Source organism: Tasmannia lanceolata, unplaced genomic scaffold (assembly GCF_043159265.1).
Source record: "Tasmannia lanceolata isolate RefF3 unplaced genomic scaffold, GAP_Taslan_0.1 ptg000003l, whole genome shotgun sequence".
NCBI classification, from domain to species: Eukaryota; Viridiplantae; Streptophyta; class Magnoliopsida; order Canellales; family Winteraceae; genus Tasmannia; species Tasmannia lanceolata.
In genome coordinates, this window is record NW_027518680.1 from 5,712,487 (window position 1) to 5,776,791 (window position 64,305).

The window sequence follows — 64,305 nt, forward strand, 5'->3', positions numbered from 1 at the left end:
TGTAGATCACTAGTATTGCTTGGGGTATATTAAAGATAATACCAGCAAGTTAGAGGAAGACAAGAAACAGTAAGAGGAAGCATGGAAGAAATCACATTAGGTTTGGCAACAAAGTTCATTACCTACTTAAAAGTTGAGAGCAAGTAGGGTTTCACCTGCATATTAAAACTTATATATTACAAAACTGAGAGGAAGAAGCAGAAATTGAATAAATCTGTGCAAGTAAATACACATATTGAGCCAAGTGGACAAGCATGAGAAAGAGTCTTGTTGAAGGCTCCACTTTTTTCACACAAGTCTCCAATCTCACTGTACCCATTGTTGGTAAGACTATAACAATGCTGAGAATGAGCATTTGGCTAAAAATAAAAAAAATGCAAAGGAAAAGAGGGCTCTGGAAATAAGAAATAAAAAACAAAAGAGGAGAATGCTGGACATTTCATCCAGACAGGCATTTTGAATTGCATATATAATATAAGATTATATTGTACAACTTACTGATACATACAACCACATAGGCTGCCCACGTAAAACAACACTGCTCGTAGCTCATAATTCCGAATGAGCCCGGCACCAAAATTCTAATGCACAACAAGCTCGGCCAAAGAGAGGCGGATTTGATAATTACACATTGCCTGTGTTTTCTTCCCCAAATTGCTTAAACTTAACCTTTCGCCGGCTGCTGAGAGAGCTCTTTATCAGCATAATGCAGGAGCCTCCGCAGCCTCAAAAGCATATCACAGTGGAAAGGCAGTGGGGTCCGCCTTTCCAGGTAAAGTGGGCTCACTGTCATCCATGATAGAGCATGGAGCTCAGCTGCTAAAGACTCTAAAATCAAATGGGTTTCCGACTCATTTTCTTTAGCCTCTGAACTAAAACTCCTTCCTTGCTTACTATTCCCTCTAACCATCTTTTCCGGGACCCCGCCATTGCTACCTCCATAATAATCAACAAGACTAACTGAAAGGATAGAAGGCCATTCGTCTATCACGCCTGTAGAATCTCTCCGAACAGAAGGAACTGCTTTTGACACAACAAACCCAGTTGAAAGAGGAATTGCAGACCCTTTGCTGTGTAGGAGATGTGCGAGGGGAGGAGATTCTGATGTGAGGCATATGGGGAGCTGGAGAGGCGTTGGAGGGAGATAGCGCATACTAGGTGAAGGAATTAAGACATAAGATGCTGGTGTTGATCCGAGAGACTTTACAGGACTGAAGCCTTCCAAATAGCTCGATAGGCCTGTGCTTCCACCACCTTGTGTTCCTCCCCCTGTAGATCCTGCCATTACTTAGTACCGATCCAACAATCTAAATATGAGAATTGCAACATATTCAAGCAAGAGCTTATGCAAAAGAGCAGAAAATGAATAACTGGTATTTAGAGGAAATTTTTCCTTGCAGGACCCAGCATTTGCACCTTTGTCATAACTTTCACACACCCTTCGTGCATTTAAATGTATACCTCTAATATTCATTACATGCCTAAAGCATAATGTCTGACGATAAATGATTTGAGGACTAAATGGGCCCTAGTCGATGAGGATTGCGATGGCCCACCGTAAACATGAAACCCATGTCCAGTGATTGGGGCCATCAATCTGGCAGTCACCACCAGCCTGGTCAGTCCCTGCTAGGCCCACAGGGAAAATATGATCTTAAACCCTTGATCCAAATAGTGTGTTCTTTTCGTATTTTCCCCAAGCTTATTTGACTGATGATTTTTGTGTGCATTGATCAAGCAGAAGAATTTCCCATCTGGCATGGAACAAGGGCCCACTAAATGGCCAAATGGTGGTCTACCAGAACAATAGGCACCATCACCAAACATGTGTCGCACATGTATTCTAGGTCATCTCGTCGTCATCAATCAAGACCCCCGATTCCCTTTAGCAGAAGCAGATTTCTTTTCGAGGGAAGATATAGGAACATTCCATCATGACAAGAACATAGTTCACAAACTGGAACTAGGCCCTGAACTTGGGGAGAAGTGAAGTGGCCAAGATTTTGTTATTATTTTCCCTTTCCACAAGTTTACAGTCTAGGTGACATTGCCAAATGCAAGAAAGGGTTACTAAATTTAGGTAAATAGAGTTAAAAGTTAAATTTACATTAAAAAAAATGACTTGCCTGAGGAAGGGATATCTGCAGGAAAGATCAGATGGAGCGAATGGTCAATGGAAATTCCAACTAAACTGATGCTCTGCACCCACTGAAACATCCCCCTTGAGCTGTCCACTGCTGTTTGTCCAGCTAAGAGCTGCTTTCTTGTGTTGATTTGTCCTAAACCACCTTTCATAAAGCTTGATGATTTTGAATGAGGGCTGTATAAAGAAGGGTTGGGTGACGAAGGTAGTGGTCTCTCTTGAATCAAACTGATCTCTTGTTGCTGTAAGGAAGTCCCATTACTGCCAGAGGGGATCCCATCAGGTACAGAGCGTCGTAGTTGCAGTGGCCATTTTTTTACCTCATTTCCGCCGACAGAGTAAATAGCTTTCTGCCATTCTGTTTACAATATCAAATGGTGGACTCAGATATCACAACATAATTCTTAAGGTAAAAAAAAAGAATAACCGAAATAATGGACGACACAAGGGATGAAACTAAAATTGGTAACAAGTTGTTATACCCATGGTTTTAAATTTCGGCTGAAATACCGAAATTTCTACTAATTTTGGATTTCGGTTGGGATCAACACTGAAATCGCCTAAATCCAAAATTTCGGCCAAACTCCAAAATTTTGGCCGAAATTTCAGCTGGAAATTTCTGAAATTTACTTTTTTTTTTACCAAATTTCGGCCGAAATTTCGGTTTCGGCCCTGTTCGAAACCGAAACCGAAATTTTAAACCTCGGTCATACCTTGGCATTCGAGTTCATAGAAGCATCCGATGCGTGTAATCACGATATCCCTTGGCTTGATAGTACCAGCATCCCCTGAAGAACATGATAATATTTGGCAACCTTGGTGAAGGACTTGAACAAATAGGCACTGGAGACCTTTTGTGTCTTGTCGACTGCTAATGCCACCAAACGGAAATATGTGGCTGTCGAGCAATTCTCCCCTTGAATCTGTCCAGATGCAGACTAACCAACGCCAATCCTCAGTCCACCCATAACAACAATGAAGACTTGCAACCTTTTGGTTGTTAGATCCAAACCCATCAGGCTCAGACCCGTCAAGCATAGAGCTGGGCCCCATATCGGCACTCCCAGCTGAATTTGAACTTTGCATATATCCCCCACCACTCTCTTCAGACATTACATTATTGAGCATTGTAGGTGAAACTCCATGGTCCACAGAGCCAGGTTCTGCCAGTATAAAGAGTGGTTCAAACAAGTAGCGCACATCGTCTTGATGGGTAAATTCTCCGGGTCTGCTTGGATCGCAGTTCAATCCTCCCGACCTTGTTGTCTGCCAGGAATTATTATCCCAAGTTCCAGACCTCAATCCCGCCTCGAGTTCACCGTCTCTCGGAAGAGTTGACCCAGTAGTTCGAGGGGTTACACAATCCTTCCAATGCCCTGGAATGGGAGATGTCATGTGCATTAATGTTGATTGCGGTCTCCCTGATAGGGCTGATGATTGAGCTACATCATTGGAAGAAGACCGTGGGACCCGCCTAGCCTTGTTGTAAACAGAGAACGCAATCTCCTTAAAAATGGCAAGCTCATTTAGTGCTGGCCTACAAACTCTAAAAACGTCTTCTACAGTCACAATCTGCAAGACCAATTTAGGGATACTGAACCCTGACAGTGTTAGAACATTTGACATTGATGCCTCATCCACAGCAGTAGAGCAGCTTAGAGCCTTTCCAACTTGCGAATGCAATAAAGATCTCCTCTCTTTATCTGATGAATGAATGTTTGATCCAAGAGCAGAGGAAGACTCGATCAGAGTCTGCAGAACTGCTATGGGCTCAGGGAAGGGGCATATGACATAGATTACCTGAATAGATCACCCAGAATGTTTAGTCGAAATAAAATTCTTTCATTCTCTCAGTTTTTTAAGATTTAACAGGAGATCGAAACCCGGATCTCAGTGTTATACATATATGGTCATAACTAATATTTAGAGTTAATTTTCATTCATTTTATTGTTTTCACCATATGAAACAAGAATATGAGAAGACAACATGCAGGTGAAACATCTGCTATCACATTTAACCAAAAATAGTACCAAGGGATACATGAAAAGGTATTCAACGGGGAAAGTGAAATCATCATAAAGCATCACAAAATAAGCAAGTAATTACATTCAAAAATCTCATACATCAGTTAGAAATTTCTTTCAGATCTTCCTAAAAGAGAAAATGCAGGGAACGATCTGGGTGCAGCTTGGAGGGAATTATACTCTGTTGAAGTAAAAAAAATCCCTTTGAAGTATGATACGCCACATGGTGTTCTTAGACAAGAGTTCTGTTTTGCAACTGAACATACCGTAGTAAAATTCATACTGGAAATTGTTTAGAAGATTCCTTGTAAATTATGCATCGCTTGTAAGTTAGTTGCTCCAGATTTTTCTTCAACGGGGAAAATTTATTAAAAGAAGGGGGAGGAGCTCATATGCTTGTTCCTCTAGATTTTTAAAAACATTTTTCAAGACCAACTAAAGTTCACTTCTTTGCTTTGCAAACTAATGAGAAAATACTACAGTAAAGTAAACTAGTTTGTAATTCAAATATGACTATACCTTAGTTATGAATTCTGTTTCATTTCGTTCCGAATGGCCAAAACATTTTTTACGAAATGGAAAACCGAACAAAGAGTAGAACAAAATTTTCCTCCTGTATCGTTTTGTTCCAGGCAAAATAGGACAAAACTCCAAGTTCTGAATGGAACCGTGCAAAAAAAAATTGGAAATTTTTCAGAAACTAAGTTTTGAGACAACTATTTGGGTTTCCTATTTTACCCCCCCTGTTATTGACTTTTTTCCAACCCTCCTAAATGAATGTGATGGTTAGAACACAGTGAAAGCTCATAGTGAGCCTAATTACAAAGGTACAGGGAACAAGTCGAAGGTGAAGTAGGGAAATTTTTACTAGACCTCGCGTGTGGCCCATTTCATAGATCTTATGCCAGAAAATTAGCCCTAGCTTAAGTTGGATGAATTCCCAATAATCTGTTTCTTTACAAGGATAATTTTAAGGCTTCAATAACATGAGTTCTGTTTCTTAGAAAAGGCTTGGGCTAGAGTAGCCAGACCAGGATGGACGATCACTTTTTGGCCTCTTTAACCACCCCCTTGACAATCAGAAGCAGAAAATAAAAAGAATAATTGACAAACTTATCCAAATTTCTTTCCTCTGTTCATCAACTCGTTTCAAACTAATGCTCACTGTATAGTGACAGCAGTAACACACCAGGCCAACATTGGCATTCAAGCAAAAGCCTAATAAGTCAGAAATCCGTAAGCCTTACAACTGTATAGTACTAAGAACCATAGATCCCAGGGTAAGAAACGAATTCGGGAGGCGAAATGTAATACGGAAATGAGAAACGCAGAGAAAAGATGGGGGGAAACGAGAAACAGAAAAAGATAGAAAATTGCATGAGAAACGTCTTGGGAAACATATTAGAAACATTTCAGAAATGATAGAGAAACACAAATGAAAACAAATGAAAGACAAGGAAAACACGAAATATATGGTTTTGTAAATTCAAAATTTGGTAGTTTAAAATTTCTATTTGAAAATTTCTTATTTTTATTTTTTATTACAATATATGCTATTATTTTCCTTTTTAATATCTTTTTTTGGTGTTTTCCAAAACGATTTTCATAAGTTTTACACATGTTTCCCACACGTTTCACATACATTTTCTACAAGTTTTCCATGTGTTTCTCAAGGTTTCACATAAGTTTCCCATATGTTTCCCATGTGTTTCCCATGCGTTTCGGAAACGTTTCCCTAATTTTTTCTATCATGTTCGTAAACATTTCCAAAACATGTTTTAGGGGAAACGAGTTTCCCACCTGCCCAAGAAGTTTCCGGCTACTATGCTAAGAAAATTCCATGACACTAAAAATTGTAACACCCAAGAACCTGTTTCATATTTGTATGCAATGAAGGCATATAGGAACATGATGTGTTATACATTACACAACTGGATCATTATGATCCTTTCATATGTACATAATTAATAACTATATATTGTAAATTATACACTGCCACTAGTTTTTATGAGCCTACTAGAAGACTATGTAAAACATCAGAAAGTGAAGTAGCCCCTCAAATCATGACAATAAAAAAATCTGAATGAATACAGGAACTAACATAGCCATGTGAGCATGCCAATTAGGTTCCATAGATAGTCACACTGGAGATGACAATGGAAAGCTGGCATGCTAGGTATTTGCATAACAACACCATAATGAATTTTATATTAAAATCACCAGAATGATTATTATTTTTATTTATTTTTGAATGGCCACCATAATAATATTATAATCAATCTAGATGTATCTGATCAAGGAGCAGGAAAATGGACCAATAAAGACCATCGCAACTTACCATGCAAGGCCCACTGCCACCTTCTTTTTGATTTACTGTCAAATTTGAACCAAGTCTAAGAGACTTGAGAACCTTTGAAAGAGAATTAAGGAAGCTCCTCACATCCCAACCTTTGGATATGGCTAAGAAAAATTCACTTATTGAGCCCATAAGAGATGTATTACTGCTTGTTATCTTCATTGATTGAGGACAATCAACAAGAACAAAACCAGAAGACAACCCTTTCCCCAAGGCTAGTTCCGCCTGGCCTCCAATAACTTGTGGTGAATGAGATCCCAGCTTGCAAGCCTCGTAAACTGGAAAGCCAGTACACAGTTAGACTAAAGCTGTGAGATAAAATTCAACCAAAACACCATGGAGATAAAAAAAAATCGGTATTAATTTAGAATTGTGAATATTTGGCTGCATGTTGTCCCTGGTTGTTTTCATAGAATTGTGAGAGAAAAAGGCAATGTTAAATCTTGAATGATTTTCACAGAAGCATAGTAGAGTGCAGGAATGAAATGGTCACATAGGTTTGCAACTAATAAAGGTAAAAAGTGTCAAATTACTTTATGTCATATGCTTGAGAGATTATAGAAACTAAGTACTGAGGGTACCATGAAATAGTCAAAGAGACAAAGCAAAATTGGCTTAACACTTAAAATATATAGAATAATTACAACTACATGGTCGCTATTTCAGACGAATAAATGAGTTTCGAAGATGTATGAACCTAAAATTTTCTCTGATACATGAATGATGCAACTGATTCCTTTTTTCTTTTTTTTTTTTGAAAATTAACTGATTCCATTTTGTTTCACTCAAAAGTTCTGGATATGAACTTCCAACCTTCCTACACAAAAAATTTAGGACAAGCTTTTCAGAAAGTAAGAAAAGCTTAAATCTCAATTCTATAGATATTAAATCAACTTGAGTAACATTAGAGTTTGATTAGTAGTCTGAGTAACATAGATCTGATCTCTCTCTCTCTCTCTCTCTCTCTCTCTCTCTCTCTCTCTCTATATATATATATATATATATATATATATATATATATATATATATATAGAGAGAGAGAGAGAGAGAGAGAGAGAGAGGAAAGTGTTGGTGAGCTTAAGCTCACCAAACTTATGGTGCGCTTAAGCGCCCAATCACATGGGGGCCCACTTTGTTAGGATGATCCAAAGCATTCATTTGAAAGGCCCTTACATAGATGGGGTGTGGACAAAAAATCAGCTCCATAGGATCATCCTAACCCATCCATTTGTGGTGGTCAAAATGGACAGACATTGTTTGTCCACAAATCTGCCCATTTTTGCCCTCCACAAATGGAGGGGTTAGGATGATCCTATCGAGCTGATTTTTGGTACACACCCTATCTATGATAGGGCCTTGCAAATGAATGGTTTGGATCACCACAGAAAATGTGGGACCCATGTGATTGGGAGCTTAAGCGCACCATAAGTTTGGTGAGCTTAAGCTCACCAACACTTTCCTCATATATATATATATATATATATGGACACTGCAATCAGTATAGCTTCTTATTTTAGCTCTAATTTCCAGAGCTTACTTTATTTCTTCGGCTGTGCTTTCCTCCAGTCATATGCTTTGTTTAAATTTTCAGCAGTTCAATCATCCTTGTAAGAGATATTTTAGTTACTACTCGGGGATTTCAGAACCCTGAAATTTTCTGAGTTGACTTGCTAAAACCTGTAGTATCTAATTGGGGATTTCAGAACCCTGAAATTTTCTGAGTTGACTTGCTGAAACCTGTAGTACCTAATTGTCTTTATTTGTTAACTGATTAGCATCAGTTGGCAGCAGATAGATTACGTGTTGAGGTTGATTGTAGACTCAATGCCTCCAAATAAGGGTCTGGGAGAGGATTGGTTCTACTGATAAAGTTTTATAACAAGTACCCATCAGCTGGCAGGTATTTTAGATTCAACGAGTGTTCCCTTGCAAGTTATCCCTCATGCCAAGTTTCTATATCTCGATTTTGGTCAGCATGGAACGGAAACATTTTGCTTTCAGATGGAAATTTCGGTGAAAATCTTGTAAAATAACTGAAACGTATGGAAACATACGCAAATGATAAACTTTTAGGATGCAACTTCGAGAAATGCTAGAATAAGCACAAATAAATACTTAAAAACCATCACAAATGCAAGAAAGCCATCCATAATGACAATCACATCGACCACCTAGTGACAAGTGTTGTCGCACATGTGAGGAACAATTAAGTCAATAAAGAAGTACAATGTAATGGAGTATAAGACAGTACAAGGATTAGTCATCCCTCCAAGAAACCCAATTTTATGTCAGTACCGCAAAGAGTTATGAGGAGGTATTGGTCCCATGTCGATCTGACATCCTTTGCATAAGGTATGATTACTTTGTTGTGCAGTCGAATGATGCTGCCTACCAATTATCATTATCAAAATTAATGAAATGAAATGAAATGCAAATTAAAATGACTCACAAACAAATAACGTTTCCCGTATTTTTGCTTCATTAGAGACTCATCACGTGTATGATGCATAGGTTTTGAAATTTGAAATTCCCGTGACTTCATTAAAATGAAAAGAGGGTTCACCTTCGATTTAGCTAGGATGGGCTCACAGACTCACAGGCGTGTTGACAAATATAAAAATCGTCTTTTTAATGGTACAAATATAAAAATCTTAAATACTTTTCTACATTTGCAATTGATATTGGCACCACTATTTGCACCATTTACAAACGAATGACAATGTCTATAAATATAACAAATCAAATGTTGAAAAAAATCAAAGAAACACGTTTTATGGAAAAAATCTAAACTTTTTGGAGTTTTCAAAAACAGGTTTTTCCCCAAAAATTCTAAGGAAAAACAAAAAAACAAGTTTCTTCAATTTACAGGGATTTTTTCAATTTACAGCATATTAGGGTAGGATTTCTTTTGTTTTGAGAAAAAAAAAAACACAGTTTCATATGTTGCAAATCGGAACATTTTTCCATTTTTCTGTCGTTTAGAGTTTAGACCATTTCAGTAAAATTTGATAATTTCGAACCATTACAAAAAAAATAAAATTGGTAATTTCTATAATTTATAAATTTCGACCGAAATAATGAAGTGGAACGAATCTATTGAGATTTTATTTCGGTGGGGATGGGAACGGAAACATTTCGGTCATTTCTTGTCTGTTTCAGTGGAAATTTAAAAGATTAAAACCATCCCTCACGCAACTGTGGTGCAGCATTGGCCAATTTATAATTTTTCTTTAGTACCACATCTCAAAAGCTTAACAAAGATACAAAAATTCTTTCCGGAAGGATTACAAAATGATAGCCCAACAGATTGTATTTTATTATTACCGTGAAACTCAATTGTTTCGAATTCTGATCCATTACTTCCTTATTCAAAGTACCATCAACCATGGGCATTTCCTCTCAGACAAGCTTATGCAGAAATACAATGCCCTTGCTGTTCCCATGCAGATTCACTTGGAGTCAGTTAGCATGGTCCAAATAACCTCTTTAAAGTCCAACTAAATATCCTCTACTTATATGCATTTCTCAAAAAAAAAAAAAAAAAAAAAAAAAAAACTAATTCAGATGGTATCCAGGTAGGATTAAGCGATTCAGGCAAAAGATTTTATTCTATCCATCAAACTCACCAGTCCCTAATTGTTGAAAAAAATCAGCAGCAGCAGATGTAAGGGGATCAATGTCTGGACATACGACGTAGTAAGTCATCTGCAACAGTAGATAAAAATGAGTTATTAAAGATGAATGGATTGAAGTCATCTTTGGCACAAATAGGAAATTAAAGAAATACATTTTCTAATAATTGAAGCCACAGTAACAAGGACAGAAAATATTCAGATTGTTAATGGAATTCATAACTTCCTTTCAAAGAGACTTACAGGCTTTGGTAAAGCATATGGTTCCAGGGGAGCCTTTTCCCAAAGTTGCAGAGAGTTAGCCGATGTCTTGAGCCAATCATCCTGGTACCTATTATTTAAACAGTTATTTGTGCTTATCTAACATGAAGTTATTATACATGTAATCTAATATGTCAACTGTGCACACATAACATGTATTCAGCAAGCATTACCCAACAAGAATAGCAGGCAGTGGAAGCACCAAAAGTGTCGGCCTGAGACGAGAGTAGCTCATTTGTTGTTCTGAATCTGAACAACAGATACCTTGGTTAGATTTCAAAATAGACGTAGATTGAAATTTCGGTTTAGGTTTCGGTCTCGGACTCAGCCAAAAACGAAATTTCAGTGGAAATTTCAGTTTCGGTTTAAATTTAGGTAAAAATTTTATAATTTTGGCCAAAATTCAGTTTCGGTTTTAAATATCGGTCCCGGCCGAAATCCGAAATTCAGGTTTTTCGGCCAAAATTTAAAACCATGACATAGACTACCAAACAATGAGTTATCTATATGCAGCAAAAGAGTACCTTTGAGGTAAGATGAAACGCCAGTTGAAGGTTGGGGTGGGCTTATTGGTTCTCCAACGGCTAAAGTAATAGAACTTGACGAATCTCTAGATTCATTTACAGCGGATTCAACAGAATACCCATCGCCTGTAGCTCCAGGATCACCTGACTGATTGCGACCCTTGCACCAATCAGTGACAGACAACGGACCATCCAAATTTCCAAATGCGGATTTCAAAGCTACTTTTATGTCTGACTTAAGCAAACTAATCACAGATGATGCATGAACCTGCTGCAAGAAAGAATCTGCATTAAAATCACCATGAGCTAAAGTTTTACGACTGTGACTCCCATCTTAAATTTCCGTGGATAAATACTTAATCATAGATAAGTTTCATTTATTTATTTATCACCATCACATGAAAGTAACAATTTGATTGCAATAAAAGAATAGAATGTTTAGGAAACATGAAATGCAATAATTATGATAGGAGTAACAAACTCTTAAACATTAATCAGCTGGATACTCAAACCGCCAAGACAGCCAGAGAAATTGCATGGTTGTATTAAATGGAACATGCTAAAGATTAGAAACTAATCCCATCTACTTTGTATGGGAGGAGGAGAAAGAGAATGAAACGAACAGGGAAAAAAGATAATTTTGCTGGTGGTTCAAGTCTAACACCACGGATTGTTGGAGTTGACACTTCTAGGCCCCTTAGCCTATTCGCAATGGAGCAAGCTTTTTAACCATGTCACACAAGATCAGGACCACAGTGCAAGACCTTAGTTATGGATAGGACGTGTATTCTCACGACAATGACGGAGGCTCCGACTAAACAACGAAAACGACTCCATGGATGCTCATTCTCATTATTGTGTTGATAGTTTGACAAACACATTTGACAATACAAGCACGGAGGTGGGAATTCGAGAGCTATTGGTATTAGAAATTCCACTTGTTATGGCCCGTATGGTTAGGGACCTCATGGTACATCTTCTAAGAATGGGTGGGGTTTAACTGCTTCCTTCACATGGGTATGACTATGGCTATGGGTACCCATATGATACAGACACACAGTCAAAGAGCACATTGAACATCATGTCTAGGAGTACCAGCATTTCTACTTGGTTAGCGTGTCGTAGCAGGACTCCTACTCGGCATCAAGGACCAGATTCATCAGTAGATGCAACGTGGCCATCACGATAAGGAGAGGGAAGATGGATTTATAGGGTTGGCGTGGAGGAATAGTGGTCATTATACTTTCTTTATGTTGTACTACTTCATTATACTGTACTTTCTTTATGGATTAATGAACAGAGCAATTTTTTTTTCTAGTGTGTTTATTTGAAGCATATGTGCAAGTGGTTGTATAAATTTTCTAGAATTTTTTCCCTAGGTGTGTATTTGCTCCTATTCAATCATTTCCTAAAGTTTCATCTTAAATTTTCATCATTTGCATAGATTTTCATAAACTTCTGTGATTTTACCGGATTTCCACACAAATATATAACTGAAACCGGCATTTTTCCATTTACATGATGACCTATATTGAAATCGAAAATTGAAACACTGACCCCATCACTTGCCGGGGGTGTGATTCGTACTCCTACAGTCAACGTATTTTCTGTTACCATAGCCTCTACCACCATCAAATCTCCCCTGACTCAAGAGTCACGACCAATTCCTTCGTCATAACCACCACAGCCTCTGCCATCATCACCGAAGCCGGTAGAAGAAATCAGGTCTGACTCCTCACCAATTGCATGCCTTGAGGAAGAAAAAGAAAGCACAATACGTTGAAGTCATAAGTAAAGGAATTTTAAAGTGGGAACCTCTTTGCTAGCCAAGTTCGCAAGCAAACAGTAACATACTTCGGGCCAAGACCAGAGTGGAATTCAGTCACCTTAAATTCCTTGCGCAACCTTTGCAAAATATCAAGATTTGATTTGAAAGGCTGATAAATGCTTAATCCTCATATACAATGAAGAGAGTTGTAGAACTCACTGAGATTCTTCTTAACCTTATTTTCGAATAACTCTTTCAAGCATGATAAATAGGCCCTGGCCCCAAGGGCCACCTTTACTAATTGGCCCCAAAGAAGATAATTAGACCCATCGAGCTTAACCGTAGTAAGTTGTACTTCAGCTATCTCCATGATATGTGACTTAGTCTCAGTCATTGTAGAGAGTCAGCACAAAACGAAGCTGAGGTTCGCACGGTCTATCATGGTGTGAAGCTTTTAGAAGGGGAAGATCTTGATAGGGTGGTGGTGGAAGGGGACTCCCTTAACGTCATCCATTGGTTGTCTGGCTCTCATATCTTCCCTTGGCGTTTTGCGGACCTTCTCAACGAAATTTATGACATCGTGGGTGGCTCTCGGATTGACTTCCGTCACAGTAGAAGATCGGCTAATAGTGAAGCGGATACGCTGGGTTCGTTTGGAGGCGTTGGAGCAATATAACTATCTTCCGACTTGATTCTTATTATTGCTCTTCTTGTTTTCCTTCTTTTTTGGCTTGCATATATCTTTGCTGTTTCCTTCTTTTATCGTGGTTGACCATCTCGGTCTTTTTAATTAAATCTCTTACCATTCAAAAAAAGAAATGCACAGACATGTGTTTTACCACTTACAGAGGCCAACAACTGAAAATGTAATTTTATCAGCAATTAGAAATATTCTATTATCTTCAGTTTTGGGTTTCAAATTTACTCAATCTTGTTAGAAATTGAGTTAGGGTTAGAGAGAGGAAGACGAAGAGTACAGATATGGAGAGTCTCCGCTGGGGAGCTCCTCATGTATACGATGCATATATAGGCCCCAATTAGGGCAATAGTGTAAAAAGACTACAATACTCCCTATGCTAAATATAATGCCTAAACTACCCTTACATGTTATTCAACACTCCCCCTCAAGCTGGGGTGTATATTCTATAGAACTTCAGGTTGCTACAAAGCAACTACAACAAATAACTAAAAATAACAAAAACTACAATCATCTCATACACACATCCAGCTTGGTGTAACACTCATCCTCAAGCTGGTGTGGTAAATATATATAATGAAAACATAATAAAAGATAGCAGCGGCCACTAGGAGCATCATCGAGATCAACAGCCATAAAAAAAAGGAACAGCTCCCCCTGAAGTAGCACACAGGCGAGAGCGATCAAACAGAGCCTCCACCTGAATAAGAGCACGGTGAACAAATCTGCATATCAACGAGCAATGGAAGCGCCATGGCAGGAACCGGCAACGATCCAGCGAGCAAAATAGGCACACCAAAGGCGAGCACAGCGAATAACGACGAAGCACCACGAGCGGGAACATCAGCTAAGTAGCACAACACCAATAGAAGAAGAACCACCGATGGAGAAACCATCGGAGACAAGGTCGACGGGGAAACCATCGGATATAAGGTCCACGTAGAAATCGTCGCCTGGAAAGAAGAAAAGGAAAAGATAACCAACCAACGATGGGGAAATCATCGTCTAGTGACAAAGTCGACGACATAAACATCGTCGCTTGAAGATAAGAAGAAAATGAGGGAGAAGATAACCAACCAATGATGGGAAACGATAATCAAACCAACGATGGAGAAACCATCATCTAGTGACAAAGTCGACGACATAAACATCGTCGCCTAAAAATAAGAAGAAAATGAGGGAGAAGATAACCAACCAATGATGGGAAACGACAATCAAACCAACGATGGGGAAACCATCATCTAGTGACAAAGTTGACGGCATAAACATCGTCGCCTGAAGATAAGAAGAAAATGAGGGAGAAGATAACCAACCAATGATGGAAAACCATCGTCTGAAGAGAAGGTCGACGGCATGAACATCGTCGCCTGAAGAGAGGACGACGGGGAAATCGTCTCCTGAAGAGAGCCAACCAATGATGGGGACACCATTGTCTAGAAATAAGGTTGACGGGACACCGTTGCCTGAAGAGAGGTCGACGGAAAAACCGTAGCCTGAAGAGAGCCGACCAACGATGTGGACACCATCGTCTGGAAATAAGGTTGACGGGGACACCGTCGCCTGTGAACCACCAACGATGGGAAACCATCGCCCGGTGAAAATAAGGCATAGAGCCGGACAATAATGCATAAAACTATGCCAAGAGAATACATCAAAGAGGAAACAACGAACAAGAAACTGACAATGGAAGAGTAACCACCAAGGAGACGAACGAAATATAAAGAGCAGATGATAACCCTCCGCCCCCCCCCCCCTCCCTCCTCGGGCAAGACTACATGAGCCCGGAGAAGACAACACAAGAAATGACATGAAAAACAAGACAACGCTCCCTCAAGAAGACAATACTAAGGCAACACTTAGAAAAAGGAAACACTCCACCTCAAGGAAAGATGGCAAATAAAACAACACCACGAAAAAGAGACAGCCCAAGAACTACATGACAGCACTACAACCCAAGAACTACATGACAACACTAAGAAAAAGGAACAACTCCAAGAAAAAGAGACACTCAACAACTACATGACAACACTCCCCCTCAAGTTGAAGGCCAAACTTGCAACAAAAAGAAGACCATCAAGGTATAAAACCCCTCTTAGACATTTTATCAAACACTTAGGGTGCACCTTGAAGATGAAAAGAAAGGCCATACATGCCAAAAAAATATTGAAAAGAGAAAATAGATGATTTGGAGTGAAGATTTGGGAATGGAAAAGGATTTTGGGTAGTAGATCTACACAAACACAAGCCAAAAAGAGATTTGGGAAGAAGTTTTCTTCCCAAATGAATTTAAAAAGAAAGAAAGTAAAGATTTAGGGATATGAGGTTGCGATGGGATTTTGGGTGGAGATTTGGGGATGTTGGATCCCAAATTGGAATTCAAAAGGGAAAGAAAGGAAATAAAAAGGGATATAGATTTACGGCAAGGGAAGAGATTTAGGTTACAGCAAGGGAAGAGATTTAGGGATAAAAGGAGGAAGATACGACAAAGAGAGTGGAGAGAGAGATGGGTTTACTGTTTGGGATTTGCTCACGACAAAGAAGAGATTATAGGTTTGGGTTTTTTTTTTTTTTTTTTTTTTTGGTTCAGGTTTGTATGGCATAGGAGATGCGCAACAACTCGATGAGTCTTGGGTTTATCTCAAGATAGATACATATGTATTCCGTAATCGCATGATGAAAGCCCAAAAAATAATCGCACTACCATGAAGTAATCACAAGATATTTGTGAAATTAATAATCGCATAGGTGAACTTGATAATCGGATGGTGTGATTAGAGGAGTAATCGCATGAACATAGGGTTTATGCCAAGAAATAGGGGTACAGAGAGAGAGAGAGAGAGAGAGAGAGAGAGAGAGTACAAGGGATAGAAGAGAGAAAATCTAGGGAGGATCAGGTATGCGAAAAAAGGAAAGAGATTAGGGGATATAAAATAGGAATTTATATGAGAGAGATTTAGGACGGAAATAAGGGGATGCGCACACACCGATGTTAGAGATAGTGAGATGCAAAAGATGTAGAGAGAAAGAGGATGGCATGAGGGATATAACTCTTCTTCCTCTTCTTTTTACCATTTCAAAAAAACAAAAAAAAAAACTCTTCTCCTTTGCTTTCTTCCCTAGGATCTTTGCTCTAATACCATGTTAGAAATGGAGTTAGGGTTAGAGAGAGGAAGAAGATGAGGAGTAGAGATATGGAGAGTCTCCACTTGGGAGCTCCTCATGTATATGATGTATATATAGGCCCCAATTAAGGCAATAGTGTACAAAGACTACACTACCCCCTAAACATGTAATGCCTAAACTACCCATACATGTTATTCAACAAGGTTCTTATCGCAATCGCACTCCTGTTTGTGCTCATGTAACAAAGAGTATTGCGTTCTACAGAAAAGAAAATTCAAATATATTCAGCCCATCAAACAACAGCAACACAAAAGAAGGCAATACCATCAACATAAATTGCATAATACTAAGAGGACCATACCACATATGAATGAATTTAATAAGTAGAAGTACCGGTATAAATAGCATGCAAATGGATCCAAGGCAGTAGCTTACATCAGCAGAAAGTGGATCAAGTAACTTTATCCCTGCAATGTCCAGAGAATGACAAGAAGCTAAAAGTCCACCACAACCTGCATGGACCATGGAAGGTCCACAAGAAAACCCACGCCTCCGTTGTTCCTGTAATGCAAGCCAACCAAAGGGACCATCTCCATGGTCCAGATCAAGAGACACATCAACAAAGGCACTAGATTGTTGAACTAACATGGCCATGGCATCAAGGAGCTCGTGAAGAGGTTGCCTTTGCCCATACGAAACCATGCCTTCCTCATCAATTGTATTATGTGATAGTGAAGAGAAACTCTCAACATTTGGTGAAGTTGCGGGTTTTGTCCCTTTAGGAAGTCCAACAGAGCGCCAAACTCCAACAGGCGCATTGAGCGTTCCATCAAGCATTCCAGAGTCAACATCACCACCGGCAATTCTAACAGGTATACAATCTTTCTTCTTGACTTCATACTTGCGAGAATTCTTGTCTGACAAGGTGGTGCTTGGATCATTTGGCACCTGATCCAAAAATGTACTGCTAGTTAACCTGCCCACCCCAAAAGGGACTATGTTGTTACTGTTAGATAACATCATATGTCTTAGCCTGCACATAGAAGCCTGGAACATGATGCATTCAATTTCAGTAGCAAGCATGGTCTTAAGGGACAGCAAAAAATGGCCCGCCTCCAATGCACTATCATTTTTCTTCCTCTGGAGAGAGATGACAGAATTTGGTGAATTAAAACCAGATAGTGTAGAGGATAATGTCTCACTCTTACAGGAAACTAAGCTATTATTGCAAGGAACTAATCTTCTATCAAGCTGTTGCTTCCCATTCTGAACATGTAAATAGTACTTCTTAGACTGGAGAACGGGACCCGCATCACGCCTCACACGCCCTGCTTTCTCTTTTGCAGAGATGTCAAGCTTCTCATCTGAAACTTCTACGGAAGGAGAGGAAGGTGGTGTTGCACCATATACATAATTATTGGAGCTTGAATGTGAACTGTCGACCTTCCGGGATTTTGGTAAGTACGGACTTCGGAAAATGGAGGTTGAATACTCACTTGCAGGTGTCTCAATTGCTGTATATTCGGGAGCAAATGTCATCATTGCTTCGGCTTTTGATAGATAGTCAAGCTCTCCAGAACAGGGTGCCGAATAAGTTGTGCATGGCCGGGCATCCTTTGTAAATTCTTGGTTTTTGCCGTGAACCTCCTCTGTAGTAGCTGGATGAGGGAAGCCTTCAAAAGCTGGAAACCCTAAAGCCGGTAAAAGCATCTGATCTGCTAAATCCATCCCTGCTGTACAAGGACTGCCACTTACATCTCCACAATCAGCAACGGGAAACATCAGCGAATGTGACTCAGCAGTTCCGGGAGGCTAAATAAAAAGATGGATAAAATCAGATCCAAAAAGTAGCCTTATTCATGTTTCATAAACCAGCAAGACAAAGAAAAATGTTTCCAGCAATAAAAGTTGTTCTTCATGTTGTTTTCTTCTTTTCCATATAAAATACATTTCCAATAAACAGAAGAATTCATATCAAGTTAATACCTTTACAATATCTGGAAAATGATGATATTTATATAAACTTTAAAATGAAAAAGAACTAGCTATGGACAATCATAACATTAAGAAAAAAAAGTCCATTACCAAATTTTGGGCATACAACTATAAACTGGTTTTGTTTGCCGATTTAACTTGACTCACAATTTTGGTCAGCTCGGAGTATCTATTCCATCTTTGACTCTACTTATACCAAATTAATAATTTAATATCGATGGGACCATTCAAAAGAAAATATCGATGCAATGGATCATGGATGAGAAGGGAATTGTAAAATACAGAAACAGTCCAACCAAGACCAAGTTGTGCTACTCATATACATGAATGGATGAGTATCAAATGGGTATTGACTATTGACAAAAATATAAACCAAAATCTTAAAATTAGAGGACATACAAAAAGCTAAGCTTGATTATATCTGCAGAAATGAATGAGATTTATATGACTTTTAATATGAAAGAGAACTAGATATGGAAAACCATAGCATTGAGAGAGAAAAAAGTCCATCTTACCAAAACTAGTTACCAATTAGAACAGAGTCACAATCTTGGTCAGCTCGGAGTTAGCTATTCGGATGTTCCACAGTGTATAAGGCTTTCCAAAATGCTTCAGTTTTTCTTTTGGGTTTTTTAGTGAATTTATTAGCAGGCGCAAAAGCGACAAAAGCTCACCGACCGAGATGGTCAAAGCCAGAAAAAGGAAAGAGACAACACTATAGAACCAAATCAAAGTGCTGCAATTTTGAGTCTAATTAATATCAAATCAAGAGAGAGAACGCTACATAAACCCAATCAAAATGCTGCAGTTTTGAGTCCAATTAATATCAAATCAATTTCAATGGGTTAGAGCAGAACAACATAATCGTAAAACACAGAAATAGTCCAACCAAGACAATCTTGTGTTGCTCATATACTGAATATATACATACATACATATGTTTGCCAGTTGAGATTTTGCTAGATTAGCCATATAATTCAAGATAGAAACCAATAAAGAAAATCCAATAAAAAAGAGAAAGAGAGAAACTAGTTCATAAATAACACAGAATAGCTAGGATAATATGCAACGTTAATAGCAAATTTGTGCCTAGGAGAATACCTCCCCAAAGGCCAGTACATCATTTTCAAAAAAATCACCAAAATCTCCAAACTCAGAGAGAAGTGTTTGGATGTCCATGCCCATGCCTCTGTCGTCATCATCCCAGTCCCAATGAGATCCGATCCGATCATTTGCCACTCCTACAGTCCTCAAGTTGTTTCCTTCAACAGTGCTATGCTCGGAATGATATGCATCTTGCATGGTTGCACTTATGACTGTGCCAGGTTGACCAAATGACTCTTTTATTCCCGTGCGAAGACGCTTAGAAACCTACAATAATAATAAGGCTAGTTTATTTTTCTGATAGTCTTTAACATACAATAACTGGAATATTGAAAGGAAAATTAAAAACAAAGATTATGGAAATCAAATGGCGCATATATTAGGGACAGATACTACCATACCACCCCGATCTTCCTTCAGTTCATTTACATGAAAGATTCAATGGAGACTATTCTCGATTGACTAATGAAAAAATGAAAAGATGATGATTTACTTCCAACTATAATAGCATGGCAGTCCAATGAGGCAAAATGTCAAATGATTTACTTCTAACTATATTAGCATGGCAGTCCGGTGAGCCAAAATGTAAGGCAATATTCAGCAAAGAATTTATATAATGTTCTGCTGATAAATTGCTCTTAATCAGAGGCAAAGATAACAATATTAGCATGAAAGGAATATACATTATTCTGCGAATGAATTGTAACAAAATGGCATTCATCAAATAGAGATTATCTACCGCTATACAAAGTCCATAAATCAAAGGAAAATATTCCGAAACATCTAATAAGTCGATGGTTTGGATATTTCCTGTCAAGGGTAGAGGCCGAACACGTGTTTTTAAGTCTTCATGGGGGTAGGGCCCTTGTAAATTGCATAATTTATGTGAATTTTGGAGGAGTTTTTCTATCATGAAATATACTACTCTTTGGGGAACCCCAGGCCGGCACGAAGAAAGGAAGAGAAGGAGAGGGACTGTATTTAGAGACAGCAACGGAGTAACATTGTCGGAATATTCTGGCCACATTAGTCATTCCAAATCTAACGAAGCTAAAGCAAAGGCATTTTTGACGGGACTGAGGATCTTCTGATCTCGGTTCGACGAGTATCTTATAGTTGAAGTGATTCTCATAATGTGGTGAATTGTGAGGCTGAAAATTGTAGGATTTTGGCGGTTGGGGCTGATTATCAATAAAGTTCTTAATATTGCAAGGGATGATGAGTGTCCTTTTGTGTGTGTATTTAGAGAGGCCAACAAAGTGTCTGATTTATTGACCAAACCCTGTGGTAGTAGAGATCATCTAGTAGAGGAGTGTGGGAGACAAAATTAGGTGTCTACAAGGAGCAACCTCTAATCTGTTTTTTTTTATGATTGTATAAAATGTCATCTTTCTCAACAAAAAAAATGTCCAATAAGTATTTTTACTAAATGACACTTATAAAAACCCAAAACTGTGCAAGAAGAATGAAAACACCGAGCCTGGTGCTGGTTTAGATGAATAGTTCTCAACTCAGCCAATATGTATTGAAACCAGACAAAATTGCGTACAGTCATACCAAGCGTAAAGTCATACCAATAATATTGCCTGTGTGAATTGTACCAGATCGGATGATAGAAAATATGCATCACTCAAATGAAAAAGTCATTTGCATTGACCAATAATATTAGTATACAATACAGCATGAATGTTTGACTTGCCTTCAGCTAAATCAAACATGCATCATCAGATGCATATCACAATTGGATGATACTGAAAACCCCAACAAAAAAGTAGAAGGATGTTTGTTGATGCAACTGAGACCATGCAACTGGGAGTAGCCACGTAGGCTCACTTTTCAACAGATTTTGTCTTATTGATTTAATTCATATGAGGTGGCTGCTCTCTCACACAACAACCGGCCCGCAAAATGATGATGATTGATCATCATCATTATCATTAAATAATAATAATAATAATAATAATAATAATAATAATAATGATGATGATGATGATAATAATACAATCCCAATGTTAGAGTATAAAAGATAAATAATGCCTTTCTCCAATAGTTAAAGCTTTTGGAGAAGTTGGTAAGTTAACATGGTATCAGAGCCAAAGGTCTCAAGTTCAAACCTCCCGGATAGCAAAAATCCACATGTGATGGTCGGCCCAAAGTGGGACCACATATGCCACGTGTTTGCCAAGTGGGCCACACGTGTGGGGGAGTGTTAGAGTATAAAAGATAAAGAACACCTTTCTCCAATAGCTTAAGCTTTTGGAGAAGTTGGTAAGTTAACACCCAAGAAGGCAATCCCTGGTATAAAGCCCAAGCAACCCAAAATCCCACCCAAGGGGGGCATCCATCATCCAATTCATCATGTCATATCTGCAAATTGCTGGTAGGAATTTATCCTCTTTCACTGCGTATCCTCTCCCCCCCCCCCCCCCCCCCCTCTGATACATAGCAGCCGTCATTCAAATAAAAGTCCTCTGAATTGAATTTTTCAAGTGAAAATCTGATTTATCTTCAACCACTGCCTCAACACTACTTTAAAAAAAGTCAGTATCCATACAGATCAATCTCTTTCTATCATTTTTACATAGGTGATAGAATTTCATGACTCTGCATGAAGAACAAACATACAAGCAACCACTGTTTGTGAAGTACAACAGAGGAGAGTCATCTTACAGAGAACATTTCACCACAAGAAAAAAAAATGAAACAATCACCTGATGCTAGGAAGATCAAAACACTTTGTTCATAAGAAAATTTATGGAATCAACACTAGTCATGCATAAAGATCCTCAATGTCCTCCAGCCCATCTTGAAGACAAATTGCAGAAAATAAATGTTCCTTTTTACCTTGTTTTACTCAAAATTTCTATAAACCCGTTAAAAAGAACTGACCACACAATCTAAATATGTGCTATGTGCTAAGTTCAATGGATTCGGTTGTGCTATTTTTGTTGAATGACAATTCAGTAGTGCTATTTTGTTAAAATGAGAAGCAATTTGATAAAAAAAAGAAAAAACAATTGCAATTTGATAGGAACCATCCTCACCCATTAATGATTCTTTTAAACTAGGGTAAGAAAAAAGATCCATTAAATCAAATCTTACATCAAAATTAGGGTAACAAAAACGGAAGATAGAGACTAAACATTTATAAATAGCTAGTCGTGAGAATCATAACATTAAGTGTAAAATCTCAGTCACAATTATAATGAAATACTAAGAGTACCATTTTGTGGCCATCATTCCCAAACTGATCATTTGTAGATAAACCAGATTGTCCGCATGCAACTGAATCCGCATCTGCGTCTAGATCACCGGGTCCCATGGCCATCCCATACTCACTATCACTAGATGTGCTACTTATGCTGCTGATGCTACTACTGTTACCATTGTTGCTGCTATTATGGCTATGATGTGGGCGTATCCCATTAGACTCAATCCATGGGCCCACTAATGACTCCATGTTGCTAGTGCTTCCAGGTCCCACACTACAAGCAAAGCCAAAAACTTTCAGGGAACTTCTCTAATAAGATATGTATAATAAGTAGAAGGACAAGTAATGCTGGAAAACGTAGATGAGAACCACAAAAAAATCCACAGCTAATCATCACCTCTAAATCCTATTTTGAAAGACTGAGAAGAAAACAGAAACAATTGGCCCTGGAAGAACCAAAAGTACCAGTACAAAATTAAATAATATAAAAGTAATGACTACAGCGGTGTGGCTGTGGATGAGAGCATAGTTACAAGAAGTTTCCTACCTGGGTGGGAAGCTAGCTTTGGAGGCTAAATTCTTCTTGCTTCCCAGATTTAGAGGAAGCGTGATTCCCACAACCTTTCTCTTAATTTAGAGTACTCTTCCCCTTTGGGTGATTATTTTTTCCCAAAAGAGTGTTTTATCTTTTTGATAATGCCTAAAGACTAGTTAAAACTTAAAAACTCATCTATGTGTCAAATAAAACTAATGTGGATCTTTATCCAAAAACTTAATAATAAATCTACATTAACAAAACATGGAAAACTATAAATCCCTAAAGCTTGTAATTCTAATCAGCCGCAAAACTGCTCACTACAACTTGTAACCCGTTTTTTGGGTAGGTAAGCTGGGATTGAACCTGCAACCTCAAGGTTGAGATACAAAGCATCAACCATTGAGCTACAGGCCCAACCTTAAAACTAGTAACCCCTAACCAACATTAACCCTTCTTCCCTAACCTACTATAACCCTATCGCTTTCAAGTTTCAACACACTTCGTGTTTTCTTCCCTAACCTACGATAACCCTATCTCTTTCAACACACTTCTTGTTTTCTTCGAATGAGGCTTATTACATATGTAATTTCGACACATTTCCTCTTCAGTTTCTTTGGAGATTTTCGCTTCTCGCATTTTCTAGTTTCTAGACCCCTCGCTTCCTGCTTCCACTTCACATATCAATTCTCGCACGCACTTCCCACTTTTGCAACTATGGATGAGAGTGCCCACAGTTTGTGCACTGCTTGGAACCACAGTAACCAAAAAGAAGCCTAAGGACTTTGAGGTATATGCATTGCCTCAACTCTCGAGATGATGTTCCCTGAGATTAAACTCATGTGAAGAAGCATAAGCCTCACTGAGCCCCATGCTTCATTGCACCACATCAGCAGTCTTTGTAAATGACACAGAAGTCTCTATTGGTTGTCTAACAGTCACATTAAATACAGAAAATTAGGGTTATACAAGCTTATTTATGGGTGTAGCAGTTGAATAAAAGCATCCAAGAGGTTTTAACCGTTTTATTAAAGCCTAGTTGAGAATTTTCCATTTCCCCCTATCCCGATTATATTTCTCTAATTATACTTCATGCACTATCAAGTCTTAGAAAATATATTGAATTGTCGATTATTGATGGTTGTAAAATTCCTTTAATTGTAATGAATCATAACGATAGATATCGAAGAAGAGAGAAATTGTAAAAGCTAAAACTGGGTACATTTTTTTATTTTTATTTTGTGGTTGCAATTTCATTCAAAGAAAAGGGCAGACCGAGACAGCCAAGCCCACAAGTACAAGAGCCGAAAACAACAAAAATGAAAGAGAAAGTAGTAGAAACAATACAATCACGGGGAGAGGAAATCAAACAAATCTCCAACTCAGTACATTGCATTCAATTATATAGTATAGAATAAATTGATATGCATATGGCATTGGCTTAAATGAGCGAAATACCCCTGACATAAGTTTCGATCCTCCCCCTCAAAATAGCACGGTAATCTAGAAAAGTTAAGCTTCTGTACTGAATAATGTACAGTGATGATGATCGGCTATAAGTACATGGGGAAATCCAGAATACATTGGTATTTATATGGAATTGGATAAAATAACCAAAATGCCCCTAAGATAAATTTCAACCTTTCAACCAGTTCTAATCCTCCCCCCCGGCCCCGCCCCAAATTCTCCCTCCTCCTCCTCAAGCATTAATGGTCCCTTGGGATTATCTGTGAGTCCCTTGGTGAAAACATTGTGGTCTGTTCATGATTTCTAACAAAGGAAAATACTTCACCACCTTCCACTTTCACACGAATGAAGTGGCAGTCAATCTCAATATATTGGCTCTTGGCATGAAAGACAGGATCGTGTGGCGGTTTAAAAGCATTTGGCTGTCATAAACCAACAAATGAGTGTATGACCTGAGTTGTCTCAGCCACTTGAGATATGTGATAATAATGGCCATCACTATATACTCGGCTTCTGCACTTTATCAGGCTACTGCTTTTTGTGTCTTGCTGCTCCAAGAGATCAAGCAATCATTCATCAATACACAGCACCACGTAACACACCCTCATGTGTCAGGATCGCCAGCCCAATCTGCATTTGAAGAATCACATATCCTGAGCCACTTATCCTAATTGATTTAGTCAAACAGTACATGATGTATTGTCCCTCTAAGATATCTGAAAATATGCTTTACCGCCTGTAAATTGTTTTGTCAAGGGTCATGCAAATGTTGACATCGTTAATCTACAGCATACTTAAAATCTACCCTGTTAAGTGTAAGATACTGAAAAGCCCCTACCATACTTCTTTCTATAAGTATGTGAATCCTTAACCTTCTTTCCTTCTCTATCATTGAATTTTCTGTCATAAACAATACGATTATCTACAGACTTGCAAATTATTATACAAAATCTGTGAAGTAAATCAAGTGCACACTTCCGTTGAGATAAGTGTCTGAGTGCCTGATATTGTTAGTCAAACCACACTATGGGAGCTTGCTTAAGCCTATGAATGGCCTTCCTGAGTACACATACATTTGGTCATGTCTACAACTTCAAAACTTCTCGTTGTTCCATGTAGACCTCTTTCAGAGACCCATGACGAAACGCATTCTTCAGATCTGTTGAGTGTATTAGAGGGTAGTTTAGTCGTTTCTAAGTATGTTGAAGGTATTATTGCATTGAACTTTGGATGCCCTAGTTGGGCCTTATATATACATCATTTAGAGGCAGAGCTCCTCAGTGGAGACTCTCCATCTCTCAATTCCTCTTCTTCTTCCTCTCCTCTAACCCTAGTTTATTTCTAACATGGTCAGATCTGATCCAAGAAAATCAAGAAAGGGAAAAGAAGGAAGAATAGAGGAGTTCATCCTCTCGTCTCTCGCTGCGCATCCCCACCCCACGCCCAACGCTGTCTCGCACTCTTTTTTGGGTTGTCGTAACCCTAAAATCTCTCTCCCTTATTTTTCTCCCCTAAAATCTCTCTCTCACTCTTGCACCCATCTCTCCCTTATCTTTCTTTTTTTAACGTGCCAACCTCTCCTCCCTCCTTGCCTCCTTGCGCTAACCCAGTTAGAGCATTTCTTCTTCTTCTTTTTTGTTTTGTTTGTTTCTATTTTTGCCATATCTCACCCCCCCCCCCCCCCCCCCCTCCCCTCTTGCCGCATTCTCCTCCCCATCAGCACGCTAACCTCTCTCCTACCCCACTTTGCCGTGAACCCACCTCTATTCCCCCTCCGTAAACCATCTTCCCCCCTATTTTAATTAAATCACAACTCCAAATCCCCAATCTCTAACCCCAAAATCCAAATCTCTCCTTTCTTTCTCTTTTGAATTCCTATTTGGGAAGAAATTTTCTCCCAAAATCTCTTTTGGCATCCCAAAAACCCTAAATCTCCATCCTCAACCCCAAATTCTTACTCCAAACCCTAATCCAAATCACCGTTCCATAACCACCGCCACTAGAAGTAGCCAATCTCTCCACCCAAAACCCTAACTCTCCATCCAAAATCTCAAATCCAAACCCTAAACCCTTTCTTTTGGCTCCCTAAACCCTAAATCTTTCTTGTAAATACTATTTGTAAATACATCCACCCAAAAGAAAGCAAGCAAAACCCAAAAAGATCCTTTCTTGTAGCTTCTTTTTGTTCTATTCTTCATCAATACCTCTCTTTCTTGCTCCTTTCTTGATCTGTTGTTGTTCATTTTGTGTTTCTTTCTCCATAAATCCCTTTCTTTTTTGTTCCCAAATCCATACATCTCTTTCTTTTCTAAATCTTTGTCCCTTTTGAGGGTTCTTTCTCGTTTCTTTCACCCCTCTCTTTATGGTTTAAATCCTTTCTTTCCCTCCTTCTTTATGTTTTGAAACCCTCATCTCCCATCCACTCCATCCTACTCTTTGTTTTCCTTCTCTAGATCGTTGTGTTTTATGGCGTTTGTATTGTTCTTCAAGGCGCAAACCAAGTGTCTGGTGAAATGTCCGAGAGAGGTGTTGTGCCTTGCTTGTCATCTTTTGGTAGCAAGTTGAGAGCCCGTCAGCTTCAACTTGAGGGGGAGTATTAGCATGTAGTTCTTCTCTTGTGTTGCCTTTTCTTTTCTTTTGAGGGAATGTTGTCTACTTCGTTGTCCTTTCATAAGGGGGTGTTATGTACTCATGCAGTTCCATGGATGGAGTGGTCTTGTCTTGTTATCATCTCTTATTGTTGTTCTCTTATTGATGTGTTCTCTTGATGTCTTGTTGTCTTAGTGTCTTATCTTGTAGATGTCTTGTGTTGTCTTGTAGTCTCCAGGCTCATGTAGTTTCGCCCAAAGGGGAGTGTTGTTGTGCTCCCTAGTCAGTCTTTGCATTCTCGGCTTTATGCCTTATCCCCTCTTTTCTAGGAGATGGCTTCCATATCCATCATTGGTCGGCTCTCTTACAGGCGACGGTCTTTTTCCGTTGACTTCTCTTTTCCGGGCGATGGTTTCCCCATCGTTAGTCAGCTCTTTTCAGGCGACGACGTTCATGTTGCCGACCTTGTCTCCAGACGATGGTTCCCCTATCGTTGGTTGGTTATCTTCTCCCTCATTTTCCGGGCAATGGCTTCCATATCCATCGTTGGTCGCTCTCTTAGAGGCGGTGGTTCCCGTCGACCTCTCTTTTCCGGGCGATGGTTTCCCCATCGTTGATCGGCTCTTTTCATACGACAATGTTCATGCCGTCGACCTAGTCTCCAGACGATGGTTTCCCATAGTTGATTGGTTATCCTTTTTCTCTCTCTATCCTTCCCTCCAGACAATGGTTTCCCCATCGACCTTGTCTCTGATGGTTTCCCATCGGTTGTTATCCTCTTCACTTGGCATTGTACTGCTTCGCCGATGTTCGTTATGCACTCCTTTGGTGTGGCCCTTTTGCTTACTGGGCTGTTCCTGCCATGGCACCTCCATCGCTAGTGATGTGCGGATCTATTCACCGTGACCTCATTCAGGGGGAGGCCTTATTTGATCGCTCCCGTTGTCATGCTACTTCAGGGGAGTAGCTCTTTTTTATGGCCATTGATCTCAATGATGTTTACTGTAGCAGCTGCTATCCTTTTTAGTATTATGCTTTCATTATGTATTCACCAAACCAGCTTGAGGAGTGTCATACCAAGCTGGATGTGTGTATAGGCTTGTTGTACTTTTTTGATATAAGGTCCTTTTTATTGTACTTTTTAGTTGTTGTTGTAGTCTCCCTTGTAGTAAGCTGGAGTTCCACAGTGTATACACTCCAGCTTGAGGGGGAGTGTTGAGTGTATTAGAGGGTAGTTTAGTCATTTCTATGTATGTTGAGGGTATTATTGTCATTGTACTTTGAATGCCCTAGTTGGGCCTTATATAAATCATTTAGAGGGAGAGCTCCTCAGTGGAGACTCTCCATCTCTCCATTCCTCTTCTTCTTCCTCTCCTCTAACCCTAGTTCATTTCTAACAGGATCCATTTGGTTAAGAGTCCATCCAAAGGTGTTAGAAAAGGCTAGGATGAATGTATCGTGGTCCTCTTGACTACTGGACAAAATGTCCCATCGTAGTAAAGATCATACGTTTGATGGCCTTTGACTACTAGTTGCACTTTGTATCTATCTCCAATCTCTCATTTCTTTAAAGGGCTCCCATTTCCTTTTGCATAGTTTCTTTCCAATGGTCTTCACATATAGCCTTTTGGGAATGTCAGTTTCATCAGCCCCTCCAACAATCTGTGCTGCCAGAACTTGCTTGCCTTATTTTGACCAACATAGTGCTTGGCACATGAATGTATAGGAATGTCAAATACACATGTAGGAGATAATGATTGCAATGTGGATGCCAACATGACAACCATGCAAAGAGACAACTTACTTCCCCCTTAATCTTGTGTCTAATGGTAGAACGATCATAAAAGCAGTACTCATCAAATAACACATTAAGTGAGATTATAATCATTCATGCAGTGAGGGAATAGTACTTAGACTACTTGTATCCCTTGTGGTGATCACTGTAGTAAAAAAATACAAACAACAGCCTTTGGAGAAACATCCGTCTAGTGGATGGCGAAACATGATCGTTATACAGGCAATTCTAGAAATGAAGATGGAAGTAGTCTGGATTCATAACCGTGCGGAGATATGTCAGCGATGACTGCCCAAGAGTAGGCAAGTTAATTACATGAACTTTTGTAGAGAAGGCTTCGGTCCATAAATATTTTGGTGCGCCCATGGAAAAACATGGACAACCCAACCTCTATGATGTGGCAACGGTTCCTCTCTGCTACTCCATATTGAGATAAGTGGGCAAGAAAATTGTTGATGTATAATGTGTGCTAAAGAGAAGTTATAATATGATGAATCAATGAAGATAGGAAGTATAAAGGAGAGATTTTGTCAAAAGTCATTTTATAAGTCATATACACAGGGTTTGGTAAAAATATCCTGAATACACATAATATGAAAATCCGATCACATCTAACACTTCCCATCAAGTTAGCATTCTCCTTGGGTAATGTTATGCTTGTTCATAGGATAATGATGATCATTGATTATAAATCACTTGACAAAGACATCTGCAATTTGTTCTTGTCTTGTAACATAGCATGGAGAGACTTCTATGCATCATGTGACTGACTTGCATGTACCAGGAATTCTAGCCCCATCAACATCAGATTAAAAAGACCCTACGGCCTACGCCAATGACTCAACAAGTTCTTGAGAAAACTCACTTAAATTATTGATTTTTTGATAAAGATAGCAAGTTTTTTTGAAATTGATAAACATAGCAAGTTTTGACCAATAAAGGAAACGGTAGTGAGAAGAAGAAAAAGTCTCTAGAATGATTGAAAGCTCTCCTCTTCATTCAATACCAGGGTAAGGAAGACAGAAATGTTTTTTTTTTTCTGAAAATAAGGAAGACAGAAATGTTATAATAATATTTGCTAACGCAAGATCCCTATTTATTCCTTTTTGAAATTCTATATCTGGGATGTTTACCTTCATTATCTGCCTGTTGTATCTTCTCAAATATCAACAGCTATTCGGTATGAGTTCCATAGGCTTGGCTATCTATATGTGGGCAAAAAACATTAAGAAAAGTTATTCAAGTGAGTTCCCTACAAACAAGGGATAAGTTTTTCACAGCCATGAAAGACTTTGAAGATTGAACGAGAAAGAACAGACGACTAATGAATATTTTTTATAGGTTGCAAATGGTTGCATGTATGCTGTCAAAAAGTATCAACACAATAGTACAAAGAGACGAACAGAAGAGAAATTACTTTCAGTAATATCAGCTTATCTGGGAGAGAGAGAGAGAGTTGAAATGCTTAAATATGTTAGTTCAAAGTCGAATTAACAGACACCCCAGAAGATAGAAAACTTCAAAATAACCGATCAATGACCACTCATCGACATTATACTACCATTTTTTAGCACAGGCAAAATAATATAGCAGAGAGAGAGAGACAGACAGAGACAGAGAAATGAACACGCTTAAATATGTTAGTTCAAAGTCAATTTTATAGACACCCAGAAGATAGAAAACTTTAAAACAACTGAGCAATGACCTTCTGGGGGCTGAAGACCAACAAAAACATATGGCACTGAAAGTGGAATACGAAGAAATTATTCGCCAAGAGATCAGTTGGTGGCAAAAATCTCAAGCTATCTTGCTAAAAGAAGGTGACAATAATACAAAGTTTTTCCATAAGACAGCCAATGCTCAAAGAAGGATAAATACGATTAACTGTCTCATGGAAGAGGAGGAACTGGTTGAAGAGAAAACGTGAATCGGGGAACTCATTGTCCCTTATTATCAAAAAACTATATTCACAAACGCACACCTGGCGACCGAATTTTGAAGGCCTTCACTACAAAAGGATAACGACAGATCGTATGACATGACTTGAAAGAGGCTTTTCCATGGAAGAACTCGAAGAGGCGCTACTAATGCTGAAGAGAGACAAAGCGCCTAGCCCGGATGGATTTCCAATGGCTTTTTCTTATCGCTTCTGGGAGGTGATCAAACATGATGTGCTTGAAGTGATGAATGAATTCCACGATAGGGGTATCATCAACAAAGGTGCTAATTCTACTTTCATTACTTTAATTCCTAAAAAAGGAGGAGCTGTTGAGTTAAAGGACTTTCGGCCGATCAGTCTTATACATAGTATGTACAAGCTGCTGGCTAAAGTACTCGCACGCAGGGTTAGTACTGTTATGGGAGACATCATATCTAAATACCAAGGTGCGTTTGTTAATGAGCACCAGATCCTTGATGGGATTTTGTTTGCAAACGAGGTCCTAGACTCTATCAGGAGAGATGGTGAGGATGGTATTATTATCCGGGCTGATTTGGAGAAACATATAATCATGTGGACTGGAAGGTGCTCAACTATATCCTATATCCTATCTAGAATGGGCTTCGGTAAAAAATGGAGAGGCAGGATGACAGCATCTTTCTCAATACTCTTCAACGGCTCACCTGCTGGTCTCTTTGGATGCTCCCGAGGGCTCCGTCAGGGTGACCCTCTCTCTCCTTACCTATTCATTATTGTTGTGGAAGCACTGAGTGCTTTCATTTCTAAAGCCGAGGGACGGGGTTACATAAAGGGCCTCAAGACATAGCACAATTCCAATCATATGTCGCATTTGCAATTTGCAGACGATACATTACTTTTACTCAAGGCAGGGGTTGATCAAATGAAGAATATCAAGCATATATTTTGGTGGATCGAAATCATATCAAGTTTGAAGGTCAACTTCGCAAAAAGCGCAGTAGCGGGGATCAACATCAAACAAGATGCTGTTGTGGAACACGCCAATATTTTCAATTGCCCTACTGCCGATTTACCTATTAAGTATCCTGGCCTCCCTCTTGGATATGGGATTCCGAAAGCATCCTTATGGTGGTCGAGAGGATTGAGTGAAAGTTGGCGACTTGGAAGAAACAATGCCTGTCTTTTGGTGGTCGAATTGCACTGATCAAAGCAGCATTCGCCAATATGCCGGTTTATTTTATGTCCCTCTTTCAAATACCAGTAAAAGTTGCTTCGAGGATTGAGAAGCTTCAGAGCGACTTCTTGTGGGATGGTCGAGAAACTGGCAAGACGACTAAACATCTGTTAAAATGGGCGACTGCATGCAAGGCCCGTAGAAAAGGCGGTCTGGGTATTGGGAAGATTCGGCTTCGTAATAAGGCATCATTAGGGAAGTAGTTAAGGAGCTTTGGTGTAGAGAAAGAGGCAATATGGAATCAAATCAACCGTGACAAGTACAGCAGTGGCTGGGGCGACTGGGAGTGCAATAACCCTGCATCAGGTAGGGGATCTGGAATATGGAAGTCGGTATGTACTGCTCGCAAAATGTATCAACCCCGTCTACGATTCAGGGTTGGCAAAGGGCACCATGTCAGATTTTGGGGGGATTTATGGCTCGGACATCAGACTCTTAAAGACGAATACCCGGACTTATTTCGGATTTCCATAAACCCCGATGCCACAATTGCTGAGTACTTGGTGCGTGGAGAAGGGATAGACAGTCCTTTTTGGGATATCCGGCTCCGGCAAGACTTAAAAGATACCGAGATATCTCAGTTTGAAAACCTCATTTGCACGCTCACATCTACTTATCTACCGCCCAATGTCTGTGACAAATGGATCTGGACACCTAATTCCGAGGATGGATTCTCGGTTTGATCTTTTGATGTGACCCGAGCCATTGGATCAATCTTTTTTTATTATTGTGCTTGTTATTTTATTTTTTATTGAGGATTATTGGACTTATTTATGTTTGCGCCATCTTTCTTCAAAAAATTGAATGAAGGTCACGGGAACATCTCTAGCCGTGCTCGAGTGTGGAGACACATCGCACCATCCCGCGACACGGCTTTTGCTTGGACCATTGTACACCGATGCATCAATACTTATGTAGAAAATCCGAGAAATACTTCTCAACACAGATCGAACACGATGTGCAACAAAATACCAAAAGAACGATGCAGAGAAACACAATCACACAAGAAACACAAGATTTTACGTGGTTCGGCACTGCTTACGTCCACAGGGGAAGATTTTCACTATTTCGGTCTAGGGTTACAAAGTCTCTTCTTCTTGGCCAAGAAACACAATGAAATCCTATTTGGCAACCCAAGAGGGGGATGAATTGGGTTTCTTTTTAAATTTTTTATTTTTAATTTATAAAACTAGAATTTTGTATTTTGTCTTGAAAATATAAAGTAAAAAGGAAGAGTGTTACCGATCACCAAGAGAGAGAAGAGAAAAATGCAATCCACACAACACACGCGATTTATAGTGGTTCGGTCTCCCGCGTCGAGAACCTACGTCCACTTTGCCATGTTTGTCTCCTTTGCTTTCTCCACTAAAAATCTCTGAATTCACACCAAGCCCGATTCGGAAAGGCTTACAGCACTAATAGAGAACTCGTCTCTCTCACCACACCATCACACTACAAATGTTTTGAATAACGGGGTAAAGAACTCTCTAGCCTCTTTTTAGGCTTGATACAACTCTCAAGGCTTTCTCACTGAAGAGGTATTACAGTAAATGAACCTATGATCTCTCAATTGACAAGAATCACAAGCTAGGGCACATCAAGGTAAGAGATCATCAATGCAAGAATAGATTCAAGGATTTTTCAAAAGCTTGAGATATGATAATCAAGGCATGGAACCCTTTTTATAGAAATCAAAGAGGATTTGCCTGTTTTACTTTCCAAACAAAGAAGATTTATCAAATCCCGTGATTTAGAAAATCAATTTTAAATTTCAAATTTCAAATCGCGACGTTCACGGACGGCCGGAAGTTGGACGGCCGGAAGTTGGACGTCCGGAATAACGGATGTCCACATATAGCGGTCATCCGAGATTCTCACTGGAATTTTTTTTATAAAACTTCTCTGGTAAAACAGTACACTCCGCGGACGTCCGTTTTTTAGGGTCGTCCTTCTGAGACAAAAACATGGTTTTTAAGATTGTTTTGAAAAACCACTTTGTGCCCTAACAAGAATACAAGTCATGAGAGATCTTGTACATACTATTTGGAAATAAACTTGGCCCTAGCCTAGTTGTCTAAGTTCTAGTCTTCGAATCTCCAGATCTTCAAGAATTCGTTTGCTTGGCTCCTCATGGCTTCATTCTCACTTGACTTCCTTTTGCTCTTCATGCTTGATTGATGCTTAAGATTAATGGCTAGCCATCATAACTATGAATCTCTTAACCTGCTAGATACACACATCTTTGCGAACAAGTCATTAGTCCATTTTATTTCAATCAATATAGGTTTGTGATCTATCAAAACTGGGTACATGTGAAGCTCTTAGGCTAACACACAAGCTCGACCCACGTGTGTGTCGCGCACATTAGTCCGTCAGGGTCCTGTATAATGGCAGAATACAAGACAACCGGCTAAAAAGAAGAGGCTTAAGGCTTGCAATTTGGTGTGTATTATGCCGCAACGCGGAGGAAACACTGGATCACCTATTTCTACATTGTCCTTACACATACCTCGTTTGGATGGGCCTTATTAAGTTTTTCAGAATGTCCTAATTACTTCAAAAGCACATATCTAAAACTATTCTCTTCTGGAATGGGACGTTCTATGGATGAATCGGACAACATATGTGGAAGACAATACCGTATGCAATCATATGGCATATATGGCTAGAACGCAATAATCAGATATTTCAAAATAAAGACCGGACCTGGCAACACATCCTTCTGGATATCAAGCTTGCCATTATTGTCTGGGCACATGCCAAGGGCGGGGTCCCTTATTCGGTTGGCACAATACTGCAGCAATGGAATTCCGTTGTTACAGAAAGGCGTGCTTCAACTTCTATCACCCCGTGATGAGAACCGCCGCCAAACGGATGGTTCAAATTGAATTTCGAAGGCAGTTCTTTTGGGAATCTCGGAAGAGCAGGAATTGGTGGTGTCATCCGGGATGAGGAGGGGCGGATTGTGATGTCTTACTCTGGCTCTGCAAGAATTTGCAACGCCAATGAAGTGGAATCGAAGGCTCTATTGTTTGGGCTACGATGGTATGTGAGAAACAATTTGGGACCACTCATTATTGAAGGCGACCCGGCAAACACAATTGTGTGGGCATCAAATCGTTGTTGCGGGCCATGGAGGCTTCAGAACACACACGATGAGATACGGGATCTTATACACATAGTACATCCACAACTTTCTCACAAACGTAGATCAGCTAATTCTATGGCGGAAGGTTTGGCAAAAGAGGGAGTTGAGATCTTAGAGACTCGAATTATTGTACCACCCCCTCCGATTACTCACTCTTGAATCCTAATCATGTTGTAATCACTGGGAAACTGGGTAAATATGTAATGTGTTCTATGACCATGATCTTGCGAGCACCTGTTGTCCCCTGTGTAAGAACTCTTTGTTGGGAATGAAATTTTGTTACGCTTTAAAAAAATAAAAAATCTACCATTTTTTAGCACAGGCAAAATAATATAGCAAAGAAATGAAATATGAATCCTCAAAATTCAGAACTAACCAATTCATGGAGAAATATGAATCCCCAAAATTCAAAAATGGCCACATTTCGAATGGTGTAGTTCCAACTGAATTTTGTAACCAGAACCTGCAAGTTCAAAATGGTAAAGTTAACAGAATTGTTATAGACTACAACAGTGCATCATAAAGAAGAGAAGGCATGCCTTTTGGGAGAAGATCTAGCAAATGCTGTGTGCAAAACAGGGACCAGCACGGCTTCAGCTGGATAAACAAATGTCCTCTCGATAACTGGAACATGATCTGCTAAATCCCGGTTGGTATCAGAAGGCAACCCCTTATCTCTTCCCATGACAGGACAGCCAAGAGTAACTTCAACATAGCAATTTTGCCCCCTCAGTTGGCAATTAGAAGATTGGGCAGCATGGAATGGAATACCAAGAACACTGGACCCATTCAAAGCTTTATTAACTTTGCTGGAAAATTAGAACTTCCATGGCATTAGAAGAAAAAAAGTAATGGTTTAAAAAATATGAACACAAAAAACTAATACTCAATCCATTTGAGTACCGGAGAATATGAGGAACAAAGTGTGTCAAAATCAGATAAATACCTAAAATAAACGTGCTTCACAAGATCACTTGGACAACAACCAGCAAGTCTACCAAGCATTCCATGAGGAGCAACAATAACTGCCAAAACCTCCAACGTAAAAACTAATTACTACACAGCTATAGTAGAAAAAAGATTTCATGTGCATGATTTTTTTTATTAGTGCCACGTTAATGTAATATAAAGCCAGAGAACAATGACATGTTATGATTCTGGTGCACCACATAGATGATCAATTTTTTGGTATATAACCTGCCAACAGTACCCTGTAGCAAAAACACAACACATAATACTGTTAGAAATCAAGCCATCTAACACGATGGATTTGGTTACATTTAGGATAGCAGAATTTGCAGTCAAATCGTGTCAAGGGTACAGAGGTCAAGCAACCACTCAATTTTATCATAAGCCATCCACAAATCCAGCTAAAGAATGATCCCAGCTTAGCTACTAGCTTTGGTGGAATCAATAAACTCATTTGTTATAACAATACAATCCAAGATTTGCTGCCCCTCAACAAAGTCGGGTTGATTTGAGACAAGAAATAGCATTTTAGCCCAATATATAGGACTTGTATAAATGATCCTGTAAATTCATCCAACGATGTGAATCGGATGGAAGTCCTTAATGTATGTTGCATTCTTTGATTTTCGGACAAAGGCACTAAAAGGTGCATTGAAGGCCGTGCAAGTTTCGTGGCAAATGCGACGGGGTCAGTTTTTGTGGAGTAATGTAGGTAACCTCCGAGGAAGTACTCGTGTTACCTCCGTCTCTTGTTTTCGGAGTTGGGCCTGTAGCTCAATTGGTCGAGGCTTTGTTTCTCAACATTGAGGTCGGAGGTTCAATCCCAGGTTACCTACCCAAAAAAAAAAGGATTCATGGCAAAATGAAAGTAATTCTTCCAAGACCTGCATAATTTCATCAACAATGGTTTCCCATATTACCTGGAAGAAACAAAAGGACAATCCATCAGGCCAGGAGCTTTATCTTTATCTAGGTTAAAAATTGTCGTGCAAACCTCCTCTTTAGTGAAAAAGCACCCTCTAGGGTCTCATAAACTTCATCCAAGAGAAATGGCATACCTCCATAAATGGATGGTCATGCCACCCCTACTAGTTTTAAAAACTCCATCAGCCCGTTTCAAGCCTCAAAGCGTTGACCAGAAACATCAAGAGCACTGACAAGCTTCTTCTTGACTCTCAAAGTGGTGGAGCAATGATAGAAACTCATATTTTTATCGCCTATTGCCATCTAGAGGGATCAAGATCTGTACTTCCAATAGATCTCGTGATCAAGTATTCTGATCCATTCATTTTTAAGTCGAATCTTGGATCCAGGGTTCCCCTTAGAGGAGAAACTTCTTCCAGTCTATCAAGAGACTGAATATCGGTTTTAATGACTGATTTCCTAGCGAACAGATTGCCAAACTGCTCTTTGCACAGAATAGCCTAGAGGTATTTCAGCTTTCTAAATAGGCACATAAATGGTTTCCCCTCGAAGAATGAGAAGACCCCCATTCCATGGCCATAGTTCTGAAGTCTTTATGGGAGAGCCACATTCGCTCAAACTTGTGAGAGGCAAGTCTCCTTGGCTCCACTTTTGTACCAAAATTCTTTTTATTCTTCTCTCTTTTCCTTATTTTTGTCGTTCTTTTGTCATCCACCTTCTTGGGTTCTATATAATTAATGAATCACTTGTTCCAAAAAATTAATATATCCATTTTGAATTAATAAATCTATTTTGCCATTGTTCTTTAGCCATTGTTCGACCAAATTGCAATGATCAAAATCATTAGGAAAAACACCTTAAGTGCTTCTTAAGTTTACCTTTTTTTTTATCATCTTACCGTGTTAAGGCTAGATAGAGTTGGATTGAAAGGTTATAAGCAAGAGTTGCTCATTATTCACAAACAAAATAGACAACATCTCATCTACCCTCATTTCAAAAAAAGAAAAAAAAATCTCATCTACCATTGACATGTTCTTTCCCTCCTATTATTTATACTTTCTTTTCATTTTTTCAAAGAAAGCATCTCTTTGGGAAAATAGCGTCAAAGAGTTCACAAATCACGATAACTATTGAATCCTAGAGGAAGCTGTCGTCAACTCATTTCCATTGAGATTGCCAAATTCGGTATTAAGGATGGTTGCCTAAATATCACCAATGTTGCACTAGTACTGGTACGAGTGTCGGAATCCGACAGTGTATCATGTGTCAGATTCTGTAAACCTCAAAAGGAATGATTCATGGATTCGCCAAAATATTTAATTAATTCTCAAATTTTAATTTTTTTACTTAATAATATGGTTATAACAATATATTGAAAAAAATTAATAGGTCAAGTAGATATAATGTAAAACGAAATATCACACTTCAGCCAAATTCTTATGATACAAGCTTTGTTTCTCCCTATTTTCAAATTAGCATGTTATCGGTCCTACTTCAAGATCATAACATATAATCTCAGCTTTAGGTAATTAGATTTTTTTTAGGTAATTAGCTTTAGGTAATTAGATTGAATCAGACTTGTAGCCTAGACATTTTAAACAGCGGGTCTGCTTTATTGCCATTACTCATGTATGTATGTGGTGAATTGCATATCAATTATTTGATAGTCATCCATCCAAATTAAATTATCTGCAACAAATGTATGATGCACATTCAGTTGAGAACTACGGTTTAAAATGGTGCCTTAGATTGTGATGCATGTGTGGGTTCAAGGCCTTCCAAGTAGGACCAAACGACAAAGGGGCTTCACCAGAATTTAGAAGTTTCAAGAGTTTATTTTACTAACCCAAAAGTTATACTAAAAAGATTTTATGGTCTTGTCCTAATTCAAAGTGGTCACCAGATATGAGGGAAGAGCTTCATAAAAACGGATAGTTGGGTTCTCAGAGTTTAGAAGTTTCAAGAGTGTAGTTTACTAAACCAAAAGTTATACTACAAAGATTTTACAGTCTTGTCCTAATGCAAAGTGGACACCAGATATGAAGGAAGAGGTTTCACAAAAACGGATAGTTGGGTTCTGTCTTTCAATAAAGAGAACTTGGTTCTTGCTTAGGGTTTTCAATCTCCAAGAGCTTTGACTTTGTTTGAAATCTATTGGAGCAAGGTTTTGAGATATTTCCTTCTAGTAAGAGCTTATTGGTCCTTTTCTCTAGCTTCGTGTAGTATTTATTTCCCTCTTTTGAGTTTTTCGTGCATAAATCTCACAAGTCCTCCCTAGCTATATGCTGTGTGCAATCTAGAGATTGCTTTTCATGCTCTTGAAACCCTTATTGCAGATTATAATCAGCTTGTACTTTGTGGGTCAGTTGAATACCCTACGGACTGCTTAGGGTTTGAGAATCCCTCCAGGGACTGCACCAGATTGACCAAAACCCAAGGATTGATTTGATGCAATGATAAGAAATGGCAGAACTCTTCCTCTTAAAAAGAGTGTGATTCGAAGTTTCATTCATCTAAATGTCTACACATGCTGAAGTTACAAGAACAACATTATAAAAAAGTAAGAAGAAGGAATAAGTTTTTTAATGAAAAAAAAGGGCTGAAAAAAAGGAAAAGATTTCAAAAAAAAAGAAAAAAAAAAGGAAAAACTAGGGCAATATAACAAATATCTATGTTACTTCTTAACATAGATTTGGTGTCTAGGGTTTTCAATTCACGATTTCTATCTTCCTCTCTTGCATGATTTTCTTCTGAGTTTAATGAATAAAAAAGGAAAAAAAGGAAATTGAAAGCAAAATTAATATTACAACTTTTCAAGATCAAATTGCAATTAGCATATCATGAAAATATGGTCTACCTGGGAGCCTTTCTCCAAAGTTATTAGAGAAGTTATGTCTTAACATCCATTCCATATCCTCACTAGAAAGAGACCTAATGTTCCTGTAAACCAAGAAAAAGGTAATACTAATCATTATTTTTCCAAAATGATTTATATTAACAAGACAAGAAACACAAAAATAATGGACTAAAATCAATAAGTAAAATGTGCTATCAAACTCAACAAACTTTGCATGGATTATCGCATGAACAAATATTGCTTCTTCTGTGGCAGCAAAGATAAACTCACAAATGGGCTGCACCCTCCTACAAAAAACACAAAGATTGATGTCTAATTAGAGAAAAGAAAAACGGTCAATAAGATACAATGTTGACTCAAAAAGGCAAATGGAAGTACATCCCCAAGCCAGAGAAGTGCTCAACAATATCAACATGCTTACTCAAAAACCAAAGACAAGCAAGCATAAGTGCTAATTTGGTAGCACTTACAAATTAGCCCATCAGTAAACCAAATGTACAGTGAAGCAGTAAAAACAATTCAATGACAAAGAAGAATCGATGACTAATACTGAGGAACACTAAACATTGTGAGATTCAGTGGTAGATAGAACAAAATCATACTAAAACCAACTAAAATTGGTCTCAACAATGGGGTTCAAAAGTTTGATGCAGCGGTTATGGCCAGATCTGGGTTTACATGTGAGACTGGTTTTGCTCAATATGCAAATTCAGGAACTCTAGATACCATGTGATATGAACAAGGTTTAAAATTTCAGTTTCAGTTTCGGTTTCGGACATAGCTGAAACCGAAATTTCGGCTGAAATTCTGTAAAAAAAAAAATCAAATCCAAACTTGTGCCGAAATTTCGGTAATTTCGACCGAAATTTCGGTAATTTCGACCGAAATTTCGGAAAAAAGTAAAATTCAGGCAAAATTACGGCCGAAACAATTTCAGCCGAAATTTCGGTTTCAGTCGAAATTTAAAACCATGGATATGAAGTCCTTGCGGTAAATACTGGTCAAGGACAGACTGCCAACGCTCCAGTACATTGCCCTAGACATCTGGTTCCAACTTCCAAGGCAGGGGACTGTGATGGTGCATCGAGCAGACCTGTTAACAGGCAAGAAGCCCTGGTGACGGCACGAGGGAGCCCAAAAGTTTCATGGAAGCCGCTGCACCATCTCTGATTTCAGAGGAGTTGCTGTCAGCAGAGTGGAGCTCTTTCAAAGATGAGCTCCGTAATGGTGGAGATAGCAACAGGGCAGCAACCAGTCATTGGAACTGAAGGGGATGAATGGTTCCCGCATGCACAGAGAAGAGGAATTTTTTATCCCGGTGTTTGATTTGAGTTATTATTCTTCTGAACCCACCGGACATTCTGGAGGACTGGGTGGAGTGAGAATGATGTATCAACGGCAACATCCAGGTGAGGGTGGTTGCAGAATTGGAGGTTCTGAGACTATTTCGATCGAAAACTGATATCGATCAGCAGGACCGTCAGCAGCAATCACATGTCCTTAAGTTTGCCTTGGGATAGCAGTGGTTGTTTGGGATGGTGAGTCTTCACTCTTCAGCTCCTTTCCTCGGTCAATCGCAAGCCCCACTGGAGGTCAAACCTATTTCAATTGGGAGCCTGAAGAGTCTTCACTCTTCAGCTCCTTTCCTCCGTCAATCGCAAGCCCCACTGGAGGTCAAACCTATTTCAATTGGGAGCCTGAAGAGAGCGGTGTGATAGAAAAAGAGAAGTTTTAGATGATATAAGGGGGTTGTCGTCCGAAGCCAGTTGGATAGAAGAAACCATATTCAAAATGAGTAAAATTTTGAGCACCTCCTTTGAGGGGAGGGAGCATAAAACTCAAGTACTATCTCCATTCCAGGAAAGAAAAGAGAGAAGCATGATGGTCAAGACAATCATTCAAGAAAAAAGAAAAAAAAAAGAGTTCCTCGAGAACAACCAAAGAACTGGCAAAGTTAGCAACGCCAATCAACTATAATAAAGCTGGAAGATCACACATTGGGTCTGATTTCAGAAGCAGATCAGCCGATAGGGGGTGGAAGGTAAATCGGCATTTGTAATGAAGGTTGATAGTTAAAATGAGAGATGTGAGCAAAGAAGTGATAATGCAGCAAAACTCAATCATTTTTTCATTGCGAAAAACTAAAGATGGCGGAAATGTGAGAAGTGATCATGAGATCTCTGGTTTGGGGAGGAGGTTGGACCCATGTGGATTCGGTTTGGGCGACAGGGGAATATCCCTAGCATTTAAGAAGTTAGTTTCAGAAGTGGTTGGATTGAGGGCTTTTTTTATCTTGGTGGTCTTTAGGCGGGATGGAAATGGATAGAGGTGGTTGTTCTCTGCAGTCTATGAGCCCACAGATGCCTCTAGGAGAGCTCTCTTTTGGGAGGAGTTGGCCAATTTTTGCTCAAGGTGGCATATCCTTTCACGCGTTTCGGGGTTAGGGGAGTGGTTAGCATGCGTGCATTCTCTGATTCGGTTGTCTAATCACAAGTACATGGCAAATCCAAGATAAACTTTCAGAAGATCATGTCAGCCTTTAGGCCCCATGGTGGTCCTACCTGAAATATATTAAAAATATTACAAATGCCGTAGACGATACGCCAAGTCCATGAAATCCCTCTGAAAACATATTATCAGAGAAATGAGAATGATCTATTTGATTATGAGTTAAGTACGATAACATGGGAACTAATTCAAGAAAAGAGAAAAAGAAAATAAAACTATAAAATCAACAGTGCATGCCCATGAGGCATGTAGAACCTCCAACATAACATGCACAATGTGCACTAACAAGTATTTCATTTATAGGGGCCATAAATATCCTACCCGGAGAAAGTCACAACTTTAACTTAACATTCAACAAGGGATTTTGTACCATTTCACCAGACTCTTGACTTGGTAGCAATATTAAAAGTCAATGAAACAATATTTCAACCTCACATCTCTATGTTATCAAACCTGGAATGTTTTTCTGAAAAAGATTGACGTCTTGAGAATACATCTCCAAACCTCGCGTACGAAAGCCCTCTTAGAGATCTGTATTTGAATATATATGTATAAATATCATGATATGACCACAAAACAATAGAAGAGATCCTAAGAAGGGAATGACAAACCTTTCTATACAATTCCGCAAGGCCTGAGACAAAGCAACGGCAACTTCTTCAGAATCCCCAGGGGCTAACCAGAGTCCAGCTCCAACAACTTGGGCATTAACAAAAAATATAATGAATATAAATATTACTAAAATATCTATAAAATAACATGTACCGGAGTAGCAGCAACCGATACATCTAAACCCTGAACAAGGTGCAAATACTGAAAGATGCAAGGAAATTTTATTAATAGAAGTACCTCTCAATCTAGACACTGCAGCCTGAGCAGTTTCAATAACAGATGAGTGCCGTCCAGGTTGGAAAAGCCAGAGCTTGATTTTTTCATCTGTGCATATCATATGTCAGAAATTTATTTATTTTATTTTATTTTATTTGCATGTTTTAAGTGAAAGAGAAACCTCATAAACAACAAGAAAAAAAGTGAAATGCAACAGCTTAGAAAGCTTACCAGGGTTGTGCATACCCTGGGATGGGTCCCATGGACCAACAAAGCAATTGGTCCAGGTGCTGAGAAACCCTTCATTCTGCAACTGGAGATGTGATGAAAGTACCAATAAAGTAGCAGCATCTTTCTGCTCTGCTTTCGCACTGATAAAAATTGCAAAATGGTTAATTTAGAACAACAGGTCAAAAGCATACACTTGAAAAAGAATAATAATAATTACTATACAAGGGCACCTTTTATCAGGTAGAGAGTTAGGATCGGATTCAAAAGGGAGAAACTGGAACCAGGAAATATGTTGCAGGCCTCCCTGTAAAAGTATACATAACATATCAACGGTAAAACAATATGCGATGAATGCAGAATGGCTTACTCAGATTCAGACCAGAAGCACATAAGATATGAAAGTATATTTTGTACATAGAAAATCAATGTATCTAGAAAATGGAAGTGAGACTACGAATATCGCAAAAGAGACGGCTAAGGGGGTTCTTGATGGAAATATCATAGCCACTACTTTTCATGAAGATTTTTAAAAGAGAAGTGATATATTCAGCCCATTTTTTATGAGTACTCTTTTTACACTCAAAGGGGTGGCCAGGAAGAAAAGGAGGCAAATATATTATTTCCCTTTTTAAAATTTGTGAATACATCACCTTTCCGAATTTTCTTACTAACAGCCATCAAATCCCCCTTAAGAATGTCCTCAAACTTTTTGATATGAAGCCATTAAAAATCCATCGAGTCACGGGGCCCTATCCTTGTCAGTCTAATTCTAATTTCCACCTTATCAAACTCTCTTTCCAACCAACTACACTCCAACTCTAAGGGATTAGAAGAGCACACCATGAAATCCCATCCTCAAGTAACTTGTTTAGAATAAAGCTTGTCATATAAGTTCATAAATGAATTTGGAAGAACCCAAGTAGAGTTCCCCTAGGTCGAATAATAATGAAGAGATACCAAAGAACCCAAATGGAGAGTTACTTAAGAATCACGCGCCTTTTCAACCTTCTTCAACCCTGACTACTTGTCAACCTCCTCATCCTTATTAAAAGAGTTATTACCAGATAAAGAGTTGTTATCTTCCTTGCTTGATGTTGAGATGACGAAGATTTCATTCTAGCAATTAGAAAAAGGTTGTTAGTGGAGTGGTCGTCTTCAAATACAGAACCTTAAAAGATGGGGTTTTAGAAGCGAAAGAAACAGCTTTCCATTCAATCTCACCATCAGCATCATCTACTAAGGCTTCCTCAAGTTCTATCCTTCTCAAACTCAAATAAAAAATCAGAAAAAACATTGAAACCATCACGGTTGAGTGTGGTGTACCTCAACATCCACTTGGGTGTCTTCATATCAAGAATCCATCAATAGTATTGGTGTGGCATGTAGGAAGCAACAAAACGGTACCACCTCACCAGAGTCCCCATAGAGGAGAGTATGATCGTCGTCGTTGCAAAAACTAGCAACAAAATGACCAATAGAGCGGCTTCTAAAACACGGAATCACACTAGATCATTCCCCTTCTAATTATCTACTTTAAGGCAGAATCACACTACATAACCCAAGAGAAAGCATGTCACTGTTCCAAATAGCAATAGAAGTAAGAACAAGGAGGACCTAAGACCTATGCTCTATTTGCATCGGTCGAAAATAACTCCATCGTAAATGAAGATAAGGACAGAATAAATTCCTTAGTTGTTTGCAAAGTAGCAGGGATAAAGAGTCTCAAACCACGATTGCAGGGATAAGGTTATAGTGAAGGGAAACTCCAAGAACATCATCTGATGCCTTTGCGGATCGGCGGTCCCTCCATGGAGGTTTGCATGTTACTTTGATGTGATTCGAGACCGGGTGCAAGGGTCGTCTATCATCTTTAAACACATTAGAAGATCCGCCGATGGTGTGGCCGACCGTCTCGCTATGGATGGTGTGGCAAAGTTGGATTTGGAGATGTTTGATTTCGAGATGTTTGATTTCCTCCCCCCTTGAGTTTGCTTTTTCTTCTTATTGTACTTTTAGCTCTTCTCTCTGCATTCTCTGTGTACTTCTCGGTTGACCACCTCAGTCTTCCTTTTCTTCTTTGAATGACATTGCAACCATTTCAAAAAAAAAAAAATAGAGAAATAGTTGCTCTCCAAAACTTTGATTCCATCAACCTAGGAGGGTTCTGGTTTTAAATTATATTTTAAACTATTTTATCCATCCTAGGTACATTAACGTTGACATTAGGATAGGTTAAAGTTGAGAAAAAAATAAGAAACAGAGAAAATATGGCTTTATACTTACCATTTCCAACTCTCGTGACCATAGCAGATGTCCTATGAGGCGTGCGCATTTCAAACTTGAGGTGCATTGCAGCATACACCTCATCTGCCTCAATGGGCACCGAGGCATACACCTCGAGAGCTTGTATGACTTGGGCATATGCCTTGTAGCATGCACCTCAAAGGCATATAAAAAAATACCTATTAACATAGTTGTCAACCAATGACACGATTTTCTAATTTTATGACTCGTGACTCGACTCGACTCATGACTCATAAGAGTTTTTGACAAGAACATAAATTTAGTTGAAAATGATAAGATTATATATCAAAAGATGAAGCATGTAAAAAATATATCCCAACAGCACGTAGATAAAGCACTAAGCCAAAAACATAGTTGTCAAACTCTTACAAGTCGTACGAGTCGACTCTCGAGTTGAGTCGAGTTGTTGGGCTTTCGAGTCGAGTCGCATGGGCGACTCGCCTATGTTGATGACTCTTACGAGTCGTCTGATGACTCTTATGAGTCGCTGCGGGTGGAGTAAAGAAACTAAGACTCTTACGAGTCAAGTCGAGTCGTTGGGCCTGCGCTTTCTTGTTTTGATTGTTGAAAACTTGAAAGTTGGAACTTACAACTTAATCATTATATTTATTTATTTTAATGGTAGGCAATTGCATTAAATGCGAAAAAAGACCGAGGGGGGATATATCAATAGACAGAAAAAGAAAGACAAGAACAAGCCCCACTGCAAGGGTCAAGGAGGAACGGAGTCAAATAACTCAACTCTCTCCCTAGAGGCACCATTTCTAGCTGAATTGTCTGCCACACCATTAGTTGATCGCCTAACATGATGGAAAGAAATTGATGCATCCCCCACCCTATCTTGGATCTTATCGAAGAAAGAAGCAAATCTCCAAGGGAAGGAATGAAAGCCACTAAGCCACCTTATCATATTGAGCGAGTCTCCTACCACTACCTTATTCAAATTTTCATTCTCAAGATACCTTATTCCTTCGTAGATAGCACGCACTTCAGCTTCATTAGTGTTTGGGACTCCAATGGGAGCCGCAAAAGCCCATTTCATAGCTCCATATTCATCCCTCAAGACTCCCCCAATTCCGGCAAGAGTAGGGTTCCCCATGCTAGACCCGTCAAAGTTTAAATTCAAAAACCATGTGCAGGAGGGTCCCAGTCTTGGACAATCATGGGTTCTTGGCATGAACCACCACAAATCTCCTTCCAACCATACCATAAATCATGGGCAGATACAAATCTAAAGCATGGAAGGGTTTTCACTTCCAACCAGAAGTTAATTATTTTTGTGCATGCAATTTACAAGCATATAGTTATTTATATTTTAGGCTTAGTGCTTTATCAATGTGCCATTGGATTTTATTTTATTTTTACATTATCTTTTGATAAATAATTATATTTTCTTCAACTAAATTTCAGTTCGTATCAAAAAATCTTACGAGTCAAGAGTCGAGTCGAGTCACAAGTCATAAAATTAAGAAATTGAGTCACGAGTCAAGTCATGGGTTAACAAACTATGGCCAAAAATATATATCTATAATATATACTAAGGACGAAAGAGGGTGAAAAAGATGTCTACAAGCTTGCTAAGATGAGAGAAAGGAAGAGCAGGGACTTGAATCATATAAAATGCATCAACGACGAGAATCAAAGATTGTTAGTAAAAGAAAACAAGGTTAAAGAGAGGTGGAGAAGTTACTTCGATAAGTTGTTTAATGGAGAACCGGTAGCAATTTAGGAGAACTTGATAACGCTTTTGATGATACAAGCCGGAGGTTTGTTCGTAGAATCCGAACATCAGAGGTAAGAGTAGCTATGAAAAATATGAAATTAGGTAAGTCTAGGGGGGCTGATGATATTCTTATTGAGACTTGGAGATGCTTGGGTGATGTGGGTATGGTTTGGTTAACTAGATTATTTAACAATATTTTGAAGACTAAGAAGATGCCTGATGAGTGGAGGAAGAGTACATTAGTACCTATTTATAAGAATAAAGGGGATATTCAGAGTTGCACCAATTACCGGGGAATCAAGCTAATGAGTCACACCATGAAGCTTTGGGTGAGGTAATTGAGCATAGACTAAGAAAAGAGACTAAGATGTAAGAGAATCAGTTTGCTTCATGCCCGGATGATCGACTATGGAACCTATCTTCTTAATTAGGCAATTAATGGAGAGATTTAGAGAAAATAAAAGGACCTTCATATGGTTTTCATTGATTTAGAGAAAGCGTATGATAGGTTCCCAGGAATGTTATGTGGTGGTTCCTTGAAAGGAAAAAAGTGCCTACTAAATATGTTGATGTGATTAAGGATATGTACGATGGAGCAGTAACTAATGTCAGAACCACAGATGGCACGTCTAGTGAGTATCCAATTACAATAGAATTGCACCAAAGATCAGCTCTAAGCCCTTATCTTTTTACGCTAGTTATGGATGAGCTTACGAAAGGTATCCAGGATGAGGTGTCGTGGTGTAAGTTATTTGCAGATGACATAGTATTAATCGACGAAACCAAAGCAGGAGTAAATGCTAAGTAGAGTTATGGAGAACTATTTAGGAATCCAAAGGTTTTCGACTGAGTGGGACTAAGACAGAATATATGGAATGCAACTTTAGTAATATAAGTAGGCGGGATGAGGATGTAGTAAATATGACTGGACAAGAGGTACCTAAGAGGGATATCTTTCGCTATCTTGGTTCAATTCTACGTAAGGAAGGAGAGATTGAAGAGGATGTTAACCATATAATAAGAGCAGGTTGGTTGAAGTGGAAGCTTGCCTCAGGAGTTCTATGCGACGGTAAAATCCCTACTAAGTTGAAGGGAAAGTTTTATAAGACAGCTGTGAGGCCAGCCATGTTGTACGGCTCAGAATGTTGGGCCACCAAGAAGCAGCATATGCATAAGATTAGTGTAGCGGTGATGCGAATGCTTAGATGGGTGTGCGGCCACACAAGGTTAGATAGAATTAAAAATGAAGACATTCGTAAAAAGGTAGGGGTGGCCATGGTTTTAAATTTCAGCCGAAACGTTTCGTTTTGATCGAAATATTTCGGTTTCGGTGGAAAACGAAACGAAATTCACAGTGAGTCGGAAAAGTACCAAACTTCGCCAAAACGTTTCGTTTCGGTAACATTTCAGTGAAATTTCGAAAATTTCGGTGAAACGTTTCGGAAATTTTGATGAAATTTTTACAAGATTTCGTCCGAAATTTCGTACCAAAACCGAAACCGAGATTTAAAACCTTGGGGTGGCACCAATTGTGGAGAAGATGAGAGAGCACCGCTTAAGATGGTTTGGACATATCAAACGTAGGCCTTTAGATGCTCCGGTGAAAAGAGGCGACTCGTGCCAAATTGATAGAGTAAAAAGACGTAGGGGCAGACCGAAAACAACTTGGGTGAAAACAGTGAGAAAGACTTGATAGCTAGGAACATAACAGAGAACATGACCTTGGATATGATAGAATGGAAGAAAATGATCCACGTAGAAGAACCCAACTAGAGCCAGGATTAGAACCGGATATATTACTTTCACATTCTTCATGAATTTTTTCTAAAGGATTCATTTAGCCGACCCCAACTAGTTTGGGACAAAGGCTTTGTTGAGTTGAGTTGAGTTGAGTATAATATATACTAAGGACGTAACTTTCCAAATGTTATTCGCCTTTTCTAGAAAAAAAATATTTTCCTGTAAAGTATTTCCCCTATACCATGTTTTGAACTTTTGATGGGGTGGGGCCCATATTCTATACCTAAGAATAGCATGGGTAGGGTCCACTATTTTACACTTGATCCGGTGAGCCTACCAACTCTATCCAAACCCATGCATATATCGTGGGACCAACTATTTTACACCTCATGATATGATGGGGTGGGGCCCAATATTTAATGACCATGCCTAGGATGGGTGGGGCTCACGGTCTCTACCCAAGCCAATGAAGAAGGTGAGGCCCACCATTTTACCCCTAATGTTAGGTGGGGTCCACTGTCCCTACCCAAACCTATGCATTTGACTAGAGCCTCAGCCCACCATATTACATCTCATGTTTTGATGGTGTGAAACCCACCATTTTACACCCATGCATAGCATGGGACTGAATACTAATAAATAATTGTATGCTTATAACTTGCATGCACAAAAATAATTAAGTTCTAAATTCCAACTTCCAAGTTTTCAACCATCAAAACAATGAAGCATGGGCCCAACGAGTCGACTTAACTCGTACGAGTCTTATTTTTTTGAGTAGTCTCGCAACGAATCATAAGTCACCAGACGACTCGTAAGAGTCTTCAACAAAGGCCACTCACATGGGCGACTCGCCTCGAAAGCCCAGTGACTCGACTCGACTCGAGAATTGACTCATACGACTCATAAGAGTTTGACAACTATGCATATTAATATAAAAAATTGTACAATAACTTTAATTTGACGACTTGAAGAATAAGGTAATAAAGTATATGATTATCTTCAAATGGAAAAATACATTCTTCCATTTTAATTGACAAGGCCAATGCATCTTGCATTCAAACTTTTAAGCAAGAACAACAACTTCCATTAAGTAGACTGGAAGATATTTCTAGAGAAATAATTAGGAGTTGTGGTGTGAAGGCATATTGGGATTTTTCCTTTGTCCCTTCTTTGGGAGCTTCTGGTGGAATTCTTGTAGCTTGGGATGAAGTGTGTTGGCAAAGTATTGAAGTGTGGAAAGGCTCTTATTCCATTTCAGTGGCTTTTAGAAGGATGGAGGATGCGTCTTTGTGACTCTTCAATGGTGTTTATGGGCCGGTTCAAAGGGCAGACAAAGAGGCTTTTTGGTCAGAGTTGGGTAGAATCAAAGGTTTTTGTTCCTATCCATGGTGCATTGGGGGTTGACTTTAATGAGATAAAATCTATAGGAGAGAGGGTGGGATGCAATCATATTGATCAATGTATGAGGTATTTTGCTAATTTCATAGCCAATAATGAACTGATCGATCTTCCTTTATCGGGATTAGCTTTTACATGGTCTCGAGGAGAAAGTTGAAGTAGACTTGATCGATTCCTTATATGTGCTGAGTGGATGGCTATGGTGCCGGATATCCTCCAAAAGGCATTGATTCATTCGGTTTCAGATCATTCACCTATTTTGCTTGATCCAAGGCTAGAATCTTGGGGCCCGACTCCTTTTAGATTTGAAATTGCTTGGTTGAATTATCCACAGATGACGAAAAGGTTGGGAGAATGGTGGTCGTCTTATCATGTGGAAGGTCCAGCGGATGTGATAATAGGGAAGAAGCTCAAATTTGTGAAAAAGAACATTAAAGAGTGGGTGGGAGAAGGAAAAAACAGATTTTAAATAGACAATTATTACTGGAAAATAGAATGGAGGAATTAAAACCTCTAGAAGATAGTGGTTTGGGCGGGGAAGAACAGTGGGAAGAATTGGGTAAACTTAATCAAGAACACTATGCTTTTCTTCTATACGAGGAAATATCTTGGACGCAGAAATTCCGAATTAAATGGCAGAAGAAAGGAGACAAAAACACTACATTTTTTCATGCTATGGCGAGTGCTAGAAGGAGAAGAAACAGAATTGAAATCCTTAATGCTGGTAATGATTTGATCACAAATAAGGATGATATCTCTCAAGCCTTTATTGATTTCTTCTCATCCCTGTACACTACTAAGAATTTATCTCGTCCAATTCTGGAGGATGTGGAGTTCAATAGTTTATCTTTAGAAGAGAGTTATAATTTGGAAAAATCTTTTGAAGAGGATGAGGTGAAGGTTGCCCTTTTTTCTACGGAGAAAGATAAGGCTCCTTGTCCTGATGGTTTCTGCCTAGCTTTCTTCCAATCTTGTTGGTCTTATGTCAAATTCGACGTCCTTCGATTTTTCAAGGATTTTCATAGAGGTATTTCTCTTGATAAAGGATCAGGTGCCTCTTTCATTGCCTTGATCCCTTAAGTAGAGGGTGCTTCGAAAGTTTCAGATTTCAGACCTATTAGTTTGGTGGGTTGCTTATACAAACTTTTAGCCAAAGTTTTGGCTGATCGTTTAAAAATTGTTCTTCCTAGGGTGGTGTCCGATAGTCAAAGCGGTTTTGTAAGCAACAGACAAATTCTTGACTGCACCCTGATTGCGAATGAAGCAATCGATTACTTTTCGAGAAGTGGTGGAAAAGGAGTGGTTTGTAAGTTAGATATGGAGAAGGCATATGACAGAGTTGAATGGGAATGTTTAGATTATATCCTTAGGAGAATGGGTTACGGGAGTATTTGGAGAGGTTGGATCCGAAATTGTGCGTCTTCGGCTTGGTTCTCTATATTGGTTAATGGTTCTCCTAAAGGTTTTTTTAAATCATCCAGAGGCCTCAGGCAAGGTGATCCACTATCTCCTTTTCTTTTTGTTCTAGTCGCAGAAACTCTCAGTAAATTGATCCAGAAAGGTTGCGACAAAAGATTAATTGCGAGTTTTGAAGTTGATAAGAATAAAGTGGAAGTGTCTATTTTGCAATTTGCAAATGACACCTTGCTTTTCTGTGTGCCGAAGAACAACAATCTTTTAAACCTCAAGGCGATCCAAAGATGCTATGAACTGATAACAGGGCAGAGGACAAATCTATTAAAATCCATAATCTTTGCTATTAATATTTCTTCTGCAGAAATTGGGTTGTATGCAGAAATCTTGAGGTGCAAGGTGGATTCTTTCCCATTTTCTTATCTTGGTCTACCTTTGGGAGTTGGAAGACCAAAAAAAAGTCTTTTGAGTCCAATTGTGGATAGAATTGAGAGGAGATTGGAAACTTGGAAGAGAAAATTAGTTTCAAGGGGAGGAAGATTAACTCTGATTAAATCAGTTCTTACTAACATCCCAGTTTATTTTCTATCTTTATTCAGGTGCCCGGCTAGTGTGGTTTTGAGGATTGAGAAAATCCAGCGTAGATTCCTTTGGGGTGGATCAAATCATGGGGGTGGAATTGCTTTAGTAAAATGGGATAAAGTTTGCCTTCCTCGTAAAAATGGAGCCCTGAGTATTCGCAGAATTAAGCAATTCAACCTCGCTCTCATGAGCAAATGGTTGTGGAGATTTGGAGAAGAGAGGTCTGCTTTATGGGTGAGAGTTATTCGGAGTAAATATGGTTTTCTCTCAGGAAATTGGGAGTCAGATGATCGGTTTGAAAAGAAAGGTACAACTACCTGGAGGGATATTCTTATTTTGAGCCATGAATTCAGAAAAGGGTATTGCTTCAAAGTCTATTCTAGAAATTGGATCAAATTCTGGATTGATGCTTGGTGTTCAAAGGACCCTCTGGAAAATTATTATTTTCCCTGATCTCTTTATTGTAGCTGTGGAAAAGAATGTTCTTGTTTGCGACTGCTTCGAAAGAGTGGATCAGAAAGTGGTGTCGTGTCCAAAATTTCGCAGGAATTTTTTCGAAAGGGAATTAACTTCTCTCTCATCATTATATGATTTAATTGAAAAATGCTTTATACAGAAGTCTGGTTCGGATAAAAGAATTTGGATGTTGGATTCGTCTGGATTCTTCTCGGTTAAGTCATTTTATGATCGGGGTACTATTGGCTCTGAGGAATCCTTATCGGCAAAGATTTGGAATGTCCATTGCCCTCCAAGAGTAAGTTCCTTTGGGTGGGCTGTTAGTTGCCATCGCATTCGGACTATTGAATTCTTAAGAAAAAGAGGTATGTGGCTAGTTGATCATTGTTCTCTATGCTTAAAGGATGGAGAATCAATTGATCATACATTCATACATTGTAGTTATGTTCGTGAAGTTTGGGGTTTGATTTTGGTGAGATTCGGTATTCAGTGGGTTTTTCCATACTCTACTGATCAAGTTTTTGAAAGCTGGGATTTTGTTCCTTGGAAGAAAAAAGGCAAGGTTCTTTGGAAAATTTGTTTATTGGCAGTCCGGTGGTCCATTTGAAAGAGCGTAACGAGAGAATCTTTAATGGGAAGGCAAAATCTTCCTATGGTCTATATTTGAAGATTATTGCCCTGGCTATTCACTGAGCGAAAAGTTCTCCTCTATTCTGTACGGTTTCTGCCTATGATTTGTGGGAGGGTTGGCAGATCATATGCAATGAGTCGTCTTCCAAATCTAAGGTGATTCAAAATTGGGCTCTTCCTCCCGTTGGTTTTTTCAAGCTTAATTTTGATGGTGCTTCTTTTGGGAATCCGGGTGCGGCTGGAATTGGTGGTCTTCTTAGGAATGATAGAGGTGAAGTGGTTTGGGCTTTTTCCGGTCCATTCGGTATAAGCGATTCTTCTGAAGCGGAAGTAAAAGCGGCTTATTCCAGAATATTACATTTAGATAAACTCATCCTGGACAAGGTGATAGTAGAAGGGGACTCGGCAAATGTGGTAAAGTGGATTTCGGGTTTTGCTCCGCCGTCATGGAGATTCCCCAGTCTTATGGATGAGATCTCTGATTATGTTTCTGATTCAGCTGCAGTTTTCTCACATATCCTGAGATCGGCAAATGGCGAATCTGATTCTCTAGCCAAATCTGGGGTTAGCAGGTCTAGTCTAGAGTGGTTTGATTATCTCCCTCCGTAAATTGTATTTTCTTTTTCTTTTCTTTGTATTTTGTGAACCTTCTCGGTTCCTTCCTTCAATATATTAATATTTCAAAAAAAAAAACAACTTCCATTAAGTTTGAACGATAAGTATCTTGAGATACACCAAGCTTATCTATCCATGTTATGTATTTGGATCATATAGCAAGAAATTACTTCCCATCATTTAGATTAATGTATGGTAGAACATAAGAGATATATTTCAATGATACCACAAAAAGGAAAGGATGGAGAAATAAGACTAACTAATTTTACAAAAATTGATATATAAATCAATTAAAAATATATAATATTAAGATTCAAAAAAATTATAATCACAATAGATCAGGCATGAATAACCCTTAAGCCTTCTTCAAACAAAAAAAGAAGAAGAGGATAGTGAAGAGTCAAGAGAGTACAATTCTGAAGACATTCGTCCACATAACTTGATAACACCAAGAATCTCTTGATAAAGAGGTTGTTCGACACTTCTAAATTAATATTACATATATTGGAGGTTTTGGCATATCTCTGAACCTGCAAAATGGTAGCAAAATGTGTATATGAATAATAATTGCCAAAATGGAAAAAACAAAAGGCATGTCACACAATTCATTGATATAAAATAAAAGATAAAAAAAAATCAAAATAACTGCTAAAATCAAATAATAAATGAAGTTTCTAGAGGCCTTATGTGTGGCTTAGCGTCTTTAATATAACATAAGATAACCCTATTGGGAAGGAAGGAAAACTCAAATTACAAATTTGGGATAGCATTTTCAACAGTGAAAGCAGGTCTTGAAACAACATACTTCGACAGAGAATCATATACGTTATTTGGCGATTAGATAACATGATGTGAGGAGATGATCCACGTCTAAAAAAGAACAGAGAAGCATCTATGCCATTTGGTGATTGGAGAACATGATGTGAGGAGATGATCAACGTCTAAAAAAGATAAATAGAATATTTGCAAGCCTCCAAAGGTCCATCGCTTGACAATTAGCCCATTTGGTGAAAGTAAACAAGTCACCTTCAACGATAACAAAATTGAGAAAAAGGTTTATAAGTGCCTTAGGCCTTCTAAAAGGGCCTGACCATCTGAGATACCACTCAATAGAGTCCTTGATCCAAACAGACATGTAAATTCATTTCAAGGACAAGTTGGTAAATCCAACTCTAACGGCCTAAGGGGTCCTAACCGCCTACAGACAAAAATCATATAAATGGTGTAAACTCTAAGCCTCCAAATTAGGGGTTTGCGATAAGAGATCTCCACTCAAACACTAGGGAGATGCAATCTAGAGTGGACAGTAAGACCTTCCATTTCCGCTACTCTCAGCTACTGGAAATCCTATTATACTGATTGCTTCCTTTTGTTCATGTTGTCTGCCTTTCCTATTACTTTCGATTGCATGCTTTCCTTCGTTTGTGTCAAGCATATTCGCACGTGATCCAACAGATATGGACTATCTAGAATGAGATTTAGACAAATCCAGGTGCATACCTGGATATAAGTTGCATTTTCCATCCAAACTCTCCACTTATAACCATTGGACAAAAAGATATGAAAAGAAAAAAGAAAAAAGAAAAAAACAAATAAGCAACCAAAAATTCTTAAAGAAAGCAATAATTTTCATACAACGTCATCAATCAATATCCAAATCCCTGACCTTAAAAATTGGATGTCCCAATTCCCCACCCCGACAAAACAAAATCCTAAAAGAAAATGAAAAAATAAAGAAAAAAAAGATAGAGAAATCAGACCATTAATAAGTTTCATTCGAAGAGGCAAGAGGCAAGACTGCGAGAGGTCTTGGTCGCACCTTTTCTTGCAATCAGACAAGCATGTGAGAGCAAAGGAGGAAATGCTAGATATTTTTCACAGTGGCGGCAACAATGTAGAAGGCAAAGAAGAAGAAGATGTGGTGATTTCTAGGGTCTAAATGATCAGATCCGGTCCAGCATTTCACTGCTATTGCTGTTTGAAGGCATCAAAATGGAAACAGGCCGTAGCAAGAAAGAAGTATCAAGATACAGTGATACACCATCCCAAAAATGTTTCGAGCAAATGTCAAAAGACGAAGGGATCGGTCAATTTGGGGACTACAACTTGGAAATTGAGAAGGGTGACGGGAAGTGAGTTGTGTTTTGGATTATGGTTTGCAAAAAAAGGGATAATATATATTTGATGTAAAATTAATGAAATATCCCATCCCCCCCCCCCCCCACGCACCCACCCACCCACCGGTGTTTTACACGTTTAATAAATGATATCCAATATAATATTGTTATGTATAAAGTGCATAATTTTTTTTATGACATAGGGTATCACCACCCCATTTTTAGGGCGGGACTAATCCCTATGGATGCACACAATCACTCGTAAACCACATGCACCGGGTAACTGTATAGAACAATGGAAAGAGCCACGGGTTTATCCCTCCATCGAATCAAATTAGCCAAAGGTGTGCGTTCATGAGCCCATGCTAAAGTTTCAATCAATCCTACCAATATCCATGCCAGGAAATTAAGAACATAAATCCAGTAGCCCAAACAACATGCCCAGTTTTCCCTTTTATAATTTTAATCAAATACTAAACTGGGAGGAGGTAAGAAATTTTTCGGTTATGTGAGTTGTTCAATTCAAGTGTTGGGTGTAGAATAGGTGGTGTTGGTGATAGGATTAGGTCAGTAGGGCGCTTCTGTGTGGTGATGCCCCATTTAAGTTTTTCTTTTCAATAGTTGTTTGGAGTCGTTCAAATTTAAGGGGCTACGGTCATGGAGTACAAGCATGGATAGTGGGAGTACAAGCATGGATAGTGGGTAGGGCTGTATGGACTCACAAATTGAGAATAGCTGTAATAGATTCTAAAAGTAGGTCTTGTGTGTGTGAGGCTTCTTTCTCTGCTTGATAGTGTAAGGGAAGGATACAACAATAAGGAGACGTTGTCAAAATAGTCTTCTCAGTTAGGATTTCCATATGTTCTTGCCAGGGTCAAGTGAGTTAGTTGTGCCTGTAAGTTTCAACATTTTCCTTTTTCTAACCTAAAGATGGGAAAGAAAAATAAAGATCTAAAAAACTAAGAACGTTTGAGGTGCTAGAAGGGTGTTACATCGGTCTTTCAAGGGAGGATAAGAGGGTGTGGATCTGGGATACTACTTGGGTATTCTCTGTCAAATCCTTTTCTAGCTATTTGGTGCCTAGTCTTTCTTCATGAAATTTTTCTAAAGGATTCATTTAGCCAACCCCAACTAGTTTGGGACAAAGGCTTTGTTGAGTTGAGTTGAGTTGGTGCCTAGTCTTATGTTTGCAATTGAAAGTTTGGAAAATCCAAGATCCACCTAGAGTAGTTACTTTCAGTTAAGTGGCCATTCGAGACTGGATTCAAACAGTGGACTTCCTTAAGAAGCGCAAGATGCTGATAGTTGATCATTGTGCCTTGTGCATAGCGGCAGGGGAATCAGTGGATCACATCTTTATCCACTGCGGAGTAGCCAGGCAGGTATGGAGTGGTACTCTTTCCATGTTTGGAATTTCTTGGGTCTTTCCTTCTACGCTCCCAAAGTTACTAGAAGAATGGCCGTTGGCAATGTTCTGAAAATTGGAATCGTATCGTAAATCGTAAGAGGGGTCAAATCGTATCGAATTGTAAATCGTAAGATTTTTTTAGATTTATATATAAAAATCAGAAAAATTAATTAAAAATAGGAAAAATTATGGTTTAATAGCCTCACATTAAAGCAATCCAATAGGCAATAGCCACACATTTTTTTAAGAAGATCCAATAGCCCCACATTAAAGCAATCCATTGCTGAAGATTTTGTGCTCAAAATTAAGGCTCTGTTTGTTTTGGATTTTGAGATCAGATTGTGAGTCCCTAACAGATTATCTGACCCAAAATTAAACGTATATTTGGGTATAATAATCAGTTTTGGACCCGTAATCAGTTCTCAAAATAAAAAACAAACAGAGCTTAGAAGGGGTTGGTGGTCCTATTTGTTTTGGATTTCAAGAATTGATTGGAGTCCAATTGGTTCTCAAAATCCAAAACAAACTGAGCCTAATCATTTTTGGACTCTAAATCAGTTCTCAAAATTTGAAAACAAACAGGGCAAAGGGTCAGACACCTAACTGATTTTAAGAACTCTCAATCAGTTCTCATAATCCAAAACAAACAGGGCCTTAGGAATTTGAGAACCAATTTTGAGTCCAGAACTGATTATTTTCCCCAAATTTAAGAATCCAAGAATCAGTTTTGGACTCACAATCAATTCTCAGAATCCAACAAAAACAAGACCTTAGGAATTTCAGAACGGATTGGGAGTCCAGAACTGATTAATTTGGGTCCATTAATCAGTTTTGGACTCAAAATTGGTTCTCCAAATCCAAAAGAAACAGAGCCTCAAGGGTCTGGAACTTAAAAAAATTTGATTCTCAAAATCTAAACCAAACATGACCTAACAAATAAGTCACTGTTTGCTTTGGATTTTAAGAACTGTTTGGAGTTAAAATAAAAAAACCTAACTCGCAAGAGCAGATGAGGAGATGAGGAGAAAAAAGAGAGGAGAAAAGGTAGAGGAAAGAGAGGAGATTGGTGACAAAAACTGAAAAAAAAAAAAAAAAAAAACGCATACCTTAGAGCCTCAATCGATTGGAAGGTGGTGGAAGTGTGTAACTGTCAGAGGAGATGAGTGAAAACCCTCGCTTGCAATCCCAAAGGGCCAAACCAGCAAACCCTAAATCGATTTGGGTATTTTTTTTCTCGCCGTCTCCCGTCTCACGTATCTACTATCTACTATCTACTATAATAATAAGCTGCGAGGAAAAGAGGCTTTTTTGAATTTTCTGAAAAAAACTGTGGAATTTACACTTCAGCTAGAAGAGAGAAATGCCTCATGTGCCCTCAAATTCCCACGCCTCTGAATTTCAAATACCGCATGAGCCCTTTATCACCTTTACACGTCAGCATTACTCTTTTATCATTAACCCCTTTGCTGCTGTCTAACATCAATGTCTATGAGAACGTCAGCATTACTCTTTTATCATTAACCCCTTTGCTGCTATCTAACATCAATGTCTATGATAAATTATTTGAGGATAAATTCGTCGATTGATTTGTCATTTAATACTAAAAGTACGGACACAGGATACCTATATATGACAATTACTGAACAAACTACCAAGAAGAGGTATAGACATATGACAATGACAAAAAAACTACTTGATATTATGCGGGACAACTTGCAAAATACTGACGGATTCAGGGCACCTGAAGCAGAACAACAATTATGGAAACCTCGATCGATTGGAGGGCTAGGATCAGCCTATGAAAATGATTTTACGGGCACAACCGATTGATGTTGTGTGCCATCACATGGACGGTTTGGATCAACCTATAATGCGGTTCGTACAGTTCTTTGTTGGCCAGTGCATCGATTGGAGGGCTAGGATCAGCTTATGTAAATGATTTCACGGGCACAACCGATTGATGTTGTGTTCCATCACATCGACAGTTTGGATCAACCTATACTGTGGTCCGTACAGTTCTTTGTCGGCCTAGAAAACTGTTTATTTTGCATTTTTTCCATTACTTGGTAAGTGGTTATGCATACTTTTTTGCTTATTGTTTCTACATATTTTTAACTATTGTTTTTGTATCATATTCCTTTTTTTTTGCCGTGTCGTGCATCGCACGTCGGGTCTTACTAGTATGGATTAAAGAGAAAAAGAGACGAGGAGAAAGGGAAAAAGTCTATTTGCTTTTTAACTCAAGACATGGACCCACTTTTTTATAACTAAAAGGATAGCTAAAATGAATCGTACGATTCAACCCAAAAATGATTCATTGAAGCGATCTGAATCGTTGCTTGTACGATTCGATTCAAATCGTACGATTTTGACAACATTGGCCGTTGGTGCCCTGGAAAAAGAAAGTGAGAATTCTTTGGAATATGTGCATTCTTGCTATAATGTGGGTTCTTTGGAAAGAAAGGAATGCTGAGTATTTGAAGGTGTAGCTAAGTCGCCTCCTTTCTTATTTATCAAAGTGATAGCCTTGACTATTATTTGGGTAGAATACCTTCCATCTTTCTGTTCCGTGTCCTCCTTCGACTTATGGGAGGGGTGGAAGGAAATATGTTTCAGTGTTGAGAGGCAACTTCCTATCTTGCAGGTATGCCAGCCCCCCTCTCATGGATTGTTAAAACTAAACTTCAATGGATCTAGCCTTAGAAATCCTAGTTCGACTGATATAGGAGATGTCCTTAGGGACTCTAGGGGTGAAGTTTTTGCTGGTGCTTTTCAGGGCCGATTGGTATTGCATATGCTAGTAAGGCCGAGGTTTCAGCCGTTCATCAAGGAATCAAGAGTTTAGAAAGGTATGATCTGAATAGGGTGATAGTGGAGGGCGACTCCCTTAATGCCATTCGTTTGGCTTAGAGGATATGTCGTCCTCCTTGAAGATTTGTTCCTTTATTTGACGAAATCAATGATAAAATTGTAGGATCATCGGTCATTTTCATGAATGTCAAGAGATCTGCCAATAATGTTGTAGGGAAGGAGTAGAGAAGCTAGGCCTAGAGTTGTATGACTTCATGTCTCGTGATGTGGGCCTTTTGTTGTGTCTCATCTTTTTTCTCTTTTCGATTGTGTTTTCTTTGTCTCTTTTTCGGGCTGACTCTCTCAGTCATTCTTTTATTAATGAAATTTGCTACCAATCGGAGGAAAAAAAGATTTAAAAAACTACATAATATGCACGGACATGCCCTGACCCCACTATTTAAATATTGTCCGGTTCAGGGTCTTCTACCCTCCCGAGGTTTTTTTTTCCAGCAGCACTGATCGTTTCCAACCACTCAACGGGGCCCACCATCCAGAAAACGTGCTACATGATTGGGGAGGAGAGTTCGCATATATAGCCTAGAAACTTTCTCTCCCTTTCCGATGTGAGATGTTACAATCCACGCCCCTTAGGGCCCAACGTCCTCGCTAACACACCGTATTGCGGGGATACACCTCTGATACCATTCTCTCTCGCCCCAACCCCACTATGTAACTATTGTCCTGTTCTGGGTCTTCTACACTCTCCGATGTTGTTTTCCAGCATCACTAACCGTGCCCCGACCAACTCCGCAAGGCTAGCCCCTTGGAGATGCTGAAAACGGATCTACACAGGGGAGAGCGGGAGTCCACATATATAGCCCAGAAACTCTCTCACTTTTCGATGTGAGATATTACGGACACTCAATGCCAAAACTGAACAAAACAACATGAAACGCCATGGTTGGCAAGATCGTCAACCTTGGAACTCCCCTCATGGTGAATGGGCGACAACTTGAGCTCCGAAAAAAACCCTAGAATAGAACCAGCATCACTCTGAAGAGATCAGTGAGACAAGCAGGAGCAGTGTTTAAAAACGCAGATGCGGGTCAAAACGCGGCCAAGAAAAAATCATTGTCGACTTGAAGCGGACGCGGCCAAGAACGTGGTTGATGCGGCTGAATACTCGGTCGACGCGATCATAACCCGGGAGAGTCAAAATGAATTTTTATTGATTCTATAGGGAAAAACACTAAATACGATGGCAAAATGCGGAACACGTCAATTGAAAAGAAGGTTGACTCGGGGGAGTCCACGACGACGTGGGGGAGTTTTAAAACTATGCCAAGGAGGCTAACACTCACTCTTAAACCACATTATAATGATGAGAAAATTGCTATCTACCTAAACTCTAGAACATCTAAAGATACTCCACACACTTAAAACCTATCCTCAAAGCTTTAACTTCATCATCACGTCCATGATCCTCACCATAAGGACCAGAAAAATCCAACAAAAGATTTCCATTAAAGTTCAAAATTACCCCAAGGCCCTTCACTCCTAAAATCACAATCAATGAGCGTGCAACAAAATTCAATAAAAATTACTAAGTTATAGATTAGTGGATAGAGAAAATAACCCAAAGAAGAAAAAAAGAAGAAAGAAGAAGATGATGATGGGGATGGGGAAGAACATGACTAGTTTTAAAAACTCGCACAGATTTGTATGATCATAAATTGACAAATTGCCCTAGTTTCAATCAAATTGCCCTAGTTTCAATCAAACAAGGTCATTTCCATACGTGTGTCCTGAAAGTATAGTCCGATCAAGAAAGAAAGCCCTAAACCTATGATCTTAAAATCAAAAAAAAAATATTATAACAAGCAACTAGAACTAAACTTACCTGATGAAAATAATAATCCAAATAAGGTGAGAGCTCCGTTCTTGGTTTGAGCTGCAGAGAGGAGCTTTCTTTGAGAAAGAACGATACCAGTTGTTTGAAAATCTTTCAGAAAACCAGTCGTGTTGTTGGGTTTTAGGTCAGACGGGGTTAAGGAACCAAAAAACCCCAGAATTAAAATCCTTATCCTTTCCTTATACTATACTAAAAGCGAGAATCATATATTTTTCGGCACGTTCTTTCCTGCTATTGACTTGTGCGCCCCACCTCAATTTCCATCAAAGTCCCGCATATGTCCTTTTTCACTACTTCTTTTTCGTCATTTCCGCTTCTCATATGCCCTTGCACATGAGTTAAAAAAAGACACCACCTGTCTCCTTTTTATGCCTCTTTTGCCCGTAATTGTCATAATTTTTGAATTTTCTTTATACTTTTTCCGGTAATTGTCATATTTTATTACACTCTTTCGGTATTTTTTCTTAATTTTGCTACTTTGCTTCCATTTTCCCGTAATTTTTCATTTAAAAATTACTATTTATTGCTATTATGTATTGCTAGTCACCTTTGCACAAATCTACTTCTGCCAATCTTTGCAGCAAAGGATGGGCGACAAGCAGACAAGTAGACTCGGTGAAGGTGGCTAGCAAATCTCTATAAAAAAATATCTTTAAAAAAACGTCAAAATTCCGGTTGACCTGCGAGTGTACGGGCCAGGTGTGGGTCCAAGCCCAATGACCCATAAAATTCCCTTGGTGATTTTGACCTGGCCCGTTTGACCCGTTTTCCTATGATTTACAGGGGAATGATGTGATTACCCATTTCCTCTTTAGACTGTAGGGCTAGGATCGTCGCATGGAAATGTGTTTTTTTTGGAACACCCTATTTATGATGTGGCCCATCAATTGGACGGTTTGGATCATCCGATGGTGTAAGTTATACAATACTGTTTTTTTTTTTAATAGGGAGTGTAAGAAATATGTTTTTGGTTTGCAGGCTTTGTCACACAATTCTTGTTAGAATATATAGGGTTTAAGCCCATTTAGAAGTACTTTTTAATAAGCCGGTAGGGGTCCTCGCAAAACCCCAACTTACCTATCAAAAAAGAAAAAATTGTACGGAATATTTTACGGCCTACACCATATGATGATCCAAACCGTCCATTTAATGGGCCACAATATAAATTGATTGTTCCCAAAAAATATTTTACAGATGATAATCCTTTGTTCACGCTGTTTTTACTAGTCAATTAAAAAAGGGCGATGATATTTTCACCACCCCCCCTGCAGTACGCATTCCCCCCCCCCCCCCCCCCCCCCTCTTATAACGTGAACGGGGGGCAACTTTAACGCTTTTTGACGTCAAATCAGGTTAAAACTTAAAAGTGGGG

General features: G+C 39.0%; 1 protein-coding gene across 7 annotated transcripts; it reads right to left on the reverse strand.

Annotated features, from left to right (window-relative positions):
• Window positions 1–420: 420 nt before the first annotated feature.
• GCT (RNA polymerase II transcription mediator) lies at window positions 421–59,508 on the reverse strand. Of its 7 annotated transcripts, XM_077358225.1 has the most exons (24): window positions 59,335–59,508; window positions 58,055–58,294; window positions 55,116–55,233; window positions 44,073–44,146; window positions 43,843–43,982; window positions 43,633–43,719; window positions 43,395–43,482; window positions 43,237–43,314; window positions 40,485–40,562; window positions 40,276–40,358; window positions 36,472–36,550; window positions 36,065–36,334; window positions 35,902–35,988; window positions 22,852–23,113; window positions 19,626–19,895; window positions 16,923–18,341; window positions 10,942–11,212; window positions 10,591–10,666; window positions 10,400–10,487; window positions 10,151–10,229; window positions 6,507–6,802; window positions 2,857–3,943; window positions 2,127–2,501; window positions 421–1,269 (listed from the first exon to the last, which is right to left on the reverse strand). In XM_077358225.1, the coding sequence occupies exons 3-24, from the start codon at window positions 55,137–55,139 to the stop codon at window positions 665–667; spliced, it is 5,916 nt and encodes a 1,971-aa protein (XP_077214340.1). In that variant the 5' UTR covers window positions 55,140–55,233; window positions 58,055–58,294; window positions 59,335–59,508; the 3' UTR covers window positions 421–664. The 7 variants fall into 7 exon arrangements, with proteins under 7 accessions (XP_077214340.1, XP_077214354.1, XP_077214346.1 ...); XM_077358239.1 differs by lacking the exon at window positions 58,055–58,294 and having other exon boundaries at window positions 10,942–11,209; window positions 16,965–18,341; XM_077358231.1 differs by lacking the exon at window positions 58,055–58,294 and having other exon boundaries at window positions 16,965–18,341.
• Between the last annotated feature and the right edge of the window lie 4,797 nt (window positions 59,509–64,305).

Coding starts and splice junctions, on each gene's coding strand:
- GCT (XM_077358219.1), bottom strand. CDS start 55,139: ATGTGGACGAATGTCTTCAGAATT. Junction 6,803..10,150: donor TTTTCAACAATTAGGGACTG/GTGAGTTTGATG, acceptor CTGGCTTTCCAG/TTTACGAGGCTTGCAAGCTG. Junction 1,270..2,126: donor TGCAGATATCCCTTCCTCAG/GCAAGTCATTTT, acceptor CAGGATCTACAG/GGGGAGGAACACAAGGTGGT.